The sequence below is a fragment of the Arvicola amphibius genome, chromosome X (genome assembly GCF_903992535.2).
Source record: "Arvicola amphibius chromosome X, mArvAmp1.2, whole genome shotgun sequence".
NCBI classification, from domain to species: domain Eukaryota; kingdom Metazoa; phylum Chordata; class Mammalia; order Rodentia; family Cricetidae; genus Arvicola; species Arvicola amphibius.
In genome coordinates, this window is record NC_052065.1 from 86697493 (window position 1) to 86769432 (window position 71940).

General features: G+C 45.0%; 1 protein-coding gene and 1 pseudogene across 1 annotated transcript; one reads left to right on the plus strand and one right to left on the minus strand.

Moving 5' to 3' along the window:
• The first annotated feature begins 987 nt into the window (after window positions 1-987).
• On the plus strand, window positions 988-29904 carry Drp2 (dystrophin related protein 2). The gene is made up of 22 exons (XM_038316650.1): window positions 988-1104; window positions 5279-5442; window positions 7319-7475; window positions 8323-8443; window positions 10397-10665; window positions 11009-11155; window positions 11592-11670; window positions 13937-13997; window positions 14298-14359; window positions 15859-15933; window positions 16918-17119; window positions 17312-17397; window positions 18337-18494; window positions 18810-18976; window positions 20821-20932; window positions 23529-23665; window positions 23975-24040; window positions 24266-24331; window positions 25092-25235; window positions 26821-27058; window positions 29281-29401; window positions 29780-29904. Exons 1-22 carry the CDS (start codon window positions 988-990, stop codon window positions 29902-29904), a joined length of 2874 nt encoding a protein of 957 aa, XP_038172578.1.
• Window positions 29905-63531: 33627 nt separating this feature from the next.
• Window positions 63532-71940, minus strand: part of LOC119804357 — a 10509-nt pseudogene continuing 2100 nt past the window's right edge.

Here is a 71940-nt window from a genome sequence, read left to right on the forward strand (position 1 = left end):
AGTATGCTAGGCTGGCTAGCTGGAATGCCCCAGTGATCTTCTGTTTCTCCTCCCCATTGTTAGGATTATAAACACATGCTACCATACCCAACACTTTTGTAAAGATTTATTTATTATGTATGCAGTGTTCTGCATGCATGTCTGTCTGCCTAAAAGCCAGAAGAGGGCACCAGATATGGTTATGGGTGGTTGTGAGCCACCGTATGGTTGCTGGGAATTGAACTCAGGTTCTCTGGAAGAGCAGCCATTGCTCTTAACTGCTGAGCATCCCTCCAATTCCCACCCTCTCCCAACTTTTTTGAAAGTGTGTGTTCTGGGGACCAAATTATGTAGCAATAAAATTTTTTTGGGTTTTCGAGACAGGGTTTCCCTGCAGTTTCTAGAGCCTGTCCTGGAACTAGCTCTTGTAGACCAGGCTGGCCTCGAACTCAGAGATCTGCCTGCCTCTGCCTCCCGAGTACTGGGATTAAAGGCGTGCGCCACCACTGCCTGGCCTGTAGCAATAAATTTAAATAAATTGTAGCAAGCACTTAACTGACTGAGCTACCTCCCTAGGCCCTCAAATGCAGCCTGTCTGAATCTGGGTGGTCTCCGATACACTTTGTGCTCCCCTAACCTAGTCTAGCCTTAATTCTAGTATTTGACACATGAGTATTTTATTATAATTACTAGCCGCTTATCCAGCCTATCTCATAGTCATTCATCTTTGTGTCCTGAGCACACAGCAGAATAGGTAACAATAGCACTTCCTTGGCTAGTAATTAATCTTTTATGGCACTCAGTAGCCTGGGAAGAACTAGTATATAAGTCAGTTATCTGTGGCTACTTATGTGCATAGCTGGCTGGTCCATACAGCTGTTAGGATGTGCTGACTTTATTGGCTTTTTCTAGCCTTGTCTCTAAATCTCTCCATATTACTCTTCCAGGTGCTTGATGCTCAAGAGTTGGTCTACTGGCAACCCTCACCCTCCATGAGCCTTGGTTCTGATGCAACCTTTGGTCATGCAGGGATGCTCTTATACCCTCCCACGATGTCATGAGTGGCGTGCTGCAGACAGGGTTCATCACGGCAGCAGCCTCAGAAATACCTGTCCCCAGCCTCAGGTAAGTGTCCATTAGTAAAAGAAATGCCTGTGTCAAATGACTAAACGTGGGATTTGTGTGAAGCTATATGATACCTGTACTTTCTAAGTTGCAAGGAAACACATGTAAATGAAAACCCTTAGATAACACAGAGCCTCCTGCAGCCTTGTCAACCATGAGCTAGTTAATGGGGCGGGGGCGGGGGGTGCATACAGCAAAGGAAGTTTCAGGTTAGGCAATCCAAAGTTCCATTATGACTAATGGGGACCGATCCCATGTTAACCTTCTGCGGGTTAGAGGTCTGGGGAGGTCCCAAAAGAACATGACACTTCAGGGCATGGCTTAGGGCAGAAAGAGATTCTTCCTGGCCTTGGGTTCTAGATAGTGTTCTTTATAGTCTTCTGGTTTCTCTCTCTCATTTGGCTCATCATCTCAAGTTCCCAGTCTTCTTTGCAGCTCCTGGTTCTGCCCTGCTTACAATTTTCTCAGCTAGGGGTCTGGTGATGTTAGCGGTAGTGGTGGTGTGTCTCTGTGTGTGTATGTGTATCTGTCTGTTTGCCTGTTTGTATATTGGTAGGTGGGCGAGAGGTAGTAATTTAGAGAGAGAGCCCACCTTTCCTGACAACGAGGAAGGAGCTCCAGTGGAAACTGGAAACAAGGGAGACATAAGCACTATTCTGGGTTTCCGTGTCACGCTTTGGGTTCTGGAGACTGGGCCACGAGGAAGCACAATGTATCCTACAGAGTACCAGACAAACAGCCGTTCCGAGTCCTTTCTAGGGGCATAGGCAGCGGGTTCATCTGTAGGGTGACAGGAAAGAGGGAGCACAGTAATAGGGAGAGAATCCAGCTGTTAAGGAAATCATTTGGGGAAAACTAAGGAAAAGTCAAGATCCAGACAGGAATGAGGAGAAGGTCTTTGTTAGTCATTTTTGTTTTGCATTTAGCCAGAGAAAAATTTCTGCCTCTAAGATATTCTCAAAGCTGGAGTCAATTTAGAATCGCCCAGTAACCCACCTCTTCCTTGGAGTGTGGCTCTCATAGTGTTGTGGTGTTGAGAAGCCCTAGTCTTTCCGAAAGGCGTCCTTTGTCCATTGCCTCCCAACAAGCTTCTTTACATGGGCAGAGCACATGGGGGCTTGAGTGTGTGATTGTGAATGACACAGCAAGTCTGTCCTGCTTTGCTGTAGGTTTCCTTCCTTCCTGCACTGTTATTGTCTCAAGGATTAGAGGTATGGGTAGAGAACCTGTGGATGTGGCGTGAGCAGCAGGCATCTTAGCCACAAAAACCAGACGGGGAAAGCAAATGATAGGGAAAGGGAAGAAAGCAATTCCTCTCCGTGATTTGCCTAGGAAATGTCCTTGGCCCTTGGCAGAGGGGAAATGAGGGGAGAACAGGGCGCTAGAGAACAATGCCAGAGCTGGACAGGGATTAGGAAACTAAGAAGAAAGAGCACTGAAGGGCATGAAAGGCTAACACTCATGGCGCCCAGCTCATTGTGTGTTCTTCCCCCAAACACAGCCAGGACAGCTTGGTCACGGCTGGGTCACAAGGGGCTGTTTCCAACTCTGGGGCATTCCCAGTCCAAAGGACTTTCTGACACTGGCTTTAGCCCAGTTATCCTAACACAAGTAATGCCTGTAACTAGAAGCCACTCCCCGCTCTCGGCTTGTCCTCCCCTGCCATCCCCCAGTCATCTCGCTTGGCTCCACTCGGGCCCCTAGAAAGGGTCAGGCAGCTGTTGCAGCTATTCCTGTAGGTGGCCCTCAGCACGGAAACAATGCGAAACCGTGGAAAGCCTAGAAGACTGTGGGAGATAAACAGGGATGGGAACAGAATGCTTTTTGGTATAAACATTGTGTTTTCTGAAAGTGCTCATGGGTGGGGGCTGAGCTCCGGAATGTCAGCCTTTTCCAGGCAAGTCTGCTAAAGAGGGAAACTAGGGGTCATTTCCAATAGAGCCTCTGCACCTCCCTCAGTCAGTGTCTTAATGGAAAGGGCATCCCTCAATCCCACCCAGTTTAGCGCAGGTTGGCACAGGGGCGTCTCCATCCCTGGCTCTATTCATGCAGCTGCTACATTCCATTGTCCTCTTCCTCCATTACAGAGGCTCAAAGGGATGCCCAGAGCCCATCAGTGTGTCCTCGGGGTACAGAGGTCTGCTGATCATGGCTCTCCCTCTGTCCCTCCAAGGCAGGGCAAAGCACTCCCTTGTTTTCACGGTGGCCTCCAGGGAGTCTTCTGGCCTCTGCACTCATGAAAGATAATCAAATGCAGAGGGATTCTGCCACCCCAGCTTCCCAATGCAGACATTCCATGACCTGTCCCCAGGTGTGTCAAACACATTCCTCGCTGCTTCTGAGGAGGCTCGCTTAGTTGAGGGCAAGGCTTATTTCCCAAGCTCATCCTCCATCAGTCCTTGGAGAAATTGCCTTCAAAAAGCTTATTGCTAAAGTTGTCTTATCTTTTTGTCCACTTCAGGGCAGAGCTGGGCTCGGAGGCAGTGAGCGCTTTGTGTCTTCCACAGAAAGGGAAAGTTAGTCAACAGGGGCTGCCCTCTCCACGCCTCTCCTCAGCACCATGGAATGCCCAGTCCCACTCCTGCCCATCTATGCCAGCCTGGGAGCGAGCTGGAATTCCCCACAACAAAGCTCTGATTCACTGGGTAGGCTTTGACATGGCCGCCCCCTCCAGATTCCTGGGGGGTCAGTAAACAAACAGGGTAGCAGCCCCCAAGCCCGCCTCTTGACCTGGTTCAGCTCTGCCTGTCTCCCTGAGTGGGCTTGCTTAGAGCTCCTCGGGATTCTGCCTGTCTGCAGTCACTAGACACAGGGTCCAGACTCATGCTGAAGGAAAGCCATGGAGCTCCGAGGTCCTGCCATGGACTCCTCTGGCAGCACAGGTAGGGTCAGCACTCAGGCTGCAGGGTGAATGAGTTCTCAGCTTGTCCCCCAGAACTTGGCAGCTACCTCACTTTCCTTTCATGCTCTGGTTGTGAACTGGGGCTTTACTGGGGTGGTTAGTATCCTAAATTGCCTGAAGAGTCTTGTAAGAAGTATGATTTTAAGGCAGAGAGGAGAATCGGGGGTGAATTGGGGAGTCCCAGCCTCTAGGAGGGCCAGCTAGGTAGGCAAACACAGGTAGACCACCAGACAAGCATGCTACTCTCCCTGGGTAGGGTGGATCAGATAAAGATCCCCTCCTCCAACCCACCTCCCTCCACCCTCTGCTGCCCCCTGGCTGGGTATTTCGGGCTCTGTGCCTAGACCCGTCAGTACTCTCACTGGGTCTCGCCAGTGCCCAGGACAGCAACAGTAGAACCTAAGATTGATTTTTCGAGACAGGGTTTCTCTGTAGCTTTGGAGCCTGTCCTGGAACTAGCTCTTGTAGACCAGGCTGGTCTCGAACTCACAGAGATCCACCTGCCTCTGCCTCCCGAGTGCTGGGATTAAAGGCGTGCGCCACCACCGCCCGGCAGAACCTAAGATTGAGAACCCAAGCTCCAGACTGGGCCTCTCGGCTGCCGAGCCTGGTCAGACTCCTTTCTAGTACAAAATCCAGAATGTTCCTTTCTATCTTTCTCAGTCCATGTTCACCTTCCTGACCAGTGCCCTTTTGGAAGATTTCTGGGCTTCTTGACTATGGTTTATAGTGTGGGTTAAAACTGGGGGAAGGCGACCTCAAAGACCTAGACCCATCAGAAAGCAGGATACAGGGAATAAGTACTTCCTTTGCCTTATCTGTCTTTCCTCTGAATCTTTGTGGGACAGCCCCTCAACTATATTTTCTGGAAGACTGGGTAAAGCTTGAGCCCCTGTGGACTGAGTCTGTAGCTTGGCGTGAATGCTATGGTTGTTCATGTTTGGAGAAATCTCACCAACTTCATAGTGGATGAGGAGCCCATTTGCACAGTCATCTTGGCAAAATTTCTAGCGGCACCGGGGGTGGGAGGGGTAGTGAAGGAAGCAGTACTCGGCACTTCTGTGCCTGTGCCAAGAGAAGACCTTCCAGTGAGTGGGACCCTAGAGTCCTTCTGCAGTTCACCCCTTGAATACACACCCACACAAAGTGTGATAGGATTTCTGGACCCTGGGACCAGACTTCCTCTAATCTTGGTCCCTCGCGTCCCATGCTTAGCACAGAACAGGGCATGGAAAAGACCAGGGACCACAGACTTCCTGTGTTTCTGTCCAGGTTAGAGCTGCGGTCACCATCCCTGTACCTCCTTGGGATGGTGCCGGGGATCCCTGCCTAAGTCCAAAGCTCTTGAAAGGGTCTTTTGGAGCCATTGGCCACCTGGAACCATCAGCCATGAATCTGTGTTGGAATGAAATAAAAAAGAAGTCCCACAGCCTCCGGTAAGGATTAACAGTTTCTTTAGGGATTTTGTCGCTGCAGTTTGCATGCCCTCCCCCAGTCAGCCTTGCTACCTATTTCTTTCCATCTTTCTCTGGCACCAGAGAAAGAATCCTGGGTTAGAAGTAAGGATATTTCTATCTTAACCTCTTTTATGTGTCATCTTGGATAAGTTGCTCAAATTCTCTGAATTTTAGCTTCCATTCGGTTTGGTTTTGTCTGGAGATTGCAGCTCTGGCTGGCTCGGCACTCTCGGCACTCTCTGTAGAGTGCAGGCTGGCCTTGAACCCAGAAATCACCTTTCCTTTATCTTTCCAGTGCTCGGCTTATAGGCCAGCACTACTACACCTGGCTTTGTTCTTTTGTTTCTTAAGAAAATGAAATAAGTGGAGGGATAAATAATACCTGTCCCCTATACCTCACAGTGTTCTCATGAACATCCAAATAACATGGAAAAATGCTTTCTAAACTTAAAAAGGGTTGACATGTAAAGAAAAATGAAGCAATTTCCCCCTCCTCTCCTTCTTCACGACTGTCCAGCCATGGAGGGTTTCATCTGTGTACTCCCGCCCCTTTCTTGTATTTTGTTTTATTTATTTATTTATTTATTTAGATACAGGATGTATCCCAGACTGTCCTTAAAGTCACTATGTAGCTGAGGACCTAGAGCCTGTGTTCCTGTTTCCACCGTCTGAGTGTTCAGATTACAGGCATAAACTACCATGTTCGGTTTACGTGGTCACAGAAATCAAACTTAGTGTCCGCTAACAAGCACTCTACCGACTGAGCTGCCTCTCCAGGCCACTTGTGTCATTTGGTGTCCTCTTCTCCATCCATAGCTTAGCAGCTCGGGCAGGTGCAAGTCAATAAGACCCTAAAGGCAATTTCTATATGTTGTTCTCTTTCTGCCCTGCTGCGGATGTCTCATTCTTTCCAAACCTCCATTTTCTATCGCCAAAGGCATGGCTTCCGGGGCTCTGTGATGAGGTGAGGCAGTGTTGAAAAGCTGGAAGAAAGCAGACTGTAGTGTCAGGTAGACCTGTTTCTGATCACAGAGCTGTGTCAATCACTTAAGTCTGAGTTATGAACAGAGTCATTTTGGGAAATAACAATGCCCACCCCATAAGATTGTTGAAAGAACTAGTTGACACCATAATTTAGAAAAGGTTTCTTTCCAGGTATAGGGAAACAGTGGACAAAGATAGTTGTTAGTGGCAACTAAGAGGAATGGGATTAACAACTGTAGTAGGCCTTGACTAGCCTCAAACTTCCTATCATTAGACCTTAGCTTATATCTCATTTGGGAGTCGGGGGGCAAACAGATATGTGATTATATAATACTGCATTTTTTCTTCTGTATTTCCAACCTGTAGCCAGTGGTTTTTTGTCATGTTTTGAGCTTCTTTGGGCTGGTGAGATTCGCGTGCACCCTTGCTCATGTTTGTGCCCATATTCAATTGTCCATTCCACCCTTCCCACCAACTGCATTCTCTCCTGGGCAGAGCATTCTATGTGGCTTAGCAGATTCAGATTTTTCAGGGCAAGAGGGCAGCCAGATTGCTATCACCCCTAATGTCCTTGCTCAGTTTCTTACCCTTCCTGGCATGGTGCTGGACATGCAGTTAAAGTGACCAAGATCCACAAAATGATGGTTTAAACCCTTTTAATATAGGACAGCTCCCAACCACTGTTTCAAATACTGCACACTTGTGGTGGGACCTCAGGAACGTTCATAAGCAGATACAAGGAGGAGGGGCTCCTGGGCCTCCTTCCACTGCAGCTAGAGCAGTTCCTTTGAGTCCATGTTGTATATTAAAGGAAGAATAGATTTTGTTACTTAAAAAGTGAATGAATTGCTGGTCTTACTGCTCCACGCAGCGCTCGCCTAGAGGCCTTCTCAGACCACAGTGGGAAGCTTCAGCTCCCGCTCCAGGAGATTATTGACTGGCTCAGTCAAAAGGATGAGGAGCTGTCAACTCAGCTGCCCCTGCAAGGGGATGTGACCCTGGTGCAACAGGAGAAGGAGACACACGCGGTAAGTCAGACTCCTGGAGGTGTGCTGTGGAGCCTCTCAGCAGGAAGTACCCTTCCCAGTACCCTGGCAGAGAGGCCCTCAGTTCTCCTCAGACACCTAAAGCAGTAGGTGATGGTCCGCAGTCCTAGTCTGGGGCCCGCACTCCATCCACAGAGTGCGCCACGTCTTGTTATCCAATTTAAACCTGCCTTGATTTATAAGGAGAACATGGGCAAATAAGCATAATATGATGTTTAAAATGCAAAATACAAAACTAGAGATCTCAGTTCCCTAAAATGTGCATAGCTGTGTGTGCATATACAGAGCTGGCACGGGGTGAGTACAGCAAAACTTTAACAGTGTCTAGCTCTGGGTAAGAAAACTGTAAGTCTCTTTAATTTTGTAATGCTCTGTAAGTTTTAAATTATAGCTTTAAATTTTAGTTTATAGTTTTCTGAACTTTTAAATATCCCTATGACATCACCTCTATAATCAAAAAATGATCAATATCCCTTGGTTCTGTTTGTTTTTGAGACAAGATTTTACTACTTAGACTTGGCTAGCCTCTTCCTGTGTAGCTCAGACTGGACTCTAATTACAAAAGCCAGGCTGGTCTCACAATGAGTCTTCTAGAAAGCTGAGATCCACTCTATGTTTCTTCTACTCTATGGCATAGCCAGACTCATTGCACACTAGTAGACTCCATCACCTATAGGGAGGATTGATACTCTCTCCCCTCCCCCGGGAAGCCTAACATACCTAGTAATGCCACAGGACCGAGTTATCTTGAGAAGAAAGGTTGTTGACACAAGGTAAAATGGAAGTGATTGAAAGACTTTCTTTTCTGGCTGGTTGCAAACCTTTCCAGGCCTTTATGGAAGAGGTCAAGTCTAAGGGCCCCTATATCTACTCCGTGCTGGAATCGGCTCAGGCTTTCCTGTCCCAGCACCCGTTTGAGGAATTAGAGGAGCCCCATTCTGAGAGCAAAGGTAGGTGGCCTTGCTGTCTTCCCCCGCTTCTTCTTGAGTGGTAAGTACTACTAAGCAAATACTTTGTGCCTTTCGCTGGCTCCTTTCTCAGCCACTACGTAAGAAGGTAGTTTTTCCTGTGGGCCCAAAGTCAAAAGGGGGTAAGAGTCACAGCTGTAAGAAAGTGGAAAGGACCTGAAGCAGGTCTTGCCAACGCATGTCCTAATGCTGTATGCGCTCTTCAGAGTATCATTTGTGGCCTTGCAATGTGATATTAGGGAGGGAGGGAGTAGGGAGGGAAGGAGGAAGGGAGGGAGGGAGGGAGGGAGGGAGGAAGGGAGGGAGGGAGGGAGGAAGACCTCAAGTGAATTAAAGCAACTTAGGGAATGAGAGCACTATATCCTTGTATCCTTTCGGAACATTGTCCCCTGAGTGACAACCCAGGGCTGTACTTATACCCATGTGGATTTGTACCTTCGTCTTCACATTTGCAGAAGATGCTAATGAATAAATGTAGCATAAATTGAAAACATTAGGGAAAAGATCTGATTTATTCCAACATAGAGGGACATTGGCAATGCTGGTATCAGCCAGCAAACACAAAGCAATCTTAAAGCCGAAGAAGTTAGATAATGATGACCTTTGAGATGAAAATTGATTGTGGCTTGTCAGTACTGACTCTGGTGACTTCTGGCCTGACTTCGTAGGGAGGGCCATTTTCCATCCTGATTCCAACAAACTCCCAGTGTGGCATCCATGAAAATTAAGTTTGAGTGGCAGTCTAGCAAACCCCTCCAGGAAGAATCCTTAGCCCGGCCACACGAAGTGAATAGACCAGAAAGAAGCCTTCATTAGTGGAGTCCTTTGTAGATTCTATTCACAGGCTCAGTTGATTTCTGGTCTCTCGGTTAGAACACAACTTGCTGCTCAATGGGCTTTAAATAGGGCAAGCTCCAGAGAGAATAAGGCAAGTTCATGTAACTTGGAACTATAGACTCTGAGTCGTCTTCCAGCAGGAAGTCTGAGGGCCCAGGAGGAAACCTAAAACTGAGGAGTCCGGGTAGAAAAGCTTGGCACATTATACCAGATTCCTGGGCTGGGGCTGCCTTTCTTTGGATTTTCGTGAACAGCAGACACCAGCGCCTCAATCATCCCCTGAGGGTGTGTGAATAGGACCGAATGATTTACCTCCCCACACCTCTTAAAATGTGTTCATTATTTACCTTACCATTTAAAACATGAAACAACACATGATAAAACTGCATTGAACTAAGTGTGTGTGTGTGTGTGTGTGGGCGCGCGCGCACGCGCGCACGTTTGCACAAAAATGAATACAGGTAAAAACCAGGGAACTCTGAACAAAATTGACAAATTATATCAGTGCCCAAAACCTGGCTGTGACATGATATTGTCAGTTTACAGACATTACCATTTCAGTAAAGGGTGGTGCAGGAAATAGAAATAGCGATAGTTTTTCTTATGACCAAAAGCTAATTTATAATAATGTCAAGATAAATGGTCTAATTTTTTTAAAAAAAAAATCACTGAATGTGGGCCAGTGAGATGACTCTGTTGTTAAAGGTGCTTGCCCCAGAGCCTGACAACCTGAGTTAGAGCCCTGGGATCCACTTTGTAGAAAGAGAAAGGCAACTTCAGCTCGCTGACTTGTGACCTCCACACAAGCATGTAGAAAACACACACACACACACACACACACACAATAAATATGAATATGCATAAATACATAAGGAAATGTAGTAAGAATTTAAATTTCTGAATATACAAAAGGAGCTCAGCCATGAAAAAATATATATGTAAATATGAATATTCATATACAAACAGGCACACACTGGTGTCCCCAACCCCACACTACAGGCAAGCGTGCACATGTGTAAAAGGATGACTTTGCCTTAGTCTTTCTCTGGGTTGCCTCTGTCAAGATAGCTTGACTTGGCTTCCTGATTGTACTCACAGATAACTCCCCCAGACAGCGAATTCAGAATCTTAGCCGCTTTGTGTGGAAGCAGGCAACAGTGGCCAGTGAGCTGTGGGAGAAGCTGACAGCCCGCTGTGTGGACCAGCATCGCCACATTGAGCATACTCTGGAACATCTGTTGGAGATCCAAGGCACAATGGAGGAACTGAGCAGTACTCTGGCCCAAGCAGAGGGAGTCCGAGCCACTTGGGAGCCCATTGGGGATCTCTTCATTGATTCCCTCCCAGAGCATATCCAAGCCATCAAGGTATGTAGGTCTGCTTCCCAGACTACAGTCCTTGCTGGGCCACCCGAACTCCTTTCACAGCGCCAATTCCCCTTCTGCTGAGACGTGTTAGTTCTGGGCTAGATTGGGGGCTAGTTTGCCTGTCGCCACCTCTGTGCTCCTGTTTTCTCTTTCCCTGCTTTTCTGAAATGAATAGAAGCAAAGGGTAAGGCTAGCGAGCAGTCATATCTTAGTCTATCTCACAGACAGCCAAGTAGCTGGGTGGTGGGGTTGAGACTCGAGCTCTTCACGGGAAGGGCTGGTGAATGAGTAATGTGTCCTCTTTCCTACTCTCTGCTGTGGTTCTTGGGTTCTGGCTTTCTAGCTATTCAAAGAAGAATTCTCTCCTGTGAAAGATGGAGTGAAGTTAGCGAATGACTTGGCCCACCAGCTTGCCATTTCTGATGTGCACCTGTCAATGGAGAACTCCAGGGCTCTGGAACAGATCAACATGCGGTGGAAACAGCTCCAGGTTAGAGGAGCCTCCTGAAATGAGCTTCGGGGAGGCATCTTGGTATGGCCAGGATTTGGGGAGAAGCGTACGCAGGCCCACAGGCTACCATGGGTTTGGAAGTGAAACTTACACAGAAAAAGAATAGTAGAGAATTTGGAGTCAGGAAATAAACTTCTCAACCTCTAAGTTGCAGGAAGTGGTTGAACTAAAAGAATGAGAGGCGCTAGTCTAGATTTCAGTACCCTGGTTAGACTGGGGAGAATTGCCATGGCTCAGGAACTAGCGAGGCTGTTCTCCCACCCTTGTCAATGCGAGAGGAGGATGGGAGTTGGGTGGCCGTGATGGAACTGGACCAGGAGAAAGGGCAGCCTGTGAGGGAGCTCATAAAGATTCTTGGAGGCACCTGCAGATTCCACACCGAATGGCTGGAAGTAACCCGCTCTTCTTTCCGCAGGCGTCAGTTGCTGAGAGGCTTAAGCAGCTCCAGGATGCCCACCGGGACTTTGGGCCTGGGTCACAGCACTTCCTCTCCAGTACGTGAGACAAACTAGACTTCATGTAGCAGAACCTCAGCCATTTGACAAGAGAATCTGCTGTTGTCCACTAGGGGGTCTGGCGGGAGCCCAGTATATCTAGGCATCCAAAAAGCAATAAGGAAAAGTCTGTGTAGCGTGGTGGTAGGAAGAGCAGCCTCCCCAGTCGGAGAGAGCTGAGTCTTACTCTAAGAGCTGTGCAAATCTGAAAAAAAAAAAAAAAGGTGTAATCTTTTTGAGCCTCACCTTTCCCATCTGAAAAGGGGGAGATCTCCCAGTTCTTTAGGTTTTAAATATTAAATAAGGTTATTTGTGCAACAGTTTTGCTGTGAACCCGGTACTTTTCTGGGCACAGGGGCCATGCTGGCGGGGAAAAAACACACAGACAGGAACCTTAGATTTGGACAGCTTGCATTCTAGTGGAGGAAACAGGTCATAGGCAAATCAGTAAACAGGTGGAAGAGAAATCTGTGGCCAGTGCTATGGGAAATATGGCTAAAGCTAGGAAGATGCCTAGGGAGGAGCAGACTTAAAGGAAAGAGCCGCTGAAGAGGTCCCAAGTGGAGGGTGACAGTATTACCGTCCTAAAGAATAAAGCATGTGCCTAGTAGGAAGAGCTCTCATTAAGAAGGTGGCAGTTTTACAGAGTTCTAAGGGCAATGAAGGAATAACCACATGGATAGCTGAGGGAGCACATGAGGCAGAAATGCAAGGCCCTGAAAGCAGGGGGTCCGGAGGTGTGCCGAGGAGAAGCCAGGAGACCTCTGGAGAAAAACGCAGAAGAAAGACCAAAGAAGTGGTGCAGTAGGCCTCATAGGTAAAAGTTAAGACCTTGAGATTTTATTTCAGATGGAACAGAGGATTTTTGATAGGGTTTGAGGAGTGGGGTGACATGATCTGACTTCCATCTCAGCGTGGTGTTCAGGATACATTGTCGGGGACCAGAGTGGGAACAGAGAGAGCTCTGCAAATGTGCTGTACGATAGTCCATGTGAACGGTGACACTGGCCTAGACCACGGAGGTAGGAACGGATGTGTCAAAAGGGAAAGTTAGATGTCCGTACAAGGCATAGTATCTGGCATGTAGAATGAGCTCAATAAACATGGTTAGAACTATTGTGTGTGGTTCCACAGAGGATTCCTATATTCAGAAAAATTGCACTGAGTGAGCAGATAAGCCAGGTGAGCTGTGCCTCCCCCATTAAGATCTCAGTGATATAGACAGAGGGTTGAAAGAGATCTTTATAAAAGAGAAATGGGCAGTACCATCCTTGCCCCCGATCTGAGAGGGTTGGCCTTCTAAGAGAAAGGCTTTAAGCCTCGTGACACAATTGTATTTCATAGCCACAGGGGCAGTCCAGTAACCTGCAGCTGGATAGGTAAAAAAGACAGTCTGCTTAAGGTGAACGTTAGGGTTATATTCCAGCCCTGCGTCTGCTTCAAAAGGGCATCAGTGACAACCTCTTCCCCTTCTCTTGTCCCAACATCAAGGAGCAAAGTGTGTTTCTCGTGAGTGTCCCTCCCTGGGAGCTGTTAACAGTTGGAAGTGAATGTTATTTCCTTTTATGTTTAACTGCCTTTGAGGAAGGATAGAACATAAGAATGGCAAAGGTGGTGGCGCACACCTTTAATCCCAGCACTCAGGAGGCAGAGGCAGAAGCAGGAGGATCTCTGTGAGTTCAAGGCCAGCCTGGTAGCCTGTGAGTTCCAGGACAGCCAGGGCTATTACACAGAGAAAGTCTGTTTTGGGGGGTGGGGGGAGGCAAAATGGACTGGAGAGGTGGCTCAGCAGCTAAGAGTACTTCCTTTTGCAGAGGACAGAGGTTCAATTCCCAGCCCTCACATGGCAGGGCCTAGCCACCTCTAAGTCCAGTTCCAGGGGATCTAATGCCCTCTTCTGACCTCTGTGGCACCAAGTGGTGCACACTCATTCATGAATGCAGGGAAAGCCATCACATCAAATGAATTCATCTAGGGCTGGAGAGATGGCTCAAAGGTTAAGAGCATTGCCTGCTCTTCCAAAGGTCCTGAGTTCAACTCCCAGCAACCACACGGTGGCTCACAACCACCTGTAATAGGGTCTGGTGCCCTCTTCTGGCCTGCAGGCATACACACAGACAGACTATTGTATACATAATGAATAAATAAATAAATATTTAAAAAATAAAAATAAAAAAAGAATTCATCTAATTAAGAAATTTGAGAGTGGTCAGGCTGCTTGGCGAACACTAGTGGCCAGCTTTTTTTTTCTCTTGTCTTTTACCAGCTTCTGTCCAGGTTCCCTGGGAAAGAGCAATTTCTCCCAATAAAGTTCCCTACTACATCAAGTGAGTGATCATCAGAACCAGGAGCCGGTCAGTCACCTGCCTGTCCCCTCCATCACCTGCCTTTTGCTTTCCTAACCCTGTGCCTTGAAATTCCCCGGCTTAGTCTAATGCTACCTCCATCTTGTCAGAGGTGCTTACGGTTCTGCCCGGTTGATGGGGAACTCTGGTGTATTAGGATCTTCAGAGTCCATCTTTGCCTTGTGCAGCTTCTTGCCACCCACCCTTCACTGACTAATGGGCGTGTGCCTGCAAAGAGCGTTGGGAGTGTGATGTTGGTGCTATTGATGCTTTTGTTTGCAGCCACCAGGCTCAGACTACATGCTGGGACCATCCCAAGATGACTGAGTTATACCAAACCCTAGGTGAGAATGCAAGCTTCCTATATGGGGTGGGAATGTGTACAGTTATCTTTGTCCTATACATATCAATGTATGAGTGCATGAAGAACATGTACCAATGCACAAAATGGAATAATACTCTTTAGTCTTAAAACAATACCATTTGGACGATATGGATAAGGCCAAAGAATGGTATGCTAACTGAAATAAGGCTTAAAAAGAAGATCAAGCCCTACATGATCCCACTTATATAAGGAATTTAAGATAGTCAGATTCACGGACTCAGAGAGGAGAATGGTGGCTGTCAGAGGCTAGGGGAGGAGGAAACAAAGAGGTAATTGGTCATAGGCCATAGTTTCAATTATGCCACAAGAATAGGTCCTAGGGATCTGCTATATGATGTAGTGAATATAGTTAATAGTACTATTTTCATGTATCAAAGTGTAAGAGAATAATCTTACGTTAAGTTTCTTACCAGCAAAACACCATTACTTGTAGTAAGGTTGATAAATAAGAAAATGGGAGGAAACTTTGGTAACAATTGATAGGTTTATGGCACAGATTGTAGTGATAGCTTTATGCTGTATACTTATCACCAAACTTATCAAGCTATATATATATTAAATACATGCCTGCTTTCTAATTGCCACTTTCCATGTTGCTTCTTGCATGTCCACTGTACTTCAATAAGATTATTTTTAAAAGGGTAGAACAGCTCCTCTGCCTCTTCCTCTACAACATAGTCTCCATGTTCGCCTGGACCAGTTTAGCATCATGAGGGAGCTAGTCTTGAAGACATGAATTCCAGTCTGATTAGAAAGGCAGTCTCTGGTCTGCAATGATGAGACTCGTTCCTGCCTTGTCTTTGCTTACAAGGAGAAATAGAGAGTATGTCACAATTTTATCCACATGGCCACAGTTAGAACGCTTTCACTGTTATAGCGGATACCTTTGGATATAGCCTTTCTTTACCCACTATAATGCTGACAGGCACATGGGTCCCTAGTTTAGAATGAATATGTACAATGCTGCTGAAGATTTCCCGTACATGGCTTCTGGTACATGTGTGCAGGGCTTTTTCCAGGGCATGCTTTTAGTATGTAGGTATTAACATTATTTTAGCATGCTACATTAATCTTCTTCAAAAACTGAAATAGACGAGGAACTATCAGTGGGCAACAGATCCTTAGCAAGGGTCAGATTTGATATTAATTTTATGTTTTTATTTTATAAATCTAGGAAATAATTGCTTTCTGAAATGTGTATATGTTGGATCATGATATAAAATCCATTTCTTACTGTGAGCCTTAGTAAAAAGTGTTCACATATCACTTCTGTGAAATGTAGCTGCTCTGACAGCAGGACAGATGTGCTCCACTTTACTAGGTAACACCAAGCTGTGCTCCTGGTGGCCACACGAGAGCACACTTTTACCAACAACCCTCACTCCTGCATCTCACAGTTGACATTTGGCCTTCGTTACACTTCTCTAGTCTAAGTGAGTCTCTTTCTGCTCTTTGCAGCTGATCTGAACAACATTAAGTTCTCAGCTTATCGGACGGCCATGAAGCTCCGCAGAGTCCAGAAGGCCCTGCGCCGTATGTCCTCAGTTGTTCTTCCTCATGCCTTTCACCCTTGTACTCCTCTTCCTCGCCTGGCTGCCTCTTGCCATTTGCATCCCACCCTGGCCCGAGTCATTGGTTGCTTTGATGGGAACTCTCCAAATACTGGGACATATTGGCTGTGAAATCGTGATCTTTCTATTGACCCCAAGCCCCAGCCTTGTGTTCAGAGTAACCCCACAGCGATCCGGTTCCCAGTCCTTTTTCCCTAGCCAGCTTAGGTAATCAAGAAACTGCTTTGCAGCAGACAGGGTCTGCTTCATGGTTTGCCATCTGGGAGTTATTAGATATAGCAACAGGAGGATTAAAAAGCAAGTGTGCGTAGTTGGTCGTCAACATGCTGCGGATATCCTGTCCCTTCTGGCCTTGTCCAGGAGTTGCTTAAACTACCTGTCTCAGGTGTCTAGTTAGACATCACAGGTAATCAAAATATTTTCCTGGTGTATGTCACATTCACGCAGCCAGGCATGACCCTTTCCAAGCAGGACTAAGCTTCTTAGAACAGGCCTCATGGACAAACCTGTTTTCAGATGAAATTGATGTCAGGCTGAGGGTTGAGCTCGGGGATAGAGGGCCCATTATGAGTGAGACCACGGCCTCAGTCCTCTGAAATTAGTTTAAAAGACAAGAAAAAAAAACCTTTTGCAAACAGAGAAACTTCAACTGGAATGTGATCCCCTGGGAGTTAGAACAACATAGGAGGTGCGCTCATTCACATCTCGCCGTTTCCTCAAAACTGGTGTGAAAGAACTGATGTATACAGAGATGTGCTACATTGGGGTGACCCCTTCCACCTTGCTCTTCCATGGGATGGGGGGGTCATGGTAAAGAATAAGTTTATGGCTTATCTGCGAATGATTGGTCTGGAGCTGCTACCAGATTTGGTGATACCATGGCCTTGTCTCACCTGTCCCCTGCTTCTTCTTGGGGCTGTATTTTCCTTTTCTTCCTTCTTTCCAGTGGATCTGGTAACTTTGACTACAGCTCTGGAGATCTTCAATGAGCACGATCTGCAGGCCAGTGAACATGTGATGGACGTGGTGGAGGTCATTCACTGCCTGACTGCCTTGTATGAGCGGCTGGAGGAGGAAAGAGGCATCCTAGTCAACGTGCCACTGTGTGTAGACATGAGCCTGAACTGGCTTCTCAATGTTTTTGATAGGTAAACCTGGAAACCATCTCCCGAATCAATCCGATGGCTGTGGTGGGAAGGGCTTGCTCCCATAGTGTACTTGGATTGGTTCAGCTTAGGGTATGGTTGGCTGCTGGGTCAAATCAAATCAGTGAGGGAAAAGACTGGCAAGATATCCGCCCTGCATATATCCATGTTCTCTGTCTCTTCCTTTAAACCTAGTGGTCGCAGTGGGAAGATGAGAGCATTGTCCTTTAAGACTGGCATCGCGTGCCTGTGTGGCACCGAAGTGAAAGAAAAACTTCAGTGTGAGTGTAACTCCAGCATCTGCAGTGATGCTGGTGGGGGGGAGGAGTGTTGCAGGAGAGGCAGGAGGGAGACCAGAAAATACGCAGAATTTTTGTCTTTGGACTCTGCAGAGGAGTACTCACACCACCTGGTGATGTTTTCAGTCCCCCCTGTGTATTTTATAGGCCTTAGGTGAGGTTCGAAGCAATGTATGATATGGCCAGAGGGGGGTTGCTAAGGTTGTTGGCTTGGGCTAGAGGAGATCCTAGAAAAGCTGTCATATCTTGAGGGTGGGGAAAGCTGCCTAGTGCGTGTTCCCACACCCAGGAGGCATCCGCTTCCCCAGCACTGTAACATCTGTGCCCAGTACTGTGTTACTTAGCGCTCTTCCTTTCTTCCTTTCTTCCTTTCTTCCTTTCTTTCTTTCTTTCTTTCTTTCTTTCTTCCTTCCTTCCTTCCTTCCTTCCTTCCTTTCTTTCCTTCTTTCTTCTCCCCCCTCTCTCTCTCCCTCCCTCCTTTCCTTCCCCTCACACACACAGACCTCCTTTCCTCTCTCTTTTCTTTCTTTCTCTTTCCTCCCCCTCTCTCTTTCTCTCCCCCCGCCTCCCCGTCAATATCTATCTGTCAGTTTCTTTCTCCTTTCTGTTCTCCTCCTGTGTTCTATCTCTTCACCACTCTCTTCTGTTTTCTCCCTTTTGCTCCTTTCCCCCTTCCTCCCTCTCCCATGGATGTTGCCCTATTTGTGTCTGTCTAGTTCCCCTACCCCAAACTCAGGAATGCTCTTTTTAGAACCCTTGAAGTTGAGATTGGAGGTGACTTTCTGGATTTTCTGGTTTCAAAAATCATTAGTTCAGCAATGTGCTTTTTCTCTGTCTTCCTTTTCCGGTTCCTCCTCCTCACATCATGCTCTTGGCCATTCCTAAATTTGGGCTGGCTATTGTTGATGATGGGCCCAGCAGACCTCTTCAGCCAAGTGGCCAATTCAGGCAGCCAGTGTGACCAACGCCATCTTGGTGCCCTGCTTCATGAAGCCATTCAAGTGCCCCGTCAGCTGGGCGAAGTGGCAGCGTTTGGGGGCAGCAATGTGGAGCCCAGTGTCCGTAGTTGCTTTCGTTTTGTAAGTATGGAGCTGTAGACTCGAGGAAGGGATGCGAGACGAAAGGGATGGTGAGAGTGGAAGGGGGGAAACCAGCATCTCATGGTGCCAAGTGCTCCGAAGTAAAGGAGCTTTGTTGAGATGGGACAACAGAACAAACGGCTCTCTGGAGTATGGTGCTGGGGTCCTGCAAGGAAGGTTGTCCGTAAGATAAGGCGGAAGGTGAACAGGCTTCGGAAGGGGTGCTGGTTCCCCTGCTTCACTAAGAGCTGCCTGGCATGCGAGCAGCACGGTACTTGAACCCAGTCATAGCCACTGGATTTCTTGTTCCTCTAGAGCACCGGCAAGCCAGTCATCGAAGCTTCCGAGTTCCTAGAGTGGGTCAACTTGGAGCCGCAGTCTATGGTGTGGCTGGCCGTTCTGCATCGGGTCACCATCGCTGAGCAAGTAAAGCATCAGACCAAGTGCTCTATCTGTAGGCAGTGCCCCATCAAGGGGTTCAGGTATGGGACTGAGCACCTGCTGGGATGAGAAAAATGGGGTGCAACAATGGCTACAAAACGGCATTAGTTAATGATTATATTTTACAGTCTGTCTATGCTGTGTTATTGGTGTATTATTATAAGATTTTTATTGAAAAAATGTTTAACTTCTGAGAAATTAGAAAGGAAATATGTTTGTTCTAGTTGTAATACAAAGTACTACAGGTTTTTAGAAATATATAGTAAACGTTATATAAAAAAAATCTATGTACCAAATGTTGAGTCAGCAGGTATTTCACCATCAACTGTAGAGAAAGAAAGGGAAAAAAAGAACCCTAATTTAGAACATTTGTAATATAAATATTTCCATCACAAATGAACAACAGGGTACACGCAAAAGATCCCAGTGAAGAATCTCAAAGAGACAGATTCATGTGTGCACAGTTTATAGCATTTCTACCATGCAGGTGAAGTTCACAAAATCTAAAAAGTTCCATAATCTAAAACTCCGAGGGACTGGAGAGATGGCTCAGAAGTTAAGAGCAATGGCTGTTCCTCCAGCGGTCCCAAGTTCAATCCCCAGCACCCACATGTTGGCTCATAACCATCTATAATAGGATCCAATGCCCTCTTTTGGTGTGCAGACATACACGCAGACAAAGCACGCATACACATAAAATACATAATAAATAAATCTTTAAGAATCTGAGATCTGTTGGCAATGCCCCATTAAGGATTTCTGGGTTAGCAGACACTCTGTCAGCAAACCCTGAGCAAACATGGTAAGCATTTCCCATAGAAGAGACCGAACCAGTGCCATAGATGTAAATGGTCTCATAGGTGTAAACGACCAGCAGCTATGCAGCTGCGGATGGCTACAAATGCAGCCCAACACAAGATCATAAACCCCCGAACTTCATGAGGTTTGTTGTAAGGTAAGTGCACATTCCTCTCAGCTGTAAACAGCATCAATGGCAATAGGTTACAGTGTCGAGCAACTGCAGCACGCCTTAGTGCATCCCATAGCCAAGCTTAGGGGATGAAATGCGATTGAAATTCATTTGAAGCCTCCCCAATTATAGCCCATTCCTTCCTTTGCAAAGCTAACTGAGCTCATAAAATGCCTAAAGTTTGTCAGTATGCCGTTGAGGACTGAACCCAGGGTCTTGGGCATGCTAGGCAAGCACTGAGTGCCGGTCTCAATCCAGTCAGCCTTTTAGCTTTTTAGACTACTAGCATACAACTGTCCCTGCAAACACTGTGCTTTTTCTAACTTGAGCGAACTAGACCCAGAGGGGAAACATGACTGCCCAAGATAACCTGACTGTTTAGCTGTAAACACCGAAATAGATACTGGATTGTTGGGAGTCTAGGCATTTCGCTCTTCGCTGCTGCTAGAACCAGGGGAGTTTAGCTTGCCTTTAGCCGAAGATGGAAAGGACTGTTCTGTGTTTTGTCATAAGTAGAGCTATTATAGAAAACCTTTGAAAACAACCTTCAGCCAACTTAAACACAGCTAATGAATAAACTGCCTTCATATTGGATGTCTGACTTCTCCAGGGCAGGGAGGGTACATGGGGACATTCTTGTTTAGAAAGCTACCACATGACATGTTTATTCCTCCTGGCCCCCTTTTGACCCTGGCTGAAGCAATGCCCTTCCCACACTTCCTGGGATCTGGGACTTGGCATTTCATTGGGGATTGGTGGTCTGTGGAATAGGCTATTTCACAGGTTGAGGATTTCACACAACTAGGTATAGCAGGTTGCGCCCCACTCCCTACTATATGTGTATCTGAATGGGGAAATGGTGAGGTCCCTGTGGTCCACTGGATTGTCTTTGTGACCATGTCTTCTCTCCCCCAGGTACCGGAGTCTGAAACAGTTTAACGTGGATATCTGTCAGACCTGCTTCTTGACAGGCAGAGCCAGCAAAGGCAACAAGCTCCACTATCCCATCATGGAGTATTACACTCCGGTATGCAGCCTCTGCACCAGTGGGAGGGGGGGGCACCTCTCAGACACTAGGTGGGAGGGGTGGGCATCTCTCAGACATGAGGCTTTGGTCCTCTGCGCCAGGTGGGAGGGGTGGGCACCTCTCACACACTAGGTGGGAGGGGTGGGCATCTCTCAAACACAAGGCTTTGGTCCTCTGCACCAGGTGGGAGGGGTGGGCACCTCTCACACACTAGGTGGGAGGGGTGGGCATCTCTCAGATGCTAGGTGGGAGGGGTGGGCATCTCTCAGACACGAGGCTTTGGTCCTCTACGCCAGGTGGGAGGGGTGGGCACCTTTCACACACTAGGTGGGAGGGGTGGGCACCTCTCAGATGCTAGGCTTTGGTCCTCTTTGTGTAGCATTGGCACATGCCAGCTCTCCTGGTGAAACATTCCCCAAACCGTAGGGATTCACTGGTTTGGGGGATTCAGGCTCCCCTAGTCTTCCATCATAGCTTTCCTGTCACTGGGGCCACAGTTGACTGAGGGCCCTCTTAGCCCTTTAATTGTCATTAGCTGTTTCGCTGAAGAAATAATGTCCCAAGGGGAAAAAAAGCGCAAGGTACCCCCCACCCTTCTCATGTAAGATTTTCCTGGCCAGCTTCTTGTATGGCTTCTGTGCTGAATGACTGGGTCTTTTCTTGCTACTTTGTAATTTTGGTTTGTTGGGGTTTTTTTCTTACCCCCTTGCCAGTACCAAAGCCTGTGCTCAAATTGCTCAGTCAATTAAAAGGAAAAAAGATAGGTTTTTTTAACCTGTACTCACAGATTGTCCCGGGTTTCCACAGGCTGCCTTCCCTTCGCAGATGCCTGAGCAGCTCCCTTCCGTGCCTGTGAGCTCAGCCATAGGGTTCCTACTTGTGCAGCCTCCTGAGCTCCTTCCCTTGATGTCCTTGAGAGTTATTCGTTTTTAATTTTATGCGTCTGGATGCTTTGCCCCCCACATCTGTCTGTGGACCACTTGCATGCCTGGTGCCTGAAGAGGCCAGGAGAGGGTATCAGGTCCCTTGGAACTGGAGTGAAAAAAACAGTGTGGATATACTGGGATTCGAACGGCAGCCTCTGGACCTGCAGCGCTCTTAAGTTCAGAGCCATCTCTCCAGTGCCACCCTCAGTGTCTGTATGGAGTTTCTGTTCCCTTAGATTCATCCAGAAGCCCAGGTCCACTCTCACTGGCTCTCTCTCCCACCCACTGCTCCGTCTTCAACCTGTTTCTATATAATCCACTTTCCTAAGGTGTTATCTTCAAATTCTTTTAGCACAGGAATGTGTGAGCCAGTGGGAATAGGGGCCACACCCTTTAATTCTGCTTTATTATCGCTTACACAAAACATTATAAAGGGCAAACAGAGAAAACTAGGTAGAAGAGGTTAGCTGATAATCCTCTGCCTCCTGTTCAGCTTCTCCATTCCTAGAACTTCTAGAAAAGGGGCAGCGCAATGGCGCAGCACATAAAGGCACTCCCTGCCAAGCCTGAATTTGATTCCTAGAATATACATGGCAGAAGAAGAGAACCAACGCTTGCATGTTGTCCTCTGAGCTCCACTTACATATCATAGTGTGTGCAAGTGCGCGCACACACACGAAGTAAATAAACAAAATTTCAAAGTTTATAAAAAATTATTACAAAAAATTTATATGATAATTTTATTTTTTGAGTTCATGAATGAGCAGTGCATCTACATACTGTACCCCCTATAACTTTTCCTGTGCCCCCTCCCTAATGCATGCTCTCTTCCTTAATTGTTACATGTATATACATGCGTGCATACATACATACACACATATATATATACAATATACATATGTATGCACTCACATATATACAGTCTACTGAGTCTATTTAGCTTCGCTAGTGTGCACACGTGTCCAGGGGTGACCTATGTGGGGGCTTGTCCCCGGAGAAGAATGGTTCTTTCTCTCCCAGCGGGCATCCACCCCTTGTAGCTCTTCGTTTAGGGGTGGGACCATGTGGAGTTTCCATCTGTGTTGGCATGTCAGCTGGTGTTGTCACCATGGGTACTATTACAGAGCTCCACAACTGCTCACAGTGTAAATAATAAGTGACTGTGGGCTGCCCAGCTCCAACTGGCTGATGTGCAACACCAACCCTGCACCTAAGATTAGAGACAATCACAGAAAGGGGCATGGGAAGATTGAGCGAGCCAGAAGTCCAGGACAGCTGCTGTGAGAGCACGTCTTCTCTGTCTGGCAGCAAAGAACCCATGAGCTGTCAACAATATGGTTACCAGACCAAGCCCAGCATAATGACAAATAGCGATATCTTAAAATGCAGCAATTACATACTTACCGTAAAAACTTCCAACTCTGCAGATAGAGGCATCTAAAGTTTCAGATGAAAATCTTCCTTTCTCCTCACCCTGGCCCTCACCCCTCAAGTCTACCTTCCTAGAGTTCTGAGTTTAGGATATGGTCTTACAGACATTTGGAGAGAGGGGTATGGTAGGCACAAACAACATTGGGGTAGCAGTCACATTCTAAACTCCAGTGGAAGAGTCACACCTCATAGTGTGTGGAAGCCACCACAGTGAGTCCCTTGGTCCTGTCTTCCTGCAGACCACATCCAGTGAAAACATGAGGGACTTCGCCACGACCTTAAAGAATAAATTCCGCTCAAAGCAGTATTTCAGCAAACACCCTCAGCGAGGTTATCTGCCTGTGCAGTCAGTGCTGGAGACTGAGTGCAGTGAGACGTGAGTACAGGTGGCCTTGCAGAGGCTGCGGATGGTCTTGCAGAGGCTGTGGGTGGCCTCATGCAGCTCACTTATGCTGCGAAGGGGCTGAGTCCCAGATGAGCTGGAGAAAGTTCCCAAGTGAAAGCCCCTAGCGAACAAGGTGGTTCAGCTTGAGTCTGACTTAACCTCTGGCCTGAGAAATAGGGGAAGATTGGATCTGCTCTCTGCATCAGATTACCATCTTGGCATGGGAGGGATGGGAGTGCTGACAGACAGACAGGCTTTCAGATGCTTCTGGTCCTCTTAATCTTTGCTACTTTCCCCCAGACCGGCTTCTTCCCCGATGTTGCCACATGCGGACACACACTCTCGAATTGAGCATTTCGCCAGCAGGTACCACTGCCTTTCAGTGGGAGTTAGGGTAGGGACTGTAGGAAGTCCAAGGGCAAGGAGACTTGGAATGAACCGGGGGGGATGCAGAGTGGACTGTCCATGGCCAGTGGTGGTAGGTGGGGGGCCGCTCCCGAAGCCGGTTATCCGATTGCGCCATTAGATTGCTGGAGGTGGAAGCAGGCCCCACATCCTGCTTTTTCTCTTACTGTGGCTCTTTCTTTCTAGGCTTGCTGAGATGGAAAGTCAAAATTGTTCCTTTTTTAATGACAGCCTGTCCCCAGATGACAGCATGTGAGTTTCTACAGCTGCTAATTTTCCAGAAATAGCTGTCCTTGGGATCCTTCTGCCACTGTTTGAGAATGGGAGGCTGGTGGCTAGGGTCCTTGATTCTCCGAGGGAGGAAGGCTGCTTCCTGACTACACTGTTTAGTAAGAGAGGCAATTTTCCATCTGTCAACTGAGCTATCTACCCAAGCCCCTTCTATCACAAGATCCCATCCTTCCATGCCCAACTTTGTAGGGGGGGGTTGCTATCTGCAGTTACAGAAAGGAGCTGTTATCTCATGCTCAAGAAACAAAAGCCCATCTAACGCTACACCAACCCTAGAAGAAGACAGAGACTCCCAATTGAAGTCTGGCCTAAGGGAGCCCTGGTGTTATAGCACAGAGAGGGTGCCCTTGCGTATTTAAAGGAGGCCCCTTGCCTGTAAAGAAGGCCCAGGGACAGCTGACTATATGGGGCAATCTGAGAGGTGAGAAAGAAAGAGAACATCGAAATGGCAACAGCACAGAAAGAGAAGTGATTTTCTTATCATCCTTGAGAAGATCTCAGAAGCATCAGCATCCTGGAAATATCTCCTCGTCCTCTCAGATACCGCCTCTTTCAACTTCCAAAGCCTGAACTTGAGGCCTGGCTTTCTTTATGTGACTTCAAAGTGGATGGGCCAGCATAGCTTTTCTGGGGGCTGAGCCAGGATCTGAGCACTAGCTCCCTGACTTGCGTCTGTGCTCAACACCTGGTCACCTCCTTTCCTTTCCTTAAACCTATGCAGAGATGAGGACCAGTACCTGGTGCGACACTCGAGCCCCATCACAGATAGGGAGCCAGCCTTTGGACAGCAGGCTCCGTGCGGCATGGGGACAGAAAGCAAAGGAGAGCTAGAGAAGATCCTGGCCCATTTAGAAGATGAGAACCGGTAGGTGTGGCCCGGGCATAAATTTGCGTGGTGCCAGAGGCTGGTGCCTTGAGTTTCAATCTTGATACTTCATGTGTTATACAACCTGGATCAAGTCATTTACATCCTATGATCTTCCATTTTCTTGTCTGTATGATAGGGATAATGATACCAGTTTCCCAGGGTTACTTTGAGGATCAGATGTAATATAACCCTGACTTTTCCAAGTACCCACTAGATACAGGCGGAGAGAACCCTAGAAGAATGCAGAAGAGAATATAATCTGTCCTTGCTCTCAAAGAACTTTCTGTACTAAAACTTGAAAGGACTACTTGATCCTGAAGAAAGTTCCCCAGGGGGTTGTGACAGTACATACAGCACTTCCGAACCAGAAGAGACAAAGTACTAGGAATGGCATTAATCTCACAGAGGAACAGGCCCGAGGAAAGTTGACAGCTCTTGGAGGGAGCAAGTAACAACTGCAGAGCCTCTTGGAGCAGAGTCCTGTGGGAGCGCTGTGCACAGGAGTACATTGCAAAGCTTGGGAAGCCTCAAGTCCTGACTCCTCAATGTGTGGGGCCTGAGGTTCTGTTTCTAACTAGCTGTCAGGGGCTGTTAGTGTCCCCGGTCCTCATGCCCCCCCCCCCTCGGTGTGTGCCTCAAGCGGTGGAGTGCGGGTGAGGACCGGCTTGCAAAGTGTGTGTCACCAGTCCAGGAAAGACAAGCACACAAATAGACAGTAGGCATTTCAAAACCTTTCTCGCAAACTTGACATGGTCAGGATCAAGCACATGGTTAGTGGTCCATCACACTGAACAGGCTAGACATGGATTCGAGTGTTGTAGAGCCTGTGCGGCAGGGGATTGGCAGTGTTGTGAGTTGTGGACAGTTGCGAGCATTAGGACATTATCATTATATAGTGGTGTGAACTAAAATCAAAACCCTGCTTGCTCACTAGGGGTGGTCTGGAGAACTGCTCCATTAGAGCAGTGGGGAGCCTGCACTGGGAAGTGCTAGCAAGAGTGATTCTGTTTGCCCAAACAACAGGAAGTAGTGGGCCTGAAAGTAGGCTGTCTCTTTGGAGTGTTTCCTCGACCCATTGTGAGCACTCGAAGCAGGTCAGATGGGGGGGTAGTAGAGAGAAGAAGCAGGTCAGATGGGGGGCAGTAGAGGGAAGAAGCAGGTCAGATGGGGGGCTGGGCTATAGAGAGAAGAAGCAGGATAGGTGATCTCTTTATGTATGTTTCCCTTAGAATCTAAAAGTCTATAAGTGGAGTAGGTAAACCATTGGCACTAATGCCTCTTTTATTTGCAGAACATGTTCATGCCTGCTTTTGAAAGTCAAAATTAATCCCCAAAGCATCAAAGCCCTAAGACATTGCTTATGTGAAATGTCAGCTCACTGCTCTGAGGCGTCAGGATGGCAGAGTAAATGTCAAATGGACTGGAGAGGAAATGGCTGTGGCCCTCTCAAACAGAGCATTGCCAGGGATTGGGTTAGGAGAGCCCAGTGACCCCTCGCACCTGGGAAGGGGGGCCCTGTGGAATCTGGATGGCCAGTTGACCCTGTTAAAGCCCTAGGTCTTGGCTTCCATGTCCATGGCAGGATTCTCCAGGGAGAGCTGAGGCGCCTGAAGTGGCAACATGAGGAAGCAGCGGAGGCACCCACCCTGACTGAGGGCTCCAGTGAAGCCACTCCGGACCACCGCAATGAGGAGCTCCTGGCTGAAGCCAGGATCCTGCGGCAGCACAAGAGCCGCCTGGAGACGCGCATGCAGATCCTTGAAGACCACAACAAGCAGCTGGAGTCTCAGCTGCAGCGCCTGAGGGAGCTGCTCTTGCAGGTGAGGCTGGGGATACAGAAGTAGGGTGGCCCCTGACTCGGGAGGAGGGCATGGAGAGATGGGGGTGCAGCAGAGAAAAGAGAAAGCACCCCTTGACTGCGGCAGTCAGGTGACTTCTTGGGATGAGCTGACGGGCAACTGGGATGAAGGGATGAAGAAAGAAATGGGCAGTATGGCTACATCCTCTTCCACACCACCTCTATTGTGTGTCCCAAGCTGCCTCCTGCCTGGAGGCAGAGGAAGGACTTTTAAGGACTTTCTAGTTCCCAGCCCATTGGAATCTGGTATTAAAAGAACTCACTTCAAAACCCATCTGAGACAAAAGGACTCAGTTAGTAAAGCACAAAGCACAAGGGCCCTGGTTGGATCAGCAAAGGCCATGTTTAAAAGAAAAGGCCAGATGTGGTAACACACACATGGAATCGCCATGCCAGGGACGTGGATTACTGGGGCTTGTGGGCCAGCCTAGCCTACTGGGTGAGTTCCAGGCCTGTGAAGGACCTGTATCTTAAAATAAAGAAAAGCAAGGTGGATAATACCTGAGGAATGACACCCAGAGTTGTTCTCTGGCCTCCACAGTCATGGCCGTATATGCACACTCACGAGCACACACACGCCAACACACAATCCAAAATGTGGCATTTTCAGGTTTGGACATGCTTGGCAAGAGAAATATATTACCATAAAGGGCTTCCTTTTTGTCTCCGGGAGGTCAGGCAGCTCTGGAATCAGACAGCCTGGGTTTGAGTATAGTGCTGTCAGCCAGTGCCTGGGGAGGGGTGCTGGGAAAGTTCTATAACCACATTGGGCCCCAGTTCTCTTGTCTATAAAACAGAGGTAGTGATAATAGCAGCTGTTTTTAAGTGAGACAAACAACAGAGCTGAAGAGATGGCTCCGCAGTTAAGAATGCTCAGCTCTTCCAGAGGACCAGAGTTGAGTTGCCCAGCACCCATGTATTGCGGCTCACAACCAAGAGTAACTCCAGGTCCAAGGGATCAGACACCTTCTTCTGACCTCTAGAAGTACCTGCACACCTGGGCCATACACTCACAGATGCATATGCAAAAATAAAAGATAAAAATACATCTTTTTTAAAAAAAAGGACCAGCAAGATGGCTCAGCTAATAAAATCCTTGCCACACAGGCCTGACAACCTGAGTTCAATCCCTGGAACCCACATAACGGTGGAAAGAGAGAACCAACTCCACGAAGTTCTCCTATGACCTACACATATACCCCATAACATATACGAGTCTCCACACACCACACACATACACCTAGTAATAGTAATAATAATAATTTAAAAAGTAATACCACCAACATTGTAGGATTTTAATCATCCTAAAAGTCAAATAATGCTCCAGCAGTGGTGGTGCATGCCTTTAATCCCAGCACTTGGGAGGCAGAGGCAGGTGGATCTCAGTGAGTTCAAGGCCAGCCTAGTGTACAAAAGCTAGTTCCAGGACAGCCACAGCCAGGGCTACACAGAGAAAGCCTGTCTAGAAAAAAAAACCCAAAATTAAATAGTGCATTGTTGCATAATTCAGGTAGATACCAGGAATATAGTACACTCATCATATATGTTAACTGTCATTGTCATCATATGTGATAGACAGTGGCATCCCTTCTCTGCATTATCCTAGGAACAGCCTTTTTTCTTAACCAGTTTTTAAGTTCACATTCATGTAATATTTTCATCACGACCTCTTTGTACATTTGTATGATCATACTTTGTTCTCCCCCATTGCCCTGCTCTATGCCGCCCTCTAGCTAGTTCCCTTCCTTCTCACCCTTAGTCCCCCATTCTGCCTTCTTTATGGCGTGTATTTCATTGCCCTCTCTGGTTCAGGGGATGTATTTAATGAATTCCTTGAGTTTCCTAACATGTACTGTTATGTCATGAACTCAGAATCAGGTATACAGCGATGAAACTCCAGAGATAACTGGACTCTAAATAGCTTAATTATAATTGAAATGGCAGCAAGGGACCTTTAGGTGCAGTGTCTTTGACTCGTGATGTTAAAGGAAGAATTTAACTGATACCTGGACCGTCTAAGAGGTTTCCTAAAGGGGGAAGTCCTGGTTTATGGCACTATGAAAAGCTTCTTATAGACCCAGGGCATAAGGATAGGCATGAGGTCTCTAATGTCCCTTTCAAACTCAGGAGTCTGTGAGGTCAGAAAGGCAAAGCCACCTGAAATCCTGTCTTAACTCTTGCTAGCCACCTACTGAATCAGATGGCAATGGCTCTGCAAGCTCATCCCTGGCTTCCTCGCCACACCAGTCAGAAGGCGGTCATCCACGGGAGAAGGGCCAGACTACCCCAGACACTGAGGCAGCAGGTAAGTTCCCCCACCTAGCCCCTTCCTCCAGCGATTTGTCCTATCTTAGATTGCCTGCCCAAAGTTTTGCTAGGGCTGGGACTATGGTTGTGTGTAATTGATTTCTTAATTGTTTCTCTCATATGCATCTTCTAAAAAAACTGTCTAGAGAGTGACTCCTACATGCTAGTCTTCTGAACAGGAGGGTGAGAGTACTCTGGACCTGCTATCCAGACAACAGCAGCCGACTTCAAGTGCTGGGATTAAAAGCATGTGCCGCCACCACCTGGCTGGCTTTCTTCTTTTTTGTGGAATTTATTTTATGTGCAGTGGTGTTTTGCCTGCATGTATGTAAGGCAGTCTCGAGTAATCTTTCCCGATATTTCTCTTCCAACTTAGATGACGTGGGGTCAAAGAGCCAGAATGTCAGCCTATGCTTAGAAGACATCATGGAGAAACTCCGTCATGCCTTCCCCAGTGTGCGAAGCTCCGATGTGACTGCCAATACCTTGCTGGCCTCTTGATGGAGTCAGACCCCCATCCCGTAGTCCATTTCCTTTCCTGATTCTTGTCAATGCCTTCCCTCAACCTTTGCCCAACCTTTCCAGTACCCACTGGCCCCATATTCCTCAACCAGAGCTATTTGGACCTGGGGCAGCAGCAGGGATCCAATGGTATGTGAGATGTGGTGGGATGGGGGAAGACAGGTGTGCTTCCTCTAGAAATGTTCCGGTTAATCCTTTAGAGCGAGGCTAGCCCTCATGCTATCCTGCTGTTGCAGCCCAGGCAAAGGCAAACTGCACTTGTCATCCCGATGAGGAGCCGAGAATGACCTTGCAGAGCTAAGCAATGCCCACTGGTCCCTTTCCCTTCTCTGTGGAATCATGGAGGGGAAAGTCTAATGGCCTCAGGGTGTCTACATTATGGAAACCTGGAGGGGTTAGTTCTACTCCCTGGCCCAATTGAAAGAGGCAAACGGGTATCCCTGAGACACCCCTCCAGAGTCCCCTTAGGGAAATCTGGGCCGTGTATGTCCTGTTACTTCAGTTACAGAGCATAGGTCTCACCTTGAGGATTCTACCTACATGTTTCTCACTGAAATACCTTCAGTTCCTCCTGCCACAGTACCTATCAGACTTCTCTGAGAGGACAATTCATTGTGGACATGCTTCCACCATATATTTGGAAACATTAAAGAAATACTGTGGGTTTATATTTCCCCCATGATCCTCCTGTTTCCTGAAGATCTTGCCATCCCAAGAGACTCCTTGAGAGGCTCTGGAGCCCATCTGAAACCACTGTTTGGTCTTCCAAGTCTGTCCCCACAGATCCGGGACAGGAGTGGCAACCTCTTCAACAGGGATGCCTTGCTCGCTCTCTTCTTGGGTGAGAAAGGAAAAGAAACCCTCTATCCTTGGGGAGTGTGAGCCTGCCACTCTCCAGGCTATAACCATTTGGTAGCATAGGCTGGAAAGTTACTACTGACCAGCCTGAATAGTGGTCCCTGCCTAAAAACCGCTAGACTTGAATCTGAAAATGGGCCCCATTCCACCCAGATAGCACCAAAGTCTTCCTGTGCATAAAACTGTTGCTAACTCTGAAATGTGAACCCAGTCCTCAAAATGAACTAACTTTTCCTAGACTGTATATACCATGATTCCTTTGTCCAGCAACTGTTCAGAATAGAGTATGGGGGTGAGAAGAGCTGGGGAACTTGGAACAGAGACAGAGCCCACTTAGGCTACTTTCTAGAGGAGCGCTTCCTCCCCAGAATCTTGCTGCTGACTAAATTTTGAGTTTATCCATGCATCTGTATCTATTCTACATATCTACCATCCATCAGTGCTCCCCTAGCCTCACTCACACATTAAATTCTAATACTTCTTGAAGAATTAGTGCCCTGCCTTGCTCTCTGTTAGCCTCATTATCTGGCTGCAAAGATAGAGCCACCCTGGCTGTGCCCCTACGATGTTTCTCTCCATTGATATTTGAGGCGAGCTGACCTTAAGACCAAAGCGATGGAAGTCTGTGGCCACAGAGTAATCAAACAGGAAGAGACATTCTGTTCTCTTCACTAATTCCAAATTTCATTCCATGGAGACTTGGGAAGTTTTGTTTCTGACTACCCTCACAATGATTCAGAACCAAAGTAGAGCACATCCCACTTCTACCCACTCCACACAGAAAAGAAGGATCGAAAGGAGTCTGCTGGCTTATGCCAGGCTAAGACAGAATACGTCCCATGGTCTCATGAGCTCCTAAGCTCTGGCTCATGGCCTTACAGAATGCAATGGTTGTCACCAAGGTCAGGAGGGAGTGGGATGATTGGAGTTCTATGGTATAAACGAAGCCATGGCCAACATACGGAACTTCTAGGAACCTGGTCTGATGTATTCTGGGGGAGACAGAGCAGGGGCTTAATTGAAGTCAAGATTGCATTCTCCCCAACCACGCCACAGGTTCAGGGGGCCAATTTCATGTCTGTCTCTGGGCTAGAGATTCTGCTTATCTGGTGAGCATTTGGTAAGCAAGCATCAAGCACAGAGCCAGGTCATCAGCAGCAGGAGGCGTCTTTGTCGAGGCCTATATTGTGGGCAGCATGCAGATCATTTTGTTGTGGAATAGGAGACTCGGGAACTACCAAGTGTGTGCCTCCCTAGGGCTTAGGAGCATGGATGCTATGGGATAATCTTTTGTGAGGAGAGTCCTTTCTTTAGCCTCCGCCCCACTCGAGAGCTCTTAGGCTGCTGAGGGTCTGTGACAGTGGCCTTGGACTGGACTTGGGAGAAAAGATGTTGATCTTGTTATGTAGGATTTGTGCTGGAGGTAGACCGGAGCAGCAGGTCAAGGTTGGAGCCTCACTAAGGGAGTCACTGGCACTTTGCCGTCTTGTGTTGCCCTGCAATGCCTGAGGTGAGTGTCTTGCTCAAGGGTCCAGTAGCAGTCACTGCTGCATGCATAGGCGGTTGCCATGCAGAGATGGAAATGGCCCCTTGGACCGTGTGAATTCACACTGGGGTTGAATTTAGCAAAAATGTCTTCTATGTTTTGGGGTAAGTTGTGTGTTGTAACTCCTAAAGGAGTCGTGTGTAACGTATGGCCCTAGACTAGAAGGTAGTGGATGGGTCGCTGGGTTAGTAGCCTAAGGAGAACTTTCTGACTGAGGAGATTAGGGTCAGTGATGAGGAACGTGTTTACTGGACTGGTTATCCAATAATGTAGGTCATTTCCTCTGGACGGAATTCGATAGAGAACAACAAGCCATAGGGTGGACAGCTGTGTTTCGGCGCCAGCAGGGGAGCCTCACAATGATTGGCAATTGTTCCGGAAGGCTGACTGGCTGGAAGACATAAGACTGTGGTACATAGTTCCCTGGAGAGTTTTCCACCCAGGGGGAAATGTGCCCTTCTCTTCAGAATGCAGAGGATGGCTCTCGATATTTCTCTCAAGGCCTAGAGTGAGGCAGTATTTCCCTGTGAAGAAACCTGACTGAGCTTTCAAGTGTTTTGTGAACGGGTCTGGCAGACCACCATCGCTAAAAAGAAACTAAGGGGAAAGGCAGAGGCCAAGGCTGGGAGATCTTTACCACCAGATTAGTTTTAAGGACTACCTTTGTTTTCTGGGATAGGTGTTTTAAAAGGGTTTGGGGGGGGGTCCATGTCCAGCTTCAGGCTAGAGCATTTTTGAACTCACATTTTCAGTGGCAGAGTTGTGGCCTTTGGGGACCATTTTCTGTCAGTAATTCCATCCAATTTCCCTTGATACTGTTGACAGATAACCAGCAAAGTTGCTGCCTTTTTAGGAAAAGTCCTGGGAGAGAACCTGGAGGCATTAACCTAAGGCTGTGGCAATAGACCTCCTCAGCTGGGTAGCCCAATCAGTGGGCCTCCCTGTAGAAGCCTGGTACTTGGAACAAAAATACTTCTCACTGTTTAATGCATGCGACTGTGCGGGGAGGGAAAGACTCAAGACCAGGGCTCCTTTCCCAGTGTCCATCTCTTCCTTTAGTTGCCATATATGGAAGGAGACCTGATGAATATCCTTGCTGTTCCCAAGGCAGTATTACAGGCAGACGGAAGTCTGCTGTGCTGTTGTTTTCTGGCTGCAAGAACGAATCAAAAGGATGAAAATTAGGGAGGGGGTTGGGGAAGAGGTGTCAAGGATGGCATGCAACTGTGTAAAAGTTTGGGATGGAGGGTTGGGGCTAGGAGCGAATGGGTTAACTTCAGTTGCCACTCACTGTGGTGCTTTTCCCATTTTATCCTTGAATTCTGCTTTAAAAAGAATAAATTTGTATTGGTTTACCTTGCTTCCTCTGGTTCTTCTTTCCAATTATGACATTCTGCCCTCTTCCAATATTTCAGGATGGAAAGAGCAAAGCACAGGTCAAGAAGCCACAGGGACACTGTCAAACAGGCCACAGTTACCTATATTTATGGCCCCTTCAAGTTTCCCCTTCCAAAAGAAGAGCTTGCCTCACAGGATAAGTAATGCTTTCTAAATTTTCTCATTGATTTGAGATTTTCTAACAAGTGAAAGAATATAAGAAAAATCAAGGCTACTACCGTGAGTTTCTATGAAAGCATATTCATATATATTCAGTTTATTCTGTATATATATACATATATATGTGTGTGTGTGTGTGTGTGTGTGTGTATGTATGTTGTTGTGCCCAGATTACGACCTCCAGAGAGAGACCACCAGAGAGGCCCAGACTGTAATAAGCAAGGTTTAATCAGCATAATACAAACATGTTTGGAACCCCTGTCTACTAACCCCGTTATAGTGAGGTAGAGAGAGGAGTTGTATCTCCTCTGTGGGGTAAGTAAGCTTTCAAAGGCATAACTACAAAGAGGCTTTTTGAAACTGCTTTGGTATGCGTGCAAGGACTTTTGCTCCCTCCCATTTTGCTAAGTCAGCTTTTTTTCTTTTTCTTAGAGCAAGGCCACTGTTCCTGAGTTAGGCCATCTTTATCAGCCTGTACCAGGTGGCTGGCTGGGCTGAGCCTAGTGTCCTTGTGCTCAGAATCTCCCGGGTGAGAGAGGGAAAGGCCGCTAACTTCCTGGGAAAACATTCTGCTAGGAAATTTCTTCTCATCCCTTTGAGAATAAGGGGTGAAGGTCCTACATTTCTCACTCCTCTTGGTCCTAAGGCTCAGCTCAATCATGAGCTGACCTTGCTAACTTTGGCCAAATTTTCTCTTACAATTACAGAGTCTTTTTATTTTATTTATTTTTTAACTTAACTATTTTAACCAGGGATTATTGGAGGATGTATTCTTTTAACTGTTTCTAGCATTAAAAGTTGGGGTGTTGTTGTCAAGGGTTAACAAATGTGAAATGCTAGTCAAAAAGAGAACATTTTAGGAACATTTGGTTTGTGGACTTTGTTGAAGAGCCAGGGAGCATTCACATTGGCTAGACTGGTCCACATCAGTTTTTAGCAAGTCCACGGTCCACAGTCATTTGGAGCAGGTTGTAGTCAGCAATTAATGTTTGTTTGTGTCTGACAACCAAGAGGAAACCTGTTGAGACAAATTTAAACTAGGAACAGAAGTTAATACATTTGAAACTTTTAGGTCCATATTAAAATCTATATTACATAAATAGCAAATAACAGATATCTATAAAACAGTAAAAATAGACTCATACCTTCGAGTTCCAGTAAAAACACAGAAAATCTTGAGCTTGTAACCCAAACAGTATGTAGTCATTGTTTTATTGTTTATTAGTACTATCTTAAATTACTTTGTAGACCCTTAATATTTATGAACTTTTATATCCTCAGACCTTTATATATAATGAGCTAACAAGCTGGCTATAGCTTTGTGGAAGGGTCTGGATATCCTTTTTGTTCTTAAACTGATATTATAGCTGGTCTAGCCATTCATACAATCAGAGATCTCAGAAGGATAAATAAATTATACTTAAGTACACACAAAACAGAAAAATGATAGAGACCAGCCGATATACAGCATATGCAGGTCTCCATAGCATTGGAGGCAGAAGGATCAGAACAGCAGGCTTTAGAGACACATAAGGTGATTGGTTTCTATGGAAGATGGATATGGAAAAGACTTGCCTTATTTTGTCTAGGCAAAAGTGATACAATCAATTCTCCAAGGTCCTACTGTTTGTCCGCAGTCTGGGCCTGGCCCTGGTATCAGGTGTTGCACTGGGGTCCATCTCGCCCAGTGGTCAGCATCATCATTAACCAGGTGGAGACATCATGGTGTCCCATAGTCTTCTTTGGAGACCTTGGGTCATTGTTAGGATCTGGGGTTCTCTGTATGATATAAGCTTTTTAGAGATTAGTTTAAATGCCATTTTCTATAGCTCTCTGAAGTATTTAGGGCTGTCCAGGTATCTCTGATTAGACAGACTTTATTTTAAATTACTTGTTTTAAGCTTTAAAACACATACAGGGGACTAAATAAGGCTTATCCCTGTACTTATATCAGTACTTTGAGGATGACTGATTATTAACTTGTATTTTTAACAGACCAGAACTATATACCATATTTTTGTCAGAGTGAACCTTTAAATTAATGATTTTAGCAAAGACAATGAGGCTAAAATCTAAACATTAGCTGATGCTTTTGGTGACTATCACCTGGCCTTGGTGTTTTTCTTTGTAACTGTTTTTCTCTTTGGGAGTCTAGTCCCAGCTATTCCAGGTGGTAACTGACATTCTTTTTTTTTTTTTTTTGGTTTTTTTTCGAGACAGGGTTTCTCTGCGGCTTTGGAGGGTAACTGACATTCTTGTATATCAATAAGGAACAGCATAAAACAGTTTTAATATTATCTATATCAAAAAGACATCCAAATTTTTGTGAACCCAAATCTAATGACCTGAGCTCAGAGAAAAATTACAAGTACAAAAGTTATAATTACCAAAGACTAATTTTTTAACAAAACAAGGATCATAATTTTCTTACGAAATAAACATAACCTTTTAACAAGACAAACAAGGTTTCTTAAACAAAAAAAACAGAATTAACTGTTAAACATTTAGGTACAAGAAATTACAGCAAATATCTTTTGGCCTTGTATAATTTTTTATACCTTTTGTGACTTTTTATATACCTTTTGTAATTTTTAGGTCTGGCTCTTTTTCTATCTTTGTTTTATTGGTTAAGCCAGATATTTTTAGACAAACTTCTTTTTTTATTATTTTAGTCTCCTGCCTTTTTTTTACTTTTTAAACAATATAAAAACCTCAATTAAGAACTTTTTAGACAATATGCAAATTTTTAGCAAAATCTTTTTCTGTGATTTTATCCAGCAGAACAGTGCATAAAACAAAAGCAGAAATATGTATCTTAATCAAAGGTGATAAGTATTTGTAACCCATACATTTTTTTTCTGTGAAAACAGAAGCATTTTCAAATACAATGCATCTTTGACATTTACTTTAAAATTAACACTTTTTAACGTTACAGGTTGGTATGATTTAAAACTTCTTATAAGCAGTATCAGGACAGGAAAGGGTTAAGACGGGAACCTGCTGGCCAGCAGAAGAGACCTTGAGTGTTATCATACTTTGGCTCAGAAAAGAAAAGAGGCACAGAGAGTGTCCTTGGCTGTCAATGCTTTTTTAAAAAGTGGTTTTTTTTGTTAACTTTTTTTTTTTTACTATGATCTCAGATTCTCTGTTTTACATTTGCAGTTTCTTAATTGCAAGCAGTCAGTTCACTGCCACCCCCAGTGCAGGTCCCTCTCTCCTGCCTAAGTCTAAGACTCTCAAGATGCAGAGAGAGAACAAGGGAGAGGGGCCTGCCCTGTTCTGCTGCAGCCGGCCTCTCATTAGCTCCACCATCTGCCTTCTGAAGAGGCATTCCTCTGCCCTCAGCCAGGTGTATGATGACTTGCCACCTGCTCTATCCCAGGTGCCATTGCTCCCTGGCCTTGGAGCCCCCCAGCACCCACCCAGGTCCTCTGCCACATTGCATTTCCTGCAGTCTCAAGGTTTAGTTAGCACTCAGCACCCAGACAGTGTATTCTCATCAGACCTGGCTCAGGGCCAGGGATACAGACCCTAGATGGGCTGCTGTCATCCGCATTTCCACATTTAAGTTTTGTCCCATTGATTTTTCAGTCCTCGTCAGTCCTGTCTTAAACATAATAAACAAAGAGACAACATTTTTCGGGAACTCCAGGGGATCACCATGCACCTGATGTAGTGACATTCCAAGTCACAGGCGTGCACTCCCTAACCTCTCCGTGCCCAGTTCCTTTTGGGCGCTCTCCAAGATTTTGCCTCTCTCCTCTCCGTCCCTAAGGACTGGGGAGAGAGGACTGGGGCTCCATAGGAGAATTCCCATCCCTGTCTAAAAATAACCTGGGGCCAGCAAGGCCCCTGTCTGGAAATGAACTAGGACTGGGAGAATTCCCATCCCTGTCTGGAAATTACCCGGGGCCAGGAAGGCCCCTGTCTGGAGATGACCCAGGACTGGGAGAATTCCCATTCCTGTCTACTGACCTGGGAGCAAAACTCCCTGTCTAAAAATGACCCGGGGCCAGGAAGGCCCCTGATTGGAAATGACCAGAGACTGGGAGAATTCCCATCACTGTCTGGAAATGACCCAGGGCCAGAAAGGCCCCTGTCTGGAAACACCTGTCGATATCAAAATCCCAAATCGGTTGACCAGTACAAAGCCAAAGCAGCCATAGTCAGACAGACAAGACAAAATGACAGAGGCAAAGAGACAAGAGACAAAATACAGAGTGCTCTCTCACCAGTAGATGCTAATAAACCTCCAGACTTTCATCATCCTGATGGAATCTCTGGGATTCCCAGCCAATGCGTCAAATGTTATGCCCAGATTACGATCCCCAGAGAGAGACCACCAGAGAGGCCCAGACTGTAATAAGCAAGGTTTAATCAGCGTAATACAAACATGTTTGGAACACCTGTCTACTAAACCCGTTACAGTGTGGTAGAGAGAGTTGTATCTCCTCTGTGGGGTAAGTAAGCTTTTAAAGGCATAACTACAAAGAGGCTTTTTGAAACTGCTTTGGTACGCATGCAAGGACTTTTGCTCCCTCCCATTTTGCTAAGTCAGCTTTTTTTTCTTTTTCTTAGAGCAAGGCCACTGTTCCTGAGTTAGGCCATCTTTATCAGCCTGTACCAGGTGGCTGGCTGGGCTGAGCCTAGTGTCCTTGTGCTCAGAATCTCCTGGGTGAGAGAGGGGAAGGCCACTAACTTCCTGGGAAAACATTCTGCTAGGAAATTTCTTCTCATCCCTTTGAGAATAAGGGGTTAGGGACCTACAATAGATATATAGTGTTAAAATGTCCCCATGAGCTGATGATGACCCATTTTATTTAATGCCATTTTATGGCAAAATAAAGCTCTGTTAGTCCTTCGCCTGCACCAATTTTTCTTTCCTTGCCAGTCCATAGCAATGCTGTCCAGTACAAATACAAGTCACATTCAGAATTTAAAAACTTGCCAGGCGGTGGTGGCGCACGCCTTTAATCCCAGCACTCGGGAGGCAGAGGCAGGCGGATCTCTGTGAGTTCGAGACCAGCCTGGTCTACAAGAGCTAGTTCCAGGACAGGCTCCAAAGCTACAGAGAAACCCTGTCTCGAAAAACCAAAAAAAAAAAAAAAAAGAACAAAAAAAAAAAAACCTTAAAACACATCTAAAATGTAAAGCTAGATAGGGGAAATTAATTTTAATATTTTAGCTCACTCAACAAATACTATCCTTCCAACTATAGATTTATAACTTATATTATTATTAATGCAAGTGACTATTTAATATTTTACCTGTTTTTCCTAAGTCTTCAGAGATGTCAATATGTCAGCTTGAGATAAGACAAGATACCCAGATATATACAGTTTCTTGTCTACAGAGACAACAAAAATGGACTAGTGCTCTAAGCTCCCGGGTCCTTTTGTCTCAAAGGATGATGCTGAAATGAAAGGGTTCAGATGACATGTAAGATGATGGACCCCCTATTGTGGAGTTGTCAATGCTATATTGTAGCTGAGCAGGCCTATGGCCTATAGCTGGACCCCAGAAGCAGAAAGGCCTCCTCCACCCACCGAGAATGAGGAAGGCAGGTGAGACACGGCATCAGGATCGCCTCCGTCAATATAGGGAGGTGAGTAAAGAGTCTTGTAGCCACCTCCACGAGTCGCTTCGTGTGCTCTTGAAAAGTCACAGTCTAGTGTGTGTTTTAGATCTTTCTGCTGGCCCAGTCCTCCACCTTGGCTGCCCTGAAAGGTTTGTCTCCATTTCAAACTCAGCCCTTTGGCCTAGCCCGACACAGAATTTCTTTTCCCTATTACAACATTTTCCTTGTCACATCTTTTCAGTTCTGTATGTTTCTAGGAAGCAGTTTTATATCATCTTTGCTTTTAAGATTGTCTCATACTTCTCTTCAAATATTAGCTTAGCTTTGTCTGGACATGCTGATGTCCATTAGTCTTCCTTCTTTTTTTTTTATTTTTCTCATTTTTTTATTCAAGATTTCCATCTCCTCCCCTCCTCCTCCCCCTTCCCTCCCCTCCCTTCCACCCATACCCCCACTCCACCCCTCTCCAAAGACAAAGACCCATCAGGGTTCCCTTCACTATGTTAAGTCCAAGGTCCTCCCAGCTCCCCCTAAGTCCAGGAAGGTGAGCAACCAAACTGACAAGGCTCACAGTGAGCCCGTCCATGCTGTAGAGTTCATGTTCATTGCCATTGTCCTTGGTTTCTCAGTCCTCCTCCACCGTCAGCCACATTCAGAGAGTCCGGTTTGGTCCCCTGTTCCATCAGTCCCATTCCGACTGGACTTGGTGGTCTCCCATTAGATCTGTCCCACTGTCTCAATGGGTAAAAGCACTCCTCGCGGTCCTGGCTTCCTTGCTCATGATCTCCCTCCTTTTGCTCCTCATCAGGACCTTGAGAGCTCAGTCTGGTGCTCCTATGTGGGGCTCTGTCATTTTCTCCATCCAATGCCAGGTGAAGGTTCTATGGTGATATGCAAGATATTCATGAGTATGACAATAGGATCTGGACATTTCTGGCACCCTCTCCTCAGCTGCCCAAGGAACTAGCTGGGGGCGTCTTCCTGGACACCTGGGAACCCCTCTAGAGTCAAGTCTCTGCCAACCCTAGAATGGCTCCCTTAACTAAGATATATAATTCCTTGTTCCCATATCCACCCTTCCTATATCCCAACCATCCTATTCCCCCAAGCTCTTCCCATCCTCCACTTCACACTTTTCTCTCCCCATCCCCCCATCCCCCCATCCCACCCCACCCCCATGTTCCCATTTTTTGTCCGGCAATCTTGTCTACTTCCAATATCCAGGAGGATAACTATATGTTTTTCTTTGGGTTCACCTTCTTATATAGCTTCTCTAGGATTTTTTTTACGAATTATAGGCTCGATGTCCTTTATTTATGGCTAGAAACCAATTATGAGTGAGTACATCCCATGTTCATCTTTTTGGGCCTGGGTTACCTCGCTCAGGATGGTGTTTTCTATTTCCATCCATTTGCATGCAAAATTCAAGATGTCATTGTTTTTTACCGCCGAGTAGTACTCTAATATGTATATATTCCACACTGTCTTCATCCATTCTTCCACTGAAGGGCATCTAGGTTGTTTCCAGGTTCTGGCTTTTACAAATAATGCTGCTATAAACATAGTTGAACAAATGCTTTTGTAATATGATTGGGCATCTCTTGGGTAAATTCCCAAGAGTGGGATTGCTGGGTCCTGGGGTAGGTTGATCCCAAATTTCCTGAGAAAACTCCACACTGCTTTCCAAAGCGGTTGTACAAGTTTGCATTCCCACCAGCAATGGATGAGTGTACCCCTTACTCCACATCCTCTCCAGCAAAGGCTATCATTGGTGTTTTTGATTTTAGCCAATCTGACAGGTGTAAGATGATATCTCAGCGTTGTTTTGATTTGCATTTCCCTGATTGCTAAGGAGGTTGAGCATGCCCTTAAGTGTCTTTTGGCCATTCGAACTTCTTCTGTTGAGAATTCTCTGTTCAGTTCAGTGCCCCATTTTTTAATTGGGTTAATTAGCATTTTAAAGTCTAGTCTCTTGAGTTCCTTATATATTTTGGAGATTAGGCCTTTATGAAAGTAATAGAGTCCCTTAAACAGGAGGTGAAAAACTCCCTTAAGGAAATGGACGAGAAGAATAACAAAAAGTTTGAAGAATTGAGTAAATCCGTAAATGATATCCTAGGAAACCAAGAAAAAACAATCAAACAGATAATGGAAACAGTGCAAGACTTGAAAACTGAAATGGAGGCAAGGAAGAAAACACAACCCGAGGGCCAGCCGGATATGGAAAATCTACGTAAACGAACAGAGACTACAGAAACAAGCATAACCAACAGAATACAAGAGATAGAAGAAAGAATCTCAGATTCTGAAGATACCATAGAGAAAATAAATGCACTGATCAAAGAAAACAGCAAGTCCAGCAAATTCTCATCACAAAACATTCAGGAAATCTGGGACACAATAAAAAGACCAAACCTAAGAATAATAGGCATAGAAGAAGGAGAAGAATTACAGCTCAATGGCCCAGAAAATATATTTAATAAAATTATAGAAGAAAACTTCCCAAACCTAAAGAAAGATATTCCTATTAAGGTTCAAGAAGCTTACAGAACACCAAGTAGACTGGATCAAAAAAAAAAAACATCCCCCCGCCATATTATAATCAAAACACAAAACATACAGAATAAAGAAAGAATATTAAGAGCTGCAAAGGAAAAAGGTCAAGTAACATATAAAGGAAAACCTATCAGACTAACACCTGACTTCTCTATGGAAACCATGAAAGCCAGAAGGTCCTGGATAGATGTTTTGCAGAAACTAAGAGACCATGGATGCAAGCCCAGATTACTATACCCAGCCAAGCTTTCATTCACTATAAATGGAGAAAACAAAATATTCCAGGATAAAAACAAATTTAAACAATACGTAGCCACAAACCCAGCCTTACAGAAAGTAATAGAAGGAAATTCACAAACAAAGGAGTCCAGCATTGCCCAAAATAACTCAGACATCTAGTGACCCTTCACCAGCACATCTCAAATAATAGTCTTCCTTCTTTCCATGTATTTCCCTTAGTGTTCCTGCTGTCTTTGACCTTCTTTCCCAGACCCCACCCATATATACTGATTTACTCTTCCAAGTGCTTATTTTCATATGGGATAGAGCACCAATCATGGTACAGAGAACATACGGCAATGTGGAACAGGCTGAGGTAGATGCCCTACTTGTTAGCCAGGGCCATGGTGGTGTCTGGGCCTGGGCTGCAGCCAAGGGCCATGACTTAGTCTGTGACCCTGGTGCCACTGTTGGGGTGTGTTGATAATCTGGGGCTCCTGTTACCACTGAGGGCCTTGTGGTTTCTTGTCTGGGCCACTACCTGCGACCATGTCGACGTCCAAGGGATGTGCCTCCACAAAAGCTATGCCAATCCAGTATTCCTGCACCACCACTCAGGACCATGGCGACATCCAGTTCCGACTGCAGCTGGGAGCCATGTCTGGGTCTATGGCCCTGCTGTGGCCAGGCTCTGAGCTGACGTCCATGGCTCCTGTTGCCACTGAGGGCTATTCAGAAGCCTGCAGCCTGGACAGATACCTGGAACTATGTTGGTTTTAGAGGGTCAGGCTGCCACCACTGAACCATATACAAACTGGGTGGCCCCTGCCACCACCTGGGGTCATGGTGCTCTGGTCCTGAACTGTGGCTGTGGTCCATGTCTGGGTCCATGGCCCTACCTCAACCAGAGTCTATGTCAATGTCCGTGGCTCCTTTTACCATTAAAGGCTGAGCATATGCCCAGGGTCTGGTCTGACATCTAGGGGCATGCTGATGCTTGGGGGGGCATGCTACCATTGGGGCTGTGATGATCTGGGTGATCTGGCAATGCCAACTAAGGCCACAATGACATCCAGGCCAAGGCTGTTGCCAAAGACCATGTCTAGGCCCATGGTCCTACTGCAGCCTCAGTCTGTGCTGATGTCCATGGCCCATGTTGCCACCAAAGGCCAAACTGATGCCCAGGATCTGGGTCTCCACTTCTTGGTGCCTGAGAGCCATACTGCTGCCGAACCAGAGTGACATGCACTGTCACCCAGGGCCAGTGTATTGTACAGGCCTGAGCTACAGCCAGGGCCATGTCTGGGTCCATGACCTTTCTACAGCCGGGTTCTGTGCTAATGTCTGAGGCTCCTCTTGCAATCACAGGTAGTGTGGATGCCCAGGATCTGGGACCACACCTGAGATCATGTGGGGATTCGAAGACCACAGGGCTGTTGGGTCCATGCTAATCTAAGTGACCTGCCTGCCACTGGGGCCATGGTGACATCTGGGCCTGAGCTGCTGCCAAGGACCATGTCTGGGTCCATAGTCCATTCACTGCTAGGGTCTATATTGATGCCCATGGCCCATAGTGCCAATTAGGGCCACAAAGACATCGGTGGCTTGGGCTGCCACCTAGGGCCAGGTTAGTGTCTGAGGACTGAACCTCTGCCAGGGCCATGCAAATCTGCGTAGCCTGTGTTGCCAAGAAGGGCCATCCAGGCATGGACTGATGCAAGGGGCCATGTCTGGGTCTGACCCGCCACAGTAGTTTTCTGTGTTGATGTCCTGGCTTTTGTTACCACTGAAAGCAGTGAGGATAGGGCTGCACAAAGTTGGCTCTGCACCTCACCGACTGCAGCACTAAGGAGAACTGGCCCTACCCCTCACCAATTGCTGCACTTGGGAGAGTAGGCCCTGCACCTCCCCAGGGCAGCACAGTTTAACGGTCCCTGCTGACATGGGTGCAGATTAGCTGGCCCTAAAGACGCGAGAGTGGGAGAACTAGCCCTATGGTCTATCACGTGGTGGCGTGGGCAAGAGAAAGATAGTCCCTTGCCCCTTGCCACCTACTGCAGGTGGGAAAAGCTGGTCCTGGGGTTACAAGAGTGGGAGAACTGATCCTGCCTCTCACCAGCTACAGCACCCAAGGGAGTGGGCCCTGTACCTAGCCCAGGCAGCATAACAGAGCTGACCCTATTGATGGGGGTGCAGGTAATCTGGCACCTCAAACTCCCATGGGAGATCTGGCCCCACCCTTCATCTGCCATATGGTGGATTGGGCAAAGGAGAGATGACATCTCCCCCAGCACCCCTTGCTGTCTGTGCCTGGTGGTAAGAGCTGGCCCTGAGGTCTTGAGAGTGAGAGAACTGCCCCCCACTGGCAGAAGCACTCGGTAGAATGGACCCTGCACCTTGCATGTGCAGCACAGCAGAGCTGACCCTGTTGGGGGGTGGGTGAGCTGGTCCCTGGGGCATGAGAGCAGGATTGACTCTACCCCCCTATCTGCCATGTGGTGACAAAGGTAAAAAAAAAAGCCCTCCCTCCCTTCCTCCCTTCACCCCTTGCCACCTGTGGCAGGTGAGAGAGCTGGCCCCAAAGCCACCAGAGTGGGAGAGCTGGTCCTGCCATGCACGGGCTGCAGCACGAGAAAGAGGGCACAGCACCTCACCTGGGCAGCACACTAGAGCTGACCCTGTTGGTGTGCAGGTAAGTTGGGCCTGTGGGTGTGAGAGCAGGAGAGCAACTCCCTCCCTCAGTGGCAAAGGTAAGGGAAATGTGCCTTTCTCTTCCCTGCTCACTGCCACATGACAGATAGGAAATCTGGTCTCAGGGACATGAGTGAAAACGGAGGAGCTGGTCCTGCCACTCACCAAGTGCAGCAATCTTTAGAGTAGGCCCTACACTTCACCTGGGTGAGACAGTAGAGCTGACCCTGGTGTGGGTGAGCTGGACCTGAGGGTGTGAGAGCAGAACTGGCCCCACTCCCTTCTGTCTGCTACATTGGGTGAACTAGCCAGGACGGTGCTGAAGAGCTCAGCTGGGTGGTGATGGTGAGGGAGTTCGCAAGCTCATCAACCCAGCTACCACCCAGGCCCAGATCAGGACTATGAAGTAGCCCACCCCAGCATCCACCTCATCTGTGATCTGCTGGAGCATGTGGAGGGGACAGACCTCAGATCCAAAGCTGCAGGATCTCCATGACACAGCACACCATGACACAGCACAACAACAGGATATCCAAGAGGAGTCCCAGTGACAGCTCATTATCAGTGGTGTAGCAGAGACCAGAGGCCTTGAACCAGACCCATGACTCATTGCAATGAACACTTGCAAGTAAAGATGTATGGACCAAAGGGTATACTGTGTGTCTCACAGGGCCACACGACAGCTTCCATGAGGAGATTTTTTTTAAAACTTTGTTTTTTTGTTTTCTTTTTACTTTTAAATTGTTTTGGGGGGTGGGAGAAGGGATGGGGAAATGAGTGGGATCAGGATGCATGATGCAAAATCCACGAAGTATCAATATCAATAAAATGTTTTTTTTTTAAATTCAGAGTTATTAAGGAAGTCTTCATGGGCATTACAGGAATTTAGCTTTTGCTAATCTTTTCTTATGGGAGTTACAATAGAAAGACTTAGAATAAGGGGGGCATCTTTTCTGTAATTCTTTTCTTAGCTAAAGAATAACATCAGCTCCAGTCTTCAATATCTAATCAGAGAGCAAAGATAAGTAAAAAGAAATAATCAGTGAGCAGGAAAGTAGCCTTTAACCCGAAAAAGGAAGGGCATAACCTAGTAATTATTACTGGAAGGTAGGCATTTAAACAATTGTGACAGGATCCAGTCATTGATAGAAATTAGGGATGTTTTTACTTTTGTTTTGCTTTTTGAGACAGGCTGACCTTCAACTGTGACCCTTCTGCTTCTGCCTTTTGAATGCTGGGATTACAATCTGACAAGTTTATTATTTTCTATATTGTAGGAAATACTTAAAACAGGGTTTGAAAAGCTAACATCTGTAAAACAGTTGTACATCCTCTAGGCTACACCATCTTCCTTTAACAAGCATGGCCGAATGATCTAATGGTACCATACAACAAAAGACAAAGATGTAACTCACACATATTTAATCTTGAAAAAGAAAAACAAAGCCCATGTTGAGTGGGGTCTCTAAGCCTATTATGCATTTTATACTGTCCCCTTCTATATGGCTATGATCTTTATTTTTTATTATAACTAGTAAAAAATATTCAAATAAGCAAATACAGTTGGTCAATATAAAGTAACTAGTGGCTCCACCCGGTCTTCATCTGGAAAGTGAATCCACTTTATATGCTAGGCTGAGGGTTTCTTTACTCCTTTAGATAACATTTCAATTGTTCCTGTAGGTGATAAATCTGTAAGGAGATAGAGGCAGAAAAGCATCACAAAAGCTATTTGTAATTTTTTCTGGTATTCCAAACTTTATTATTAAAAAACATCCTTTATTACAATTTCAAAAGTGTAACAAAGATCCTTTTTCACTATATTGAAGAACTGATAAATATGTACAACTGGACAAACCCATTTTAAGAATATTCAAAAGGTAAAATAGGGGTAGTGAGCAGGACCCTTACCATAAAAGCCTCAAGCTATAGTCATCCTCATAATATAAACTTTAAAGTTGCTACCTGCAACACCCAGACTCAGAAAGACAATTAGGTACTCACTCATAAGTGGCTTTTAGACATAAAGCAAAGAAAACCAACCTACAAATCACAACCCCAGAGAACCTAGACAACAATGAGGACTCTTAAGAGAGACATACATGGATCTAATCTACAAAGGGAAGTAGAAAAAGACAAGATCTGAGTAAACTGGGAGCATGGGATCATGGGAGAGGGTAGAAGGGGAGGGGAGAGGAAGGGAGAGGAATGGAGAAAATATATAGCTCAATAAAAAGAATTAAAAAATAAAAAGAAATCTGAAATATCACTTGGTAAAGGGGAGGGGAGAGGAAGGGAGAGGAATGGAGAAAATATATAGCTCAATAAAAAGAATTAAAAAATAAAAAGAAATCTGAAATATCACTTGGTAGATATTTTGTCACCCTTTAACTGACCTAAGTCTTATCAATCCTTTAAGATATATCCTCTCATATGTAAATGGTCACAGAAATCTTATTTTTAATACTCAAAGAGCTGAAAAATGTCTATCAGAATAAGAATAGTTAAGTAAAATGTGATTTATAAGTTATTTTGAATCAACTTTTAGGTCTGCTGTAGCCAGGGCCTTGCTTATTATGAGATATTTCAAAGATTCATTAAAAATGTCTGGGCCTGGGCTGGAGAGATGGCTCAGCGGTTAAGAGCACTGGCTGCTCTTCCAGAGGTCCTTAGTTCGATTCCCAGCAACCACGTGGTGGCTGACAACCATCTGTAATGAGATCTGGCACCCTCCTCTGGTGTGCGGGCATACATGGAGGCAGAATGTTGTATACATAATAAATAAATTTTAAAAATCTTTAAAAAAAATGCCTGGGCCTTGGGCTAGCTAGACAGCTCAGAATTTAAAAGTGGTTACTGCACAAGCCTAAAAATTTGATCCTAGGACCCAACTGAAAAATGAATTTGATCCTAGGACTCATACGATGCAGAGAGCCCATTCACACCAATTGTCCTCTGATCTCCAAATACATGCCCCTATGCATATGTATGTGTGTACACATACACAAACATATACAAGAAAATTTTAAATAAAAGTTTAAACTAGGTCTGATTCTCCTCCTCCATACTCAAGCAAGGAATTCCTTAAATTCAATTTAAGACTAAAACCTATCTTTCCTATCCTAGTCTACTGTCAAATGATTTAACTTTTGCTTTATTTTCTGATTTTACATTAAACAACTGTCTTCATGGCTTAAAACACCCACAGATAGTCAAAGTAACCAAGTTCTCTCCCTGCCCTAAGTGACACCTTGAATATGCTCTATTACTGGTTTGTTAGATTTACTCTTCCAGTCTAGGCACAAATATAATTTCCTCAGGGAGGTTTGCTATGTTCTTGTGATTTAAACCAGGATTCTGCATAGTGCTTCTTTGGGATTTGTACTTCAATATTTATATGATAATTTGTTTACCATCAATCTCCCTTAGCAGACCATTAGATCTATGAGGACAACTATTTTATCTGTCTTATTCAACACTCTTTATCCAGTGCTTTTCACTCCAGAGGTATTTAATAACTGTTGAATGAACAGACTTTCAAAAAGTTCTTGATGCACCCTGCTATTGTCACACAGAATATATGTTTATCACTATTCTTGTAAAATAAACAGCTTGAAAATAGATTAGAGGTGGTGAGTTCTTCATAGCAAATTATTTAAAAATGTACTTCTTACCTCTTCACACTTTTGTTTTTCTAGTATGTTAAGCTGCCCCAAAGCATACTGGAAATGTCTCTGAAAAAATAAATTGTATCAGTGATGAAAGATGTATCTTAAAGGAATAGACAACCACAGAACACATTTTGTTATATATTTGATAAGAAAGCTGTCAATTATAGGAAAACTATTTTTTAGAAAAACTGGAACACAAAACTACTGCCTAACCATCCAATCTTAGTTTATGTACTCTCTACAGCACTTTTCTTGTCCTAAAACAAATGGGTGAAATATCTACATGATACATTTTTCCTAGTGTTGTATAAATCCTCCATTTCCCCTCAAGAACAGAACTTTTAACACTGCATACAATACCACATATATGTAAATTGCACATATATCGCAATAGTATCAGATATCTGAATCTTTCGAGATGTATCTATACTACTATCTTTGGATATTCTAAAGGACTACAGCCAAAGTGGGTATAGCTCTATTACCAAGCTGCTTCCCTTTGACAATTATTGCTCCACAAAAAAAAAAGAAAGGAAAAAAGTCTAGCAAAGGATTCTCTTAGTGCTGTAGAATCACCTTACTACCAAGACGGGAGCAAATGTGACATAGCAATGTATTTTCCTTTCACGAAACCCTGGAAATGTGTATAAAAATATAAAAATTCACCCATGTTTCAGCATACATGATAAGAATTTTTAATTTGGTCCTTTTTTACTGAAACAAATATATATTGATATAAACAGGTTTATTCTATGTATTGCCAATTACTATGGTTCCTTTTGGAGCTTTAATTCTCTTTTATTTTTTTATTTTCTTTTTTGATACAAGGTCTTACTGTGTAACCGACTAATCTGGAACCTGTTATATAAACCGGGTTGTTCTCAAATTCACAGAGATCCACCTCTGCCTCCTCAGTACTGGGGATAAAAGGCATGTGCCAAAATACCCAAATAATTTTAATTTGTTATATAGTGGGAATGGTAAAAGGAGGTATGTTTCAGGGACCTGAGGAGTAAATGAAATGATAATACATAACTCTTTTATTTTGTCATTGGTATAGTAAGTGCTTAATATTGGTCATTATCTCAGGTCACCTGGTCCCATTCCCTATGAAAATGCTTAGATTAAAAAAGTATTAAAGTATAGTAAAATAGGGTTATTTTAGTAGAAGTTTGTAAAAAGTTACTTAGGTTTTTGAGTGAACTACATAGTGATGGCATGAGTGGAAACACAGAGATGGAATTTTGAAAGTAAGGTATCAAGGCATCTAACAGTCAATAAGAACTTACCTTAAGGGTCAAGTTTTCCACATTCATAAGGAGATCTTTCTGTCGTTGTGCTTTTTTATAAATCTTTTGGAGCTTCATTTCTTTGACATGAATCAGTTTCTGAATTCCTGTGACTGAAGGAGGTAGAGAAAGGATTTTTGTAATTAAGTCTAGCTTTAAATTATGGACCAAGACACAAATCAAGTAAAACTCCAAGGACTAAAAACTTCTGAAAACTAAGCATTGCATATAATGCATGTTCAGAGTTAGCCTTTTATACAGCCACCCTCCATACCCAATTCCTTTGTCTTTTCCTGACTTACTTATTGAACTGTAATCTTTGTTTGTTTCACAGAAGCTAGGATGAATAAATTGAATTTGCAGCTCCCTTTCTAAATTCTCTTCACGATTGTCTATCTCCTTTTCTTCTTCTTCTTCTTCATCCTCTTCATCATCGTCATCATCCTCATCCTGATCCCCATCATTCTGATTGTCAACATCCTCCTCTTCAGTTTTAGCACCCATATCATTACTGTTACTGCCAGAATCGCCAAACATCTCTCGAAGCATTTCATTTTCTATTGATTTTAAGCAAGGGAAAAATGAACCAATCTGAACCTTTGGAAATGACCATAACCCCAAATAGCAGTACATGCCTTACCATGAAGTTCACTGGAGAACCAGTGAATTGTATAATTTTCCTATAGGGAGATTATTCCTTTTGTAACATAATGACAAGGAATATGAAACACTAACATTCATCCATGTTATCAAGATATTCAGAGAATCTAAGGGTCCATAGGAAGTTGAATACAAGGGCATACAGGAGATTAGAATTCCAGTTCTAAAACCCTAAGAGCATAGGAGGACCAGTGAGGAAAAAGGACAAAAGCATCCTTTTTTCTGTGATTGGTCTGTGAGTCTGTGGACCTGTCACACAGTTAACACTTGTCCTTATCTGAAGCTCTTCCTCTATTTTCAATAAAGTACCTGATGAGCTAGGACCCCTCATTCGTGCGGTTCCTGAAGTGCCTGAGATGCACCCTTGACTTTCTATTTCCTTGGTTTCATCATCAGCAATGACTTCCCAGCCTGAAAATATAGTAGTCAAGGAAAAACCAGAAGAGAGAGCACACAGTTGAAATGGAAGTGGCTTTTTAACTAAAAGTGCTATTAATATTTAATTTAGGTCAAATTTAGATCATTGTACCTGCATTCCTAATGTGAAAACTGCCTTATATTAAATTACACACACGCAAATACCCTTCTATTGCCTGTCTGTATTTACCATTTCTAGATAGAAAATAACATTTCAAAAATCTTAAATTGCCGGGCAGTGGTGGCGCACGCCTTTAATCCCAGCACTCGGGAGGCAGAGGCAGGCGGATCTCTGTAAATTCGAGGCCAGCCTGGTCTATAAGAGCTAGTTCCAGGACAGGCTCTAAAGCTATGGAGAAACCCGGTCTTGAAAAAAAATAATAAAACAAGAAAAAAAAGCCTTAAGTTGTACACATCAAAACTGGCACTCGAACACTAGAAGCGAGGGAGGACTAAACATGCTGCTTAGTAGTGCGGGGCTTACCTAGCATAACAAGGTTCTGAATTTGATACCAATATCTATCTCAAAGAAAAGCAAAACTCCCAACTAGAGGTGAGATTTGTCAGAACATGCACATGAGATGAAACAGACTATAAGGAAAATATTTCATATAAAGGATACGGATACTGACGGCTTCAGCATCTGAGCACAGCAGTCTCTTCACTTCTTTATCCACATTTGGAGATTCAGTGTCCTGAAGCAATGTATGGAAGGAAATACCAGTAATGTCATTTAGCATCCAGTTTTATGTAAATACCTTTTCCCTATATATTAATGAACTAAAATGATTGGGCCTTGTTTGATGCTCATCCAACAAAACTTCTACTTAAATAGTGCTATTTATGAAGGAACCTATCTAAAATCTGTATTTTTGCAGAGCAAGTTCATTTTCCAAAATTAAATCACTTGAAATGTTTACTCTTATCTGTCTATTACTCTATGGACAAGAGTCTCAACATTTATGTTTCATTATTTGTCTTAACTCATTAGCAAAGAACAATAATTCCATGTTAGTTACTTACGAATAATTTGCTTTAAAATCCAAATTCCCCCACTGCATTTTTCCACCTTGATTATTACAATGTTCCTGCAAAAATTAGATCCTATCTACATGTTCTCACTTGAATAGTTTCAAAAAATTATTCCACAACAATTAATTCCTCATGACACAAAAATAAACCAAGGCCTTTGATGAGAAATCCCATTAGTTCAAGCAAATGTTGGCAAGTTGAACCCTGAACTCCAAGGAATGGATTTTGAAATGAAAATAAGGCAGGGAAAGCAGTTTGTAATGCATGGAAACACTAACATAAAAGTTGCTATTGGACATTAAATAATTAGTTCCCAGTGAATAAAATCCAGTGTATGTATGTATATATATGTGTGTATCTGTTTATATGAAGCTATGAAAATAAACAATGACGATTATGACCACTTCTGTACCTCACGCAAGCCAGCTTCATCCATTTGTTTGGCATCCGGAAGCTATGAAGTAAAGCACAACAAAGAAAGAGCAACGCTATATTTTGGTTTCTCTACTTAAGTCCAGCTTAGAGAGCTCTACAACTATATTTAACTACTTTTATATTTAGCGGACAATAAATTTCATTGACTGGCATGTTACTAAGACAAGTTAACACATAAATTAGAAAAGTTAGTCTACAACTTTAGTGCAGTTTTTTTCAAAATTGTGACAAGGTTTTCTGTATACATATCCAAGCTCATTCTAAAATTCATATGGAAGGATAGCTATTCTAAAAATTTTAAAACAATATTGATGAAGCAAAATGAAGTGGTAGCAATCAATCTTCCGATTTCAAGACTTACCACATTACAGTATCTGTGGAGAGATTGACATATGGATCAGTGGAACAAAAAAAGAACCCACAAACAGTACCATACAAATATTCCCAAGAAAGAGGTGGAGGAGAGGGAGGGCATAGAAGAAGAAGAATGGGAATCTTAAATTAAAACTCATACTTTAACAAAACTGAAATATGGACCACAGGCATAAATATAAAATCTTCAGTATCTAGGCTAAGCAAAGACTCCTTATATTTAACAACAAAAAATCAAAATCTTTAAAACAAAAATATCAATAAATTAAACTTCATCAAAACTAAAAATCTTGCTTTCTACAAGTTCTTGTGAATTAAACTAAAAACTCAAGCTATCAAACATGAGAAGGTATTAATAAATGATGCATACATGATGAAAGACTAGTATACAGACTAGAAAAACAATTCTTTTAACTTAACAATAAAGTCATTTTAGAAAACGGTCAGGGGGCTGGAGAGATGGCTCAGAGGTTAAGAGCACTGACTGTTCTTCCAGAGGTTCTGAGTTCAATTCCCAGCAACCACGTGGTGGCTCACAACCATCTGTAATAAGATCTAGTGCCCTCTTCTGGCCTTCAGGGACACACACAAACAGAATGCTGTATACATTACATAGTTAATAAATCCAGGAAGGACGGACGGACGGACGGACGGACGGACGGAAGGAAGGAAGGAAAACTGTTAGAAGATGCTCAGTGTCATAGTGCATTTTTGCAATCCCAGAATTTAGACAATGAGGCAGGAGCATTGCTGCAAATTCAAGGCCATTATCTATCCAAAAGATACAAATTAATACCACATTAAAATCACTACACACTTATAAGAATGGCTAAAATAAAAGAAAATAATGACAAGACCTAATGCCGATGAGGTGAAGAATTTGTATTTCATATACTATCAGTGTTAATATAAAATGATACTTCCTCTAAAAAAATATGGCAGTGTCTTATAAAAACTTAAAAATGTTTGTGTTGTGCCCTCTTCTGGTCTACAGACATACACAGAGAATATTGTATACATAATAAATAAATAAATATAAAAATGTTTGTGGCTAGAGAAGTGGCTCAGCATTAATATGCTTGCTATCAATCTTGATGACCTGAATTTGATACTTAGAATTGATTGTCAAGTTTTCCTGTGAGCTCCATTTGTTGCACATATGTATGCACACACACTAAATGAATGTAAATAAAATTTAAAAGCTAATGCTTGGCAAGAGACATGTCTCAGTTGGTAAAGACCTCCTTTATGTGTGCTAAGTTCTGGGATTAATCCTTAGCAACATATAAAACAAAGTATGGTAATACGTGCCTGTAATCCCAGCATTTGAGATGCTGGTGGTGGCAGGAAGATCAAAAATCATAGGAAGTTCAATGCAAGCCTGGTCTAGATCAAAAAGACCCTGATTCAAAATATTTTTATAAACCTGCCACTTGGGGCACTATAGAGATGAACCAGTGGTTAAGGGAACCCATTGCTCTTATAAAGTACTTGGGGGTTTCAATTCCCAGCAACCACTTATGGTTAATCACAATAATCTTTAACCCAAGTTCCAGACTTTCCCAACAGGTACTCATGCGGTACACTCACGTGCATGCAGGCAAAACAGTCATAGACATTAAGTAAAATGAATAAAAATATTTTAAAATATGCCACTATCATATGATTCAGAATTATTCCTAAGCATTTATCCTGGAGAAATTAGGATTTAAGTTCACACAAAAAAACCTACTCACAATCTTACTTGTAACTGTCAAAAAGTAGAAACAATACAGTTATGTTTTAATGGGTAAACAGTTGAACACATTGGTATATTCACACCAGAAATGCAATTCAGCAATGTCATTCTTAGATTATATACTGTATGTTCAATGTATAGAAGATCATAAACATAAAAAACTACAGAGATGAAGAAAAGATTTTGAATTGCTAGGCACTAAAGACCAGGAGTGTAAGACAGGAAGAAAGTATAAATCTTTCTCTTTTAGAATAAGAAAATCTCACTATGTATCCCTAGCTAGCCTGATACTGGCAATGTCACCCAAGATTTGGACAACAGAAGGCAATCCTCTTGCTGCAGCTTCCAAAATGCTGAGATCACAGGTAACCAACATGCCTCGCTTTAAATCTACAGCATCTGAAAACTAAAAGCATGAGGTGCAATGTCCAGTTCATGATTCTTCTGAATCCCTAACAACGAGACTATAACCTAAAGAAGTGGTTTTATTTTTAGTCACTGCTGTAGCCCCAACTGCTAGCTCATAATGCTGTGGATTGTGCATATTTTAATTTTTTTACATTTTGAGTCAAGGTCTGTAGTCAGGGGTTGTCTTAAACTCACGATCCTTCTGCATTAGCCTCCAAGTGCTGAGATTACAGGTAGGTACTAAATCAATCAGTGAATCCCAACTGACTTTCTACCTTTCTTTCTGCCTCATAGTTCTCTCCTAAGTCATCCAGCAGAAACACAAATGGCACGAGACTAACCTTTTTTCTTGTTCTCCGGAACCTTTTCTTTCTGACATTCTTAAGTGGTGGAGTAACTAAAATAAAAACATAATGAAATATGCCATGTGACTTATGACTGTCCTATATCTACATGAATTTGATGAAGAAATATGTCATGCTCATAGCATGACTTCTTTCTTCAAAAATAAAAAGTTAATGAACCAGGTAAGAGGTCCCTGATTAACAGAAATTTGCAATTCAAAAGATAAACGTGGTCATCCATAATGAGCAAGATATTGGTGACTTACTGCCATGCTTCCAGTTATATCTTTTTCTATCTGTCTTCCCTCCACCCCTTCCAGTTACAGTAGTATGAGCAGAGGTAACTGGTTCTTCTGGGGAAGAGTGAGGCTCACCATGAGCACTGCATACGAGCATCTATATTTAGCAAAGACAAAGAAGTTTACTATTGCCCCAAATATTGTTTAGTAATAATCATAAACATACCACCAGAAATGGGGAGCACAGATGATTCTTGGCATTTTCCAAAACCAAGTACTACGTAATATAAATTCAGATTCTTTTATATATCCCTTTCCCATCTTCTCTTCCTTCCCTCTTCTCCTTCTCTCCCTCTTCTCTCTCCCTGCATCATGATATATAGATTTGACTTTTACCTAGCATATACCACTGCAGAAGCAATATCATGAAATGCATACATTTTAGCATTTTCATTTAGAGAGGAAATAAGAAAGCACCAGTAGAGATGAGAAGTAACTTTTTTCAGTTAACACACTCTCTAGCAGAAAGTGCAGAAAAAGACCTTAGTCATTTGTATTTTTTTTTTTTGGTTTTTTGAGACAGGGTTTCCCTGTAGTTTCTAGAGCCTGTCCTGGAACTAGCTCTTGTAGACCAAGCTGGCCTCGAACTCAGAGATCCTCCTGCCTCTGCCTCCCGAGTGCTGGGATTAAAGGCGTGCGCCACCACCGCCCGGCAGTCATTTATATTTAAAAATAAATGAAAGTCACTATAAGTGGCAAACAGCAGAAGTCTATAGAAGTAAAGAAATAAAAAGTTAAGAATACAAAACCAGGACATGACTTTATGTTCCTGTGCAATTGATCCGGTAATTACAAACAGTAAATAGTCATTTACCATGTGGAACTGAATACTGGCAGAAAGACTAAAGATTCCACAAAGGGTACGAGAACCAGAAGATGAAGAAAATCAAACCAGTGGTGGTGATATAGCTCAATGGTAGGTAGAGCACTTGCCTGGCATGCTTGAGGACCTGGATCTGGTCCTCAGCACTAATAAACTAAACAAGATTTTGTGGATCTGGGGAATCACTCAGTTGGGTAAATTGCTTATCTAAAATGCTCAGAGTCCTAGTTTGGTCCTCAGTACAACTTAAGAGTGTGGAAAGGAATGCCTGTAAGTTTAGCACTTGGTAGTTGAAGACGGATTCAAAGTTTAAAGTCATCCTCACCTACATACTAAGTTTGAGGTTATCCTGGGATAAATGAGATCATGTCTCAAAAAATTCATACCTGAGAAATATCTGCTGTTTTATAAAATGTCTTTCTATCAACAGTTTTCAGGCTTCCGATAACACAAGGCAAATTAACCAGCTTAGCAGACAGGGAGACATCTTCTACCTGAACAACTGCATGATGTCCATCAGCTAAAGGAAAGTAGAGAAAATTAATATTGACATTCCAACAGTCTGTTCAGTCTCCAAGAAACTGAATAAGTAAGACTTATGCAGGACAGAAAAGTTTTTTGACAAAACTATTTTTGAAAGACCAGAAATCAATATTCAGGAAAAGAAGAGCGCTATCTATAGCTTGTTTTTACATATTATATGTTACTAGTTCAAAAATATCTACGTTTCTAATGGTAGCAAAAGTGAGTAAGGCAGCAACTGCTTTCTTGTTATCTCCAACAGAAAATTTCATTCATTTAAACACATTCATTTAAAAAAGCATTTGATTGTAACATTGTGTATGTATGTTTTCTAAAGGTTAGAACCATAACATACTTTTTTCACACCTTTAATGCCTAGTATAGTGCCTTTCACTTAATCTGTAGCAAATTATTTTTTGTTTAATATATTGTGAATTGATATTAACTACTTACGGTCAAAGCCAATTTTTAGTTTATCCTTCATGCCAGGACCTCTAGAATGTATAATCTTCCTGACAGCATAAGCCTGTTCCTAAAAAGGAGGTAAATTAAAAATCAGAAAGTTTGTCTAAGAGTCTTCCTCAAACAAAACCTTACATTTTCCAAATGTTAACTATGCTATGTACCATGAAAGCCCATGCATTGTATAAATCAAATTAAATGAACTCAACTCAAATTTCATCACTATCTTTTAGAAACTACACTTTGTGCCTTCTCCCAGTTTTTCAGTTCTACTTCTTACTGCTTATCCTTCCATTGTAGTTGCTAAGGAAAGGCATTAGCTATAGTTTACTAGATATGTTGATTAACTATAATGATAATAGCTTTCTGACCATCTCTATCATAGCCTCCAAAATGAATACTCAACATGGTTATCAATGGGTAAAGAGAGTCAAGCCTAAAGTTTAAATGAGTTTGACAACCTTGCTTGGTGATGAATTTGCAGATGACAGTGGTAGTCCCTCCAACCAACTCTTCTGAGATGACAGAGAATTTTAGAACAGTCTTGCCTTGGCTGTCCACAAAATTGGTTGTAAATGTTTGTGCTAAATGACTGGATGATTCATAGTTGTCATTGTCATAATTGTTTTGACAGAGAATTAACCCATATGATAGATGGTATATAAAGGAAGAAAGAAATATTGTGAGAAAAATATGAACTACAATAGGACTGCTAATAGAACATGATTTCTAGGAAGCAAATGTTCTGAGTTTTTATAGCCTGAAATGCTAGTGTTACCTAAGTAGAAATACACTTTTGCACTAAAGACATTTATTCTGAGATATAAACGTTACTTACCTGAGGCAGACGCAATATAAACTGTTCCTCAGTATCTTGGGATTCTTCATGCTTTAAAGTCGTGGCTTTGAGTTCATAAAATCAAAGAAAACAAAGTCACTACAAACTCTTGCTCACTCTGCTGACCATCTCTGATCATATTAGTTATATAAGATCTTACCCATAATTCTCATAGAAAAGAAGCACATATAGTTTAGAAATACTTTATTTGACATCTTGATTTCTAAATAATAAATAAAAAGGTTTCTCTGCAACATTTGTTCTCTTGATGGCAGTCATTCTGACTGAGGTGAGATGAAATCTCAAAGCAGTCTTAAATTGTATTTTCCTGATGGCTAAGGGTGTTGAACAGATTTTCAAGTATTTATTAAAAATTTTTATTGAAATTCCATTATGTTTTGTTTATAAATACATATACGTGTGTACAAATAATGAAAAATAAGCTTAAGAGTGTATGTGATCATAACCACATACATATACAAACATGTCAACGAAATCCCTTTGCAGAATTAGTACACACTTATGCCCAATTTTAAAGTAAAAAGTCTATGAAGTAATCTTGGGGCTGAGCATACCACGAGAGAAGACAGAAAACACTGAAGACTGGGAATACAGTCAGAGTTTAAGGAAAAAATTGCTAAGCAAGATTTTATCAGATCAGTAGTATCTTTTAAACTTCTCAGCAGAACTAAGATTAGGTTATTTCGCTCATTTTAATACCTTTTTGGTAAATCCTCTTTTATAGAATGAAAACTTTAGGAACTCAAATCATTTCAAAGCATTCCCTTGCTAATAGCCCCAGTAAAAAGGTCTGACGGGAGGGAAGGTGAAACACCTAGCTGCAAAGTAGTTAAAAAAAAAAAACTTAAAGAAGTGAATCTGCTTTTTCCCCAGAAATAGTCATTTTTCTAGTTTGTTTTTTAAAATTCCGTGAGGCGCTCTTGGCTGCCTACTGAAATGAGCAGGTCAGTGACCACCCATGCACTTCTGGCTTAGCTCGCTCGGGCAGGAGCTTTGGAAGGACACATCCGCGAGCTGGAAGGCGCACACTGCAGGCAGCCCAGGCCGTCGGGACTGTACGAGGCCAGCTGCCTTCGGGGATAGATGGTTTTCTCCTGGGACCCAACAGAAGAATTTTGCTACGGCTGCTCCTGCTCATTCGTGCTCAAAGAGCCCCTGCACAGCCACCTAAGCCTTTACACCTCACCGCCGGCTGGGCTGAGGCGCGACATCGTGGTGACACCTTCCCGGAGCCCGCGATCCTGCTGCGCAGCACTGGCCGGGTCCCTCGCACGCGCGCCGCCCTGCTGCCTGGGATCCACAGCCCGCAGAGCACCTGATAAACCCGAGGTGTGCGCCCCACCAGGTCCCTGGCTGCCAGGTAAAGCCGAGGCCCGGCCCCGCCCCGCCCCGCCCGCGGAGGGCTCCTGCCTCGACGCCTCGGGCCAAGTGCGTGCTGCTTCACTGCAGCCTCCTAGACAAAGCGCTCGTGGCGCCCGCCAGGGCCCTCGGGGCCCCAGCACTCACCCACTCACACCCGCGGGGGGAGGGGTGGGGGCAGCACTCACCCACTCACACCCGCGGGGGCAAAGTGAGGCCGTGCGCCGCTCCGGTGCTGGGGTGCCAGCACCCACACAGACAGGGGTGGCACAGTACTTAGTCCCCCGTCTGAGCCTCTGTCACTAGGCCAGCTCCACCGGGAGGGCATGAATCAGTCCCTGTGGAGGCCCCAAACTGATGGCCAGCACCGCCCGCGGGGGCCCTCAGCGCGGCCCGCCATGACTTTCTGTTCCAGGGTCTGGGCTGCAGCTTCCGCCTTCCCCTCCACGGTCACTCCTCAGGGAGCGGGCAACCTTTCGGGGTTCACCAGCTCCTCCGTTTGTAGGGGGGCAAACACGCCACCCTGCCTAGGTCCCAAACTGACTGACCAGGTCTAGGCACTGCTGAGAGCGGCCGCCATAACGTTCGGTCGTGGCCATCAAGGGGGCCCCGCTGCCTCCCGAACATTCTCCCCACAGGTGTCGCGCTTGTCAAGACCTTTTGAGGTGCGCGAGTCCCCCTTTTGCCGAGTGACAAATGCGCCACCCACATAGCCCCTGGGGAAGGCCGCCCCCTCGAGCCCCACACTAACTGGTGGGTCACGGGCCACGCAGCCATGACTTGGTTACAGTAGCAAGGCTGCCCCTCCTAGGAGGGACTTTCCATCCAGGAGCCTCGCAAGTCCCCGCCTGGGCAGCGACAGACGCCCCCCTGCAGAGGCCCCACGCTGCCACCTGCGCTGCGTGCGGTCCCTGCACTCTCCCCGACGTGCGCGCGCCCCAAGTGTCCCGCCCTGTCTGCAGTGGCCTGCACCTGCCGCCACACCTAGGGGGCCCTTTCGGGCCTCAAGAGGCCCCGCCTGGGCAGCAACAGAGTCGACCTTGCCGAGGCCCCGCGGCGCCGCTAACAGTCCCACAGGGCCCCAAACTGTCCCGCTGTGGCCGGGGTCTCCTCAGAGCCCGCGGCCATTTTTTTCTGTCACAGAGGCCTGCCGACAGGTGTCACACCTCAGGGGACCGAGTTCCGTTCCCACCCCCACCCACTTTCTGAAAAAATAAGTTTCAAAGCCACTCACCTCGCTGGGCCTTTAAGCCTTTGCTGCTGGTGGGAATCCCGCTGCCGCGGTTTCCCGGGAGCCTGGGCCGGCTGCCAACTGGCACCTCTGGGCCACGAGCCTCAGGGCCGCGAACTCCACGGCCGCGAATCCCAGGACCCCAAGCTTCAGGGCCACAGACTCCAGTGCCGCGAGCTCCAGGACCCCGAGCCTCGGGGCCACGAACCCCAGGGCCACAAACCCCGGGACCGCGAACCCTGGAACCCCGAGCCACAGGGCCGTGAACCTCGGGCCGGCGAACCCCGGGACCGCGAACCACGGGACCCGGAGCCTCAGGGCCGCGAATCTCAGGACCGCGAACCCCGGGACCCCAAACCTTAGGGCCGCGAATCTCAGGGCTGCGAATTATGGGACCCGGCGCCTCAGGGCCGCAAATTTCCGGGCCACAAACCACGGGGCTGAGAATCCCAGGACCCGGAGTCTCTGGGCCACAAATCTCGGGGCTGCGTACCACAGGACCCAGAGCCTCAGGGCCGCGAATTTCCGGGCTGCTAACCTCGGGGCTGGAAATCTTTGGGCTGTGAACTTCAGGGCCCTGAACCTCCTGGCCGTGAACCCCAGGGCCGCGAACTTCGGGGCCGTGAACCCTGGAGCCGCGAGCCCTCGAGCCGCGAGACCCGGAGCCGCGAGCCCTAGAGCTGCTAGGCCCGGAGCCACGAGGCTCAGAGATGCGAGGCCCAGAGCCCCGAGACCCAGAGCCCCGAGACCCGGAGCCCCGAGACCTGGAGCCCCGAGACCCGGAGCCCCGAGACCTGGAGCCCCGAGACCCGGAGCCCCGAGGCCCTGAGTCCCGAGACCCGGAGGCCCGAGGCCCAGAGTCCCAAGAACCGGAGGCCCGAGGCCCTGAGTCCCGAGACCCGGAGGCCCGAGGCCCAGAGTCCCAAGAACCGGAGGCCCGAGGCCCGGAGTCCCGAGACCGGGAGGCTCGAGAACCAGAGCCACGAGGCCTGGAGTCCCGAGGCCCGGAGGCCCGAGACCCCGAGCCCCGAGCCCTGGAGCCGCCCCGAGACACGGAAACGCCCCGAGACCCGGAGCCGCGAGCCCTGGAGCCGCCGCGAGCCCTGGAGCCACCGCGAGCCCTGGAGCCGCCGCGAGCCCCGGAGCCACGAGGCCTGGAGCCGCCGCGAGCCCCGGAGCCGCGAGGCCTGGAGCCGCCCCGAGACCGGGAGCCGCGAGGCCTGGAGCCACCCCGAGACCCAGAGCCGCCCTGAGACCCGGAGCCTCCCCGAGACCCGGAGCCGCGAGCCCTGGAGCCACCCCGAGACCCAGAGACGCGAGCCCTGGAGCCGCCCCGAGACCCGGAGCCGCGAGGCCTGGAGCCGCCCCGAGACCCAGAGCCGCCCTGAGACCCAGAGCCGCCCTGAGACCCGGAGCCGCCCCGAGACACGGAGCCGCGAGCCCTGGAGCCACCCCGAGACCCAGAGATGCGAGCCCTGGAGCCGCCCCGAGACGTGGAGCCGCGAGCCCTGGAGCCACCCCGAGACCCAGAGATGCGAGCCCTGGAGCCGCCCCGAGACCCGGAGCCGCGAGGCCTGGAGCCACCCCGAGACCCAGAGCCGCCCTGAGACCCAGAGCCGCCCTGGGACCCAGAGCCGCCCCGAGACACGGAGCCGCCCCGAGACACGGAGCCGCGAGCCCTGGAGCCACCCCGAGACCCAGAGACGCGAGCCCTGGAGCCACCCCGAGACCCGGAGCCCCGAGCCCTGGAGCCACCCCGAGACCCGGAGCCCCGAGCCCTGGAGCCACCCCGAGACCCAGAGACGCGAGCCCTGGAGCCACCCCGAGCCCTGGAGCCACCCCGAGACCCAGAGACGTGAGCCCTGGAGCCACCCCGAGCCCTGGAGCCACCCCGAGATCCGGAGATGCGAGCCCTGGAGCCGGAGCCGCGAGCCCTGGAGCCGGAGCCGCGAGCCCTGGAGCCGGAGCCGCGAGCCCTGGAGCCAGAGCCGCGAGCCCTGGAGCCAGAGCCGCGAGCCCTGGAGCCACCCCGAGACCCGGAGATGCGAGCCCTGGAGCCACCCCGAGACCCGGAGATGCGAGCCCTGGAGCCGGAGCCGCGAGCCCTGGAGCTGTGAGCCCTGGAGCCACGAGCCCTGGAGCCACGAACCCTGGAGCGAGCCCCTCGGCGGTCAGCACCCAGGCCCGAAGCAGCCTGGGACTCTCCGGAGCCCAAATCTTCTGAACCAGCGGCTGGAGGGGCTTCGGGAACATGGGGGGACCAGGCCTTAGCCAGAGCACCCTTGGTGCGTGTTCCCTCACCGCGCTCCATGGCTCACACTGCCTGAGGAAGTCGACGGGGCGGGACTTAAAATGGCGTCGAGCTTTGTCACGTTTTTGTGACACGTTCCAGAACGTTCAGGAAATTATGCAAACGTACACGCCCCTTAAAGAGACAGTGACCCTAAAAAGACGCTTTGCTGCCTATCAAAGATTTTTATAAACTCTCTACTGTTTAACACTAATCAAAGCTTAATTTTAAGGAGTGAGTGCTTTTCTGAAAGACTTGGACAAATATTTCTTCTAGATACATATTTTTAATGTTCAATAAAGCTACATTATTAGCACTTTAAACCTTCAAAAAGATGTTTTGGTGCATTTTGGTATCCACGAGTGTGATTTATGATTGCTGCTAGAACACTCAAAACAAAATTTGCAACCTTCCTCCAAAATACTGAACCTGGGCCAGGAAAGATGGCTCATCAATTAAGAGCAGAGATTGCTCTAACAGAGGACCACACTTTAGCACCCACATCACACTATGAGAAACCATCTGCAACTCCAGCTCCAACAGAGATCTGATGCCTATGGCCACCAGGATACCTGGGTTTATGTGCATACAGAAACTCAATAAGAAATATACAATTAAGGGGTTGGAGAGATGGCTCAGAGGTTAAGAGCACTGGCTGCTCTCTCAGAGGACCCAGGTTCAATTCCCAGCATCCACATGATAGCTCACAACTTTCTGTCACTCCAATCCCATGGGATCCAACACCCTCTCACCAATGCACATAAAATAAAACTAAACAAATTATTTTAAAAAGAAATACACAATTAAAAAATAAAATCTTAAAAATAAAGTGATGGCCATTCTTTTCACTTTCCTTATTTGCTATATTCATGTACAGTAAATAACACTGAAAACTACTCAAAACTTTTTTTTAAAAGAAACAACTATAAATTTAGATAAATAGTGCTCTAGCAAAAATGTCTGATGAACTATTCTTTGAATAGAAAAAGGAGACTGTAGTAAGTTTGCTAATAAATTTAATAGCCCTAAAAGCATTAAGTGAGGATTTATTTTAGTAGCATAGTAATTGTATATATTGTAATAGATTGCATTATAACATTTTGAACATAAATTTACATACATCGATTATTTTCACACCCTCTAGTATTCTTTCTCGTCCATCTTCCTACTTTGCCCCTTTTACTTTTTTCAAAGCAGAATATAATTTTTATTAACTTTAAATAAATTTTAGGTTGTCATACTGACATTTTCATACATGTGTGATATTATATATTGACTCATTTGCTCACTTCCACCTGGCTTTCCTCATATCCTCTATGCACTTCACTGGTTCCCTTCTTTTGTAGATTTAATTATTTTCTATGTATGAGTATTTTGCTTTCATGTATGTACATCACATGTGTGTCTGGTAATTTTTTAGATTTATTTATTTTATGTGTATGAGTATTTTGCTTGCATGTATGAACACCACATGTGTGCCTGGCACGCTCAGCAGATTCCCTGGAATGAAAGTTACAGACAGTTGTGAGTTACCACGTGTGTTTTGGAAATTTAATCCAGGCCCTCAGCAAATGTTCTTAACTGCTAAGCCATTTTCCCAGCCCTTTATACACACTTAAATCTAGGTTCTGTACATAAGTGTAAACATGTGATGTTTGGTATTTGTCTGACTCTGGATGTAATATTACTTTATGTAATAATCTCCAGTTGCATTCATTTTCCTGTATGTGTCATGATTTTATTTTATCTCATGATCTCATTTTTATTAAAAATATATTTCATTTTATAATGAGTAAATAAAATTCCATTATCTATATGTACATTTTATCCACTCGTCTATTGATAGACATCTACGCTGATTCTGTTTCCTGACTGTTTTGGATAATGCAACAATAAACACAAGTATCATGTTAGTCTTTCAAGTATATATCCAAGAGGGGTATATTTGAATGATAAGGTATTTCTATGTTTAGTGTTTTGAGAAAAGTCCTCACTGATTTCCATAGTGACTGTGTACTAGTTTATATCCCACCAGAATGAATAAAAAGGTTTCTCTGCAACATTTGTTTTCTTGATAGCAGTCAAAGAATTGGTGTTCTTGCTCCATCATGTGGGTTCTGAGATCAAACTAGAGTTACAAATGATCGTGAGCCTCCATGTGGGTGCTGGGAATTGAACCAGGTCCTCTATAAGAGCAGTCAGCGCTCCTAACCATTGAGCCATCTCTCCAGCCCCGAGGCTGCCTCTTTTAATTTTGATTCGAGACTTAAGGCGTCTTACATTGATTTAATTAAGCAATTATGAACTAATCTCCCTTTATCTTAGTGACTGGTTGGTTTGCTATGTTACTAAGGCTTGATTCTTTCTACTTCTCCTTTGTTTGCTCTTCTAGTAAGAGGTATTCATTCCTAGGTGCTTGTGCATCTGTGTGCATCCCCCCTTCTCAGTGTGGTGCTTCTTCAAGCTAATCCCGTTGTTCTAGGTTAGCTAGTCGTGTGCTGCTTTACTTTGTGCTTATCATGGAAAGTCCTTAATTCTTCATCCTTCTTAAAAGATCACATCTCTGGTTGTAGTAATATTGACTGACATTTATTTTCTGTCAGAGGTTGAGATATATCACTCAATGATTTACTGGCTTTAAAACTTTTGCCCGTGAAGTCCCTTGTAGGTCCTTTGTAGAGAACTTGTCACTCTTCTATTGGAGCATTCACTACTCTTTTTCATAGGACAGCTTAATATTTTCCACTATCACGTGATGCAGAAATGTTCTCTTCTGGCCATGCCATTTGGGGTTCTAAAAGTCTACTATACTTTCTTGTCCTAGATTTGGGGATTTTTTTCTTTAATTTATTGCATCAATTTTCTATGCTTTTAGTTTATACATGGGCACACTCTTGCACACCACCGATTCATATGTCTGATCTCTTGTATCCGTGAGGTGTTGAATGGTGGAACAGCGAATTTTCTCTTCTTTAGTTTGCTGCTTTTTCTATGACATAATGCTAGGAATCACATCATTTCCTCTGAATTGCATCATTTGCTCTGAAAGATGGGGAGGATCACGTAATTCTACGGGAAAACAGGAGATAAAGCAAAGGTCACAAGTCTAGGTAAACAAAAGCTTAGAAGATTCTTGACTTGAAGGCTCCTATCAACAACAGAAAAGCTGTAGACAGATACTGGAGATGGAGACTCTGAGCAGCCAAACTGCAGAAAGCAAAACAGACAATCAGAGATGTGGTGTTGCCTGCAGGCTGTGAAGAGAGCTGGAGGTTTGCAGCTTTCCCCAAGAAGTCGCCCATGTCTGGGTGGGCTTTGCAGTGAGGCAGATGTTCTTGAGTTATCCCTGCTCCTTGTAAGTGAGCCCTCAACCACACTCCTGTTAGTAACCCCACTTCAAAACCGGCTCACCAAACCGGACACTGGTACAACCATTACTTTTGTCTATAGTGGGGCTCCCTTTCTGGGCTGAGTATGGGTGTGTGTGTGTGTGTGTGTGTGTGTGTGTGTGTGTTTGTGTGGTGTGCATGTGCATGTATGCTGTTTCTCCTCCAAAAAAGTCTGTCATACAATGCATGCTGCCATATTAATAAAATAATTCTTCAACTCTGTCTTCAGTCCCTGGTATTTTATTCTCCTGTCTGGTTTGGCCAATTGGTAGTGATTTCCATTAAGTTTTTTATTTGCTATATTAGGATTCCATTCTCATATCCCCTGTCTTATCAGGGTCTTTCTCTTTACTGAATTTCTTGACCAACTTCTCATCCAAATCTTCACCTGATATCTTTACTGCATTCTCCTATTTATATGAATCCGGTTTGAAGCCGCTGATCATTTTTATTTTTAAAAAACATTTATTTATTTTATGTGTAGGAGTTTTTTGCCTGGATATATATAAATACACCACACACATAGAGTGCCCATGGAGGCTAGAAGAAGGCATTAGATCCCCTGACACTGAATCTGAAGATGATTGAGACCTTCCATGTTGAGTGCTGGTAACCAAACCCTGGTCTTTAGTAAGAGTAGCAAGTACCTATGACCAGCCACTGAACCAGGTCTCCAGCCCTACATTTTTAAATCAGACTTTTCAGCGCTTTGTCTGAGTTCCAACTATTTCACTGTCTTTAGTTTCATCTCTCAAAGAGTTGGGAAACCTGGATGAGTCATGGTGTGTGGCTCTTTCATAGTACTTGGTGTTTTGTTGCAGTTTGCACGTCTGTAGGAATGAATTGTTCCTTGGTTTTACATGTGGTTCTCCTTCGTGGTCAGCCTTCTTTTTAGTAGTCAATCCTCAATATTGTTTCAAGCATAAAAGGGAACTTCTATAACATCACCACAACCACAAAAAAGCACATATAGAAACACAATAAATATCTTTTAAGGGTAACTACTGCCTCACTATTAGCTATTGAAAAGTAAGGAGCAGTAATTATGTAGAATAAACTGGAAAATTAAAATCAACAAAAGCAAAGTAAAAGAATGAGCTGAAGTAGAGAAATGGAGAGAATACAGAAAGAGGAAGGCAAGGTTAATGAAAAAGAAAAAATGAAAGAGGAAGAGAAAAAAGAGATTCCCAATTTTCTGAGAAATCACCATATTAATTTGCAAAGTGGCCGTACACATTTGCACTCCCACTAGTCTTACTCGTCTGGATCTCCCTTCTCACTTTCTTTTGGCTAGTCTCGCTAAAAGTTTGCCAATCTCATTTATCTTTGCAAATAAACAATATTTGTTTCATTGATCTTTTGTATTGATCTTTTAGTGTCTACTTCATTTATTTCTACTCAAGTTTATTATCTGTTTTTTTCTACTGACTTTGGGTTTGATTTGTTCCTCCTTAGCCCATTAGACGCATCGTTATGTTATTTGTATTTTAAATGTAGTTATTCTGTGTGCAAAACTTTTCTTTTACTACCGCCTTTTCTGTGCCCTGTAGGTTTGTGTATATTGTACCTCTGTTTTTGAAATGACCCACTATTGACTTGTGTTAATCAGTTTCCATGCATTTGTATAATTTCTACAAGATATTGTTTCACTTATAATTTTCGTTTAATTTTGTTTTGTTCCTAAATATCTGTCCTATCATAGAAAAGGTGTCATGAGCTGATAGTGAGGTTTAATGAGGGAACAAGACCACGAGAGCCACAAGGAGGCTGAAAGGCAAGGGGAGTTTGAGGTTTTATAGGTGATTTTAGTTGGGCACAAGGATGGGGGAACTACATTAAAGGAAAAAGGAATTGTTACAGTCAAAAGGGACTGTTGAAGGCAAAGGTTTCCAAGGGGAGGCTCTAGCTGTGAGGATAGCAGGTGGTCAAGCTGTTCTGCTGAGGCAAGGGCTCAACAGACTTTTAAGAAGCACAGAATGTTCAGTTTCCATTTCCCCAAAGGACCATATGTGTAGTCCATCTTGGTGTCTTAGGTGACTCCATCTTAGAACAGCTTAACACTGATGAAAAGAAAACACATCCTGAAGCTGTTGGATGGAATTTGCTGGAAATGTTAAGCCCATTAGCTCAAAAATGCAATTTAACTATGATGTTTTCTTTGTGTGGTCTGTATCTTTGGTGATTGTGGAGTACTGGAATCATCCACTGTTACTGCATTGAACCTCATCTCTCTCTTTAGCTCTAGTAATAACTGATTTATAAAATTGGGTATGCTTGTGTTCAATGTATAAAGATTGTAGTTATTGTGTATATTTTTTAATTTTTATTTTGTGTGACTGGGTGGTGGTGGCTCACACCTTTAATCCCAGCACTTGGGAGGCAGAGGCAGGAAGATCTCTGTGAGTTCGAAGCCAGCATGGTCTACAAGAGCTAGTTCCAGGACAGGCTCCAAAGCCATGGAGAAACTCTGTCTCAAAAATAAAACAAAAAAATATTTTTGTGTGAGTGCATGTGCACACACACAAGCACACACTCCTCAGTGCATATATGGAGGTCAGAGGACAAGTACGTGTGGCCACTTCTCTCTTGTAGCTTTCAGTATGGGTTCCTGGAATCAAACTCAGGTTAGCGAGCTTGCACTGAAGCAGACTTTACCATGCTAGTCATCCTACCTTACCTACATATTTCTCAGAAATTTATCCCTGGAAGCTATGTATATTACATGTGTTACAATATGTTTTATTGGATAAAAGTTTGGCTACTCTTAATTGTTTTCAGATTCCATTCCGTTACAATATGATTTGGGTTTTTTTTTTTGTTAGTTAGTTTGTTTTTGCTTGTTTGTTTTTCACTTGTAGTCTGCATGTGCCTTTGCAAGTAAGACTAATATCTTACAGTTAGTGTATTCGGAGGTATTATGTTTTAACCCCTTTAAATGTGTCCAGCCTTGTGATGCTGTAATGCAATACTGTCACCTACAACATTCATGGTCAAGAACTGCACAATCGCATTGCCAAAAAAATTGTTGAAAAAACTCCTGATATTTTAAGTTTATAAGTTTGTGTTGTGCCAAATCCTGAACTATTCTCGCTACATGCAGCTGTGTGTGGCTCATGAACTTCAGGCTGGATACACCAACTGAATTATACCCTTACTCCAATTTTAGGAATACGAAAGCAGAGATCGGAAAATAACTCTGTGGAGCTGGTCCACTTTTTATACCCTTACAAAAGTTCTAAGAATTGAACTCAGTTTTCAGAATTCACAGAAAGTGCTTTTAGCTACTGAACTGTCTTGCCAGCCTCTCAAATGAATTTATTAAGTGACTTAATGAGCTCTTTATTTCCAAGAGTTCTGTCCGTTTCTGTCCCTATCTTTCTCTGCTGAAGTCCTCACACATATCCCTCATTCTCTTCTTTATTTCACTCGTCTGTTTACCTGCATTTTCTCAGATTTCAACTAGTTTTTAAATTATCATTCTTTTGGAACTTTTATCAGGCACTTCATCTACTTCAATATCTTTGGAGTCTGTTACTAAGGAAATATAAATGTTAGGAGTTTCATATTGCCTTCTGTTTCATATTTCTTGTGCTTATGTGTTGAAATTTGCACACCTGTTGAGCTATTTCTTCAGAATTTATGTGGTGGACTTCCTAATAAATGGCTTTCCCCTAGACAATGTACCTGAGGTATTGGTTTGCTGCATAATGCTGAGATTATTCCTACGTGGGCATTCTAGTGTGAGTTCCTATGACGTCTTTGGGTGTGATTAGGGATTTGGGAACAATGCACACCATGCTGGAGTCTGCAAGACCACTGTCTATGTAGTTCTTGCAAGAATGGAGATACTCTCAGAATCAAGCAAGCACAACATAAGCAGCAGTATTGTGGGGTGCCATGACTATGAGCACTTCAATTACAGAAGTAGTGACCTCTAATAGGTGATAAAGGTTTCCAAAGACACTGTTGATATTGGTACTGACATTTGAAAGAGTTTCTGATATGGTATGTATCAGTTATAAAGGACCTTAAGCTCTTGTCTTCTGATTATACACAGAAACACATTCAAGTATTTCTTGTGTAAAGTTGTCTGGAGCCTGAATCCCTCTTACATCTACTCTTGTCAACAATACAATTTTATGGGATACAGGTTTAGCCAATAAAAAGACGCAAATATACTGCAGTCAAATGTTATGTAATTTAAGCCAGGCTTGGTGGCACATATCTTTAATGTCAGCCTGTGTTGACCTCAGCTTAGCCTCACATTAGGTACACAGGCCACAGGCCATCTTAATCTTGTGGTCAACCTGGAGCGCTTTCCCTTGCCAGTCACTGACAGTCTGGTCTCTGAAACCCAGTCTCCATGGGGCGGCTTCGACTCCCACTGTGGACGTGTGACGAAGACAAGCTGTTTGAGGAAATGGAAAATGATGGAAGCTTCCACGCCCCCCCCCCAAGTTTCTGTTTCTTTCTACGGCAACAAATTACAAGCATGGTGGCTTCGTGTGGTTTTACTACCCGACAGCTGTTGGCCATGACCTGTGCTAGTCATTCTGGGTTAGGTCAGGGTATCACCAAGACTAAGCTCCTTTGGGGGTGCTCTGGTGTAAGTGTTGCACAGCAGGTTGCCTGTGACCCTTGACTTGTGACCTTTTCCTTCCCAAGTGGCTGTTGTCTTTCAAGTGTCTTCCACACCAACTCCTCTGCTGCCTTTTTCCATTTAAGGAATTTTCTGAAGACAGAGCCTGCTGAGGTAATCCAGGATCCATCTGTTCAGTAACCTTAGTTCTCCTCTACACAGGGTATCCTCGGGGGCAGGATGATCTGCTTGCCACCACCTGTACAGCACTAATAGCTTGCAGAGGCGAGTGCAAACCCTCCTTTAGGGGACAGCTGTCCCTTAGACAGGTTAGTCAGTTGTAGAAATCTGACCTCAGGGCAGGGCCTCACTGACTCCGGGGGAGACAGCGTAGAAATCAGTTCAAAAACAGAGTGGTAGAAGCCTGGAGACTTGAGGGACTGTTGGAGGGAGATTAAAGACAAGAACCTTGCTATAGAGTACCACCAAGTGGCGAAAATGCCTAAGAGAGAAACAGCCAAGGCCAAGGAATGTGTTAGGTCACTGGCCACCTATGCCTTGTGTTCGGTGCCTTGGAGACAGACTGTGTTGTTGTTGCTGAGACAAGGTCTCACTATGCAACAGGCCTGGCTGTCCTGAAACTCACTCTGTAGACCAGACTGGCCTCGAACTCATAGAGATCCACCTGCCTCTGCTTCCTGAGTACTGGGATTAAAAGGTTGTGCCACCACTGCCTAGCACTTTTAAGATTTTTTTTTGGTTCTCCTTGTGGTTTTAATGCAATTATTCTGTTCGTTTTCACAAGATTGTCCTTTGGAGACCTCCAAACAG

Excerpts from the sequence above, each read along its gene's own strand:
- Drp2 (XM_038316650.1), top strand. The coding sequence starts at position 988 with ATGCAACCTTTGGTCATGCAGGGATGCTCTTATACCCTCCCACGATGT. Across the intron at positions 10,666-11,008 it reads AGCATATCCAAGCCATCAAG|CTATTCAAAGAAGAATTCTC; the intron begins GTATGTAGGTCT and ends CTGGCTTTCTAG. Across the intron at positions 23,666-23,974 it reads GAGACTGAGTGCAGTGAGAC|ACCGGCTTCTTCCCCGATGT; the intron begins GTGAGTACAGGT and ends ACTTTCCCCCAG.